At 33.8% G+C, this 72,089-nt stretch overlaps 1 long non-coding RNA gene across 1 annotated transcript; it reads right to left on the bottom strand.

The window, feature by feature from the left end:
* Positions 1–43,814: 43,814 nt before the first annotated feature.
* On the bottom strand, positions 43,815–51,722 carry LOC139080648 (uncharacterized). The gene is made up of 2 exons (XR_011535321.1): positions 51,361–51,722; positions 43,815–44,506 (listed from the first exon to the last, which is right to left on the bottom strand). It is a non-coding gene; the product is annotated as an uncharacterized lncRNA (long non-coding RNA).
* Between the last annotated feature and the right edge of the window lie 20,367 nt (positions 51,723–72,089).

Below are 72,089 nucleotides of genomic sequence, written 5' to 3'. Positions count from 1 at the left end.
CTGTTTTCTTATATATATACAATCTCTTAATAACAATACATATATATACATATATGTGATAAATGTGTATTTATATGTACATATATATACAAGGATTCAACATATCACAGTGATTGTCTTCTCCTATTCATCTACAGCTCAGTTTATTTGCATGATGAAAGACTAATAAAAGCTTAAAGGAAAGTTAAAACCCATCTATCTATTCCAGCTTTCTCACACCATAGATGAATGAACTGAAGCCCAGAAACGTGACTTGCCCAAGGTCACAGAGCTGAATCCTGGGATCATACGGATTGGAAACCCAGAATCGCTAAATAGGCGATCTTTCTGTTAGAGCAATGGTTCTCAATTTGGGGTAATTTTGTCCGTTAGGAGACTTTGGCAATATCTGGAGACATTATTGATTGTCTCAAATGGGGAGTTTTAGTGGGCAAGGGCCAGGGATGTCACCAAATGACCTAGAATGCACAGCACAGTCCCCCACAAAAATAAATCTCCAGTCCAATTGTCAACAGTGCCCAGGCGAAGAAGCATTTTGGAGGAGCATTTGATAGAGCAAATGATTTCTCTTTCACCTTAGACATTAGAGTTTTTTCAAGAAGCAGCTTCCCTTAAAAAAATTATCCCATTTAAAATAAAAGGTGAAATAATAAATTCAATTTAAATAACATATTAAATGGTACTCCTCTGGTTGGCATATAGCAAAAAATTGAAATAATTCCACAAAACATAGCAGGTGCATATAAAATATAACTAATTGAACTGGCATTTTAAAGTAAAAAGTACTATTATTCTGGATTTCAAATGTATTAGTGTAATCATACTTTCAGAGCAGGTATTTTTTGCATGTTTGTCTTAATGTAGCCATAGAACAATCTGCATCAGAATCACCATCAGGGCTTTTTAAACATATGTGAAACTCAAAATTCTTGCTTCTCATCTCAAAAAACTACTGAGAATTGCATAGTTTAAAAATAGCCCCGGGGCTATGGTAGGCGTCCCACATATAAAGTAGAGGAAGATGGGCACGGACGTTAGCTCAGGGCCAGTCTTCCTCAGCAAAGAGAGGAGGATTAGCAGCAGTTAGCTCAGGGCTAATCTTCCTCAAACAAATAAACAAACAAAAACAGCCCAGTTGATTCATATGCAATTTGACAGTTAACAATATCTCATCTACAGGAAAAAATTAAAGCCATAAAAACAAATATAATTCTAACACATTGATAAGACTTCACTTTTATCCACCGACAAATTTTAGTAACAAGCATTTTTAGGGCGTAGTGAGTCATTAAGTGTACAACTGCAAATTGTACTAAATGCTGTGATAATAATACAGGGCATTCTGAGAAAATGAAGTAGAGTAAACTCATTTCCAAAGATGGATTGTGGTCAATTAAGGTCTTTTTTCTAAAGAAATGTCATTTAAATTGAGATCTGAAGAGTTTAATATTTTGCGGTACTAATGAAAGAATGTTTTACTCAGAAAAACCAAAACATAACAAGGTCCTGCACCAAGTTTGATACAGACATCCTGACCAAAAGGCCATGGTGTCTAGACACTGGGAGTAAGGAGAGAAAGAGGCCCAAGAAATGTGTGGGGAGGAAAGAAGTTTTCATACCATCTCTAAGAAAAATATATGTAATAGTTTCAAGGATTGTGATGTGATCCAACTTACATTTTGAAAAGATTATCCTGAATAATCTTCACATAACTGGTTGTAAATGCTAAGTATACAGTTATCCCTTAGTATCTGACGGGAATTTGTTCCAGGACCCCCACAGATATCAAAATCTGAGGATGCTCAAGTCCCTTATATAAAATGGCATGGTATTTGCGTACAACCTACGCACACCCTCTCTATATAATTTAATCATGTCTAGATTACTTATGATACCTAATACAATGCAAATAGTTGTTATACTATATTGTTTAGGGAATAATGACAAGAAAAAAATGTCTGTACATGTTCAATACGGACACAACCATTGTAGGCCTTTTGATCCACACTTGGTTGAATCTGCAGATGTGGAACACGTGGATACAGGAGGCAAATTGATTTACAGAGAAGACTATTGACTAGAGCAGAGAAGAGGTATTGGTGGCTTGTACTGGAGTGGTGACATGGGGAAGAGGAAAAGAAAGTGGGCTGAGAGATACATAGTTGGTAAAATAGATAGGGTTTGGTGAGATGAATTTTATATCCAAGATAAGGAAGAAGATCATAACTAGGTTTCTAGGAAAGAAATGGATAGATTTAATCAGTATTTTGTTGGTTGAATAGAGTATTGGATGCTACAACCTAAGGTGAGTTGTTAAAATGATTCTTAGTTTTCTGACTTGAGCAAGAGTTGGGCAGAGAAGACATTTCAAAACATGGGGAAAAATTGGAGGAAGAGATTATCTACACGATATACCAGTTCAGTGTTGGTAATGTTATGTTTTAATTGTCCAAGGTATGACCAGGCGGAATTTTCAAGAGGCAACCAAATTTATAGGTCCGAAGCTCAGAGACGTGTTTATGGCAAGAGATGCAGACAATATTTAAATCTCTGGCTGAGTTTCAATGTTGATAAAAAAAGAGGCCTAGATACAGTTCCTGAACAACTTCAACATTTAGAGAAGGGTAGAAGGGAAAGAGCAAGTAAAAGAAATGTTGAAGAAGGCAGAGATACATGAAGAAAACCAAGAGTGTACAATATAATGGAAGCTAGGAGAGGATAAATAAGAGGAAGCTAGCAAAGTATTGATTCGATTTGCCAACAATAGGATTATTCATAACAGTACCAAGTAGAATTTCAGTCAAGTGATGAGAGAAGAAGCCAGATCCAAGTTTGAGAAGTAAATAGAACACGAGAAAGTAGAGACAGTAAATAGAATAACTTTTTCATGAAGCCTGTCTCTGAAGGGTTACAAACAGAATATTCAATAGAAAGAGTTATAGTTCTAAGAGAGTTTGTGTATGCAGAAGAATATTACAGACAAGGGAGGGTAAACAACTTTCATTAAAGATATAGACAACAGTTGTGCGAGTTTCCTGAGAATACAAGAGTAATGGGGATACTATTGCACATTTGAAGGTATGGATTTTCACAGAAAGAGGAATATTTTCTCCATTGTAGAAAGACAAAAGATAAATGAAGACATAGGTAAGCTTGTGGTTTTAGTAGCAAGAAAATAAATATGGTTCCACTTGCTGCCTACGGTATTCTATATGAACTATATCTCGTGGTTCAGTAGAACAAGGTTTAGAGGAATGAGCAGAGTGAAAAGGGTACAAAGTGGTAACTGGTTAGACTTGGAGACAAATCTTAGGGGAGAAATTTAGTAAGAAAAGTTAGGTCAGGTTGATCGTGCATTACAGGTGGTTACTATACGGTCATGCATTGCTAAATGAAGGGGATATGTTCTGAGAAATGCATTGTTAAGGCGATTTCATCCTGCAAACATCATAGATTGTACTTATACAAACTTAGATGGTACAGCCTCTATACACCTAGGCTGTATGGTAATAATCTAATGGGACCACAGTCATACATGCAGTCCGTTATCGACCAAAATGTTGTTATGCAGCAGATGACTCTAAATACATAGGCATAGCCAGTCGATCCGATTGTGTAACTTGCATACAGAAATATTTGGTCTACAGAACTGGGTGAAGGAAATTATCGGTTGTATTTTTCTGTAGTTGAAGTTTTGTTAGGTGACTGTGATGAGACATCTGAGTGTGTTGAAAGTGTTTAGATAGAGCCTTTATAGTATCAGCCCCTGTAATCTAAGCTGTGTAAGGTGGGAAGTAAAACCAGAAGGGCATAAAGAAGAACCACAGGTTAGATATACAAAGGAACGTTTGATTTGGTGATTGCTAAAGCAATATTTTCAAGGTTTCAGAGTCTGAGCAAGAGAGTGAGTGGCAAAATTAGTTTGGAGGAGGTCATTGGAAATGAAGTAATGGGATAAGAATGCAAGAAAATATACCAGCATCTTCCTTTATTCTGGTAATTGCTCTTCATGCCCATGGCTTAAGTAGAAACCATCAACTTCACACAACGTGCCTTCACCTCTTGGTCATCATTGCAAGGTCCAGAAGTAGCACCTGATCCGATTTAGGCGAATTCATATATTTCCTAAGATTTTGAGCCTTGGCCCAAACTGTTTCTAATGATCCAAAGCATAAGGTGAGTACTTTTGAGTCATCATTGGACAATTTTCTTCCCATGTGGTGCAGATAATCAAAGACAAAAATTTTAAGCAAGATACAAAGACTAAAACATACCCATAGAGAGGAGAAAAATAAAAGACAAAGAGTCTGGTTCCAGTGAATTTCTGTTCTTGGATTTCATATGAAAATATCCTTATAATGAATTCAACTTTTAATTAAATTTGCTTCTAAGAGAGTCTGAATTGCTGTTCTATCATTTAGATCACTCCTTCTAAGAGACATTGAAGTTGCACAAGATTGTGACATGAAAATAAATGAGGAAAATATTCTATAGAATTCTCTTGATGACTGCTTCTGTTGCCTCTGCATACCACTTTCTGAGATAGCCTTATTTTGTGTACTTGAAGAGAACAGTGAGTCCTTCAAGGTACAATTTTCAGCAGCAGTTGTGTGTCTCTTGGAATTAAATATTAAACTATGGGTCTATCATAGGTGTGAAATATGAAGGCAATAGCTTAAAACGGCACGATGATGTCTTGAAATATGTTTCTATCACGTAGATTCTTTTACAGAAAGAAATCAAAATTGACAGCTCAGTTTGTTTTTCGTTAAAGCATTCTACCTATTGCCCCACATGCTTGTAATGTGCTCATAGCTAATTTTTAGCTCTTACTCTAACCACAGGGGAATTAAGAAACAGAAGAACATAAGTGAGGCAATTATAACATGTGTACTCTCACGATGACCTAATAAAAACTATCACATATTTCTGTAGGATCTGAAATTATTTGAAAGTGTAAAGGGATTAGAGCAGAGGTGGGTGGGTGATCTGCCTGTAATTAGCTAATCTGTGAAACAAATTGGATATGTGTTAACCCTAAGGCAGAATTCATGCTTAGTTATCCATTCAAATAATTACAGTTGAAAAGAATGACACATTAAAGTGCTGCAGGATATTCTTTTCCCCCAAGGCAATAATTTTCGTAGTAAATACAAAAAATAATTTTCAAAACAAATTTCCTGTGACCAATGATACATCAGATGTATATTTGCTACCGTATTAATATTATACATGATTACTAATCTATTCATTACTATACGTATGTATTAAACTGGATGTCTTGTATGTATTTTTCAAAAGGTTACATGTAGGTCACTCAGAATCTAAAAGGTAAAGTCTATGTAGAAAACTAGAAAGTAATCTTGGAAGGTAAAGTCTTTGAGAAGATATATTGAAGTAAAACCGTCAAATATAATACTTAAGTTTTCTGCCTGTTTCATGTAACATATAGCACTATCAATCTATCAATATTAAGATGACTTCCACTTTTCAGCTGGGTGATTTGCTATCATAATTTCCTCATGTTTGCAATTAAAAATAATTTTTAGTATAATAAAAATATACCAAATTCCATTACAGATGAATATCAGAAGTCAGAAAAGCACACTTACTCTTAAAGTGCATGACAGTCATTTTTCATCTGTCTCTTAATTAAAAAAATAACAGCATAGTTTTCTTAAAAACTACCAGAAGGCGACTGGCCTGGTGTTGGAGCCCTAAAGATCATGCGCTCTGCTTCAGAGGCCTGAGGTTCACCAGTTCAGATCCCAGGTGTGGAGCCACACACCACTCATCAAGCCATGCTGTGGCAGGCATCCCACATATAAAGCAGAAGAAGATGGACACAGATGTTAGCTCAGGGCCAGTCTTCCTCAGCAAAAAGAGGAGGATTGATGGTGAATGTTAGCTTAGGGCTAATCTTCCTCAAAACAAACAAACAAACACAAACCTCCTGGAAGAATTAGATCATTTAGTTCTAACAAAGGAGAAAGCAAAGTAGAAAAAAATTAATGATATTTTGTCAATACTTGACTTTTTCACAAATACTTTTAAATCTTTCAAGACAATGCAAATGTGTGTTTCAGAAAGTCAGGTTGGCAAAAATGTGAATTGTTCAGCTCAACATGTCATTTTAAAAGTTCAAATAAACACCTAGTAATAAAATGTAAATTGCCTTTATGGTCCAAAAGAATGTAGAATTATATTAGTCGGAGATTACAACAGAATCTCTTAGGAAATAAATCCAATAAAAACATTCATACTTTATCTTCAGGATAGTCTTCAATAGTAATTATTTTTCTTTGACTTTATTCATTATTTGGCATAATGCCTAAATAAAAATTGGATATTTTACTAACTTAAAAATTCTAGATAAATAGCTATAGAGAAAATGAACTGATTACTGTCTTCCCCTTAATGAAATGACGCAGTCATTTAATGCATTTCCCTAATAATTTCTTAATATCTTCACCTCTTATATAAATTAATGATTTTATTTACAATATGTAGTGATACTAAAAAAATAATCCACTATATAAAAATAAGCCTATCACACAGGCTTAAAATATTTATGTTAAAGAAATCCAGAAAAAGCTCTGAGTGGATTTTATAAAATGCATAAATGTTTACAAAATATCAACTATATTCATTATCAGATCCATATAGCCCTATATACTTATTATTTGAAATCCTTTAGCTGTAGCAATAATTATCAACTAAGAAATATATAATATACCCTTAAAGTATGACAAATAAAAATGTCCAGAGAGAATCTGAATACATAGAAAGTAAGGTGAATAATTAATTATATTTACTTTAATGAGATTAGTAAGAAGTTTATCATTTTGATTCTATAAATATTTTAAGATGATAATTTTTTAGATGATATAAATCAGAACAGTTCTGTAATTCAATTAAAGTGGATATAATAGTCAACTGAGACCAAGAAAATTCAGCCACTAACTGTCTGCTGGAGGTTAGAGAATTCACCCAATTTTTACTTGAATTTCCACAGCTACAATATGTTGAACTTGATCAGACATATATCTCCTTTGAGCTTCACACTTTTTTTCTGATTTCACAGAAAACATCTTTAAATTTGGAGCACCCACTTGAGTGATCTGTGGTCGCTTACATGTGACAAGATATTTCTGTCTTTTATGTATGTGTTATTCATTCTACATATCAATAAATCAAATATCTGATTTTTTATATGGCTGCATGAAGAAGATATATACAAAATGCTTGTGGAATATAATCATTTCTGTATAATTAAATTTATCCAGTGAAATTTTATTAATCTGTTTATACTCCTTCTTTTTGCTTACCTAAAAATTTACTATAGAAATCTAGAATGTTCATTGTAGACTTATGACCTCATCATCTTTCCCCTCCCCTCTTCTCTGCTCTTTTTCTCCTTTTTCCCCTTTCCTCTCTGTTTAAATTAAAAATAAAGTGTACAAAAAATACTTGTTTTTCCTTGAAATAGAATACAAATTTCAAAAGATAAGTAACAACTCTCATGCAAAAAGTTCATTGCATTATCAGTTCCCATATAAATAAAATCAAACTTTAAACACTATTTACCAAAAATTTCAAAATATGCATTTATTTTTCTATTTGAGACATCTTTTAAAATGCTTAATGACAATTTGTTTTTAAATTTTGCTGTTAATAACTTACTTCAAGGTAAGTTTGATTTATTTATGACACCAAATGCCATATTCTTTAAACTAGAAATTCCCAGAAGCCCACAATGCTTATAGAAAATTATTGAACAATGACAAAACTGACTAGATGCCAGACTATATAGGCAATCAGAGTTTCAGCTTTTTATTTTTAAAATAAAAGTTAGCCTGGGGCTGGCCCCGTGGCCGAATGGTTAAGTTTGCGCGCTCCGCTGCAGACGGCCCAGTGTTTCGTTAGTTCGAATCCTGGGCGCGGACATGGCACTGCTCATCAGACCACGCTGAGGCAGCGTCCCACATGCCACAACTAGAACAACCCACAACGAAGAATACACAACTATGTACCGAGGGGCTTTGGGGAGAAAAAGGGAAAAATAAAATCTTTAAAAAAAAATAAAAATAAAAATAAAAATAAAATAAAAGTTAACCACTATACTAAAAGCAGTTTTATTTGTAATTATTTCATTCTTAGAGTTGAATACATAATGTGTGATAAATTTATAGGTTCTTTACTTACAGATGTATTAACATGCATCTCATTAATAGTCATGTATTTTAAAAAGTTGGTTAGGAAAGCTGATGTATTAACACAAATGTAAAATTTAAAAATGTGAAGACAATCAAGCCACTCTACATTCAAAACTCTTGTGATAATGAACAAAGAGATGATGATAATGCTTCCTATTTTTGTTTGTTGGCTAGTATGCAAATATAATAGCTAAGTTTATTGAACACTAAAATGGGTTAGTTATTTCATGGATCTTATTTCTTCTCTCTACAATTCTGTAAACTTAATTGTTAGCTAGCATGAAATCAGCACCTGAATTTGTAAGTGGGGAAGTAGGTTTATCATCAGTCTCATTTTTATAATTTATTCATTTAACCCATAGCATCTGTGATTTTGTTAACAGTCTCTATTCCTACTCCCCCTAAGGCTTCTGTGGTCACTTGATTCAACCTCTTGTCTGCGGTTTACATAGTCTTATACTCGGCATCAGTGAAGTAACATTTAAAAAGACAGTTGAAGTGGGGATATGATTCTACCCTTACTCCTTAATCCTGGACGATCAGCCAGGAGGAACTGACAGCATGATGAACAATTCTTACATATACAATTCTTCCTTATTCCTACATACATATACATTACATATTTTTTTTCGTTTTTGGGGGATGAAGGGTCAACCGAGGGCCAGACTGAGGCTTGGTTGGGATGAGTGGAGTGCAGGGGATCCCAGGAAGGCAAACAGGGTGCATTACAGGGTGTGTTACGTGGCTTCCAGTGTGTGCGGATCCTAATGGAGGGGCAGGGAGAGGATGGGCTGGGATGCTGTGAGCAACAGCGGGGGCTCAGAGAATCTTAGAATCAGGCCCCAGGGGCTGCAGCCTTGACCACTCTGCCCAGACGAAGCCAGTCCTGAGATCTCAGGAGCTTTCTAGGACTTCGCAGGCGAGTCCTGGGATGAGAAATACCGGGGCATCCGAGGTGCTGGAGGCCCCTTGTCCCAGACTCATCCAAGTGACAAAATTCCCATAACTCAAGATGCCTGAGACCTGAATACATATATTTTTCAATAAAGTGAATTGAACTTTTTTGATGACAAAGGGTATGTGTTACAATACCTTTAGGTTACAGACATAAGAAAAAAAGGAGGAATGTAGCCTATTGCCCAATCTACTCTAGGGCATACACCTTAGGTAATAGTAACAGAAAATACTTATCTCCAGACTAAGAATATGCTAGAGAGGATGTAAATATGAGTTATTCACAAGTCATTCATCTCCCTCTCTCTGTATTGGCTCATCTCTTTGGTTTTGCAATGATAATTTTGTGGTATTTAGTGGTGACCTCTCTGAAGTTAGCATTTTAAGAATGCAATGACCTTTCATTAAATATGAATTATTTTCCCTTTCAATTTCTCAGTTCCACATCATGTCCTTTATTTTAGCCAATCTGGAGAATAAATTTTGCACAATCATGCATTTAGTTTACATTAGAATCTTATAGCCATAAAATAAATTAATTACTTAAATGTTTTGATGTAAATATTACTAATGGAATTTGCTTAGGATCAGGACATTTATTACTCACACAAAACTGGGCTATTTTTTGTAGGTCTTCCCTTGGTATCTAAATTTATAAACTATTTTTTTAAGTTAGTCTCAGGAATTTGTAAAGTAATTCTTCATTTCTATGATTTCACTTGCTTTATATATTTTACTTTATGGAACCGATTAATTATCTATCTTTCAGCTTGATGGCAACGCTGAAGGACCTTAATTGTGTGTGTTACTTGCTTTAGTTGAACAGTACAGAATCTATCATCTCTTAAGTTCTTATGGGTCTAAACAATTATATTTGATTTGTGAAATTACCAATTGCAAACAGTGTGATGTCTTTTTTGTTCATTTGTGCAATACAAATGAGTCAATTGCATAGAGTCTGCAATACATCGTTCTAGCTATTCTGAAGACACAGGGATAGCCCAGATGTGAATTCTGACTTATGAAGCTTTCAATCAGAAAATGGAAAGATGAAGATTACATATACAACTAAAATGCAACTTAGAAAATAATTGGTATCTTAATCAAGATCCCAATGAACTGCCATGAAAGTACAGTTGAGGAAGAGTTCACTCCAAGTGTAGAAATGCACCCAGGACAGATGGAAACTTGGTTGACAAAAGAAAGATCAGATTTGGAGATGTGGAGAAAAGAGGGAAATGCAATTCTTGAGAAGCCTAACACTATATAGACAAGGGTATTAGAAATCTGGGCAAGTTGTGGGAAATAGAGAATAGTTTGTTTATTGGTTTCTTTTAGCATAGGTTGGTTGATGGAGAGTATTGATAAATAAAGTTTGGATGCCTAGAAACTGCTTTGATTATGGAGATCTTAATATAATAGGAATAATTTCAAACGTAATTTTTTATCCCATGAGCAGCATCTCTGTCATTATTGTAAAAACACTTGTGAGATGATCTTACAGCAGAGTTCTGGACACCTGGGAGCCCTTGATGAATATTTATTTTTATTTCACTGTTATCGAATTTTACATTGTATTCAATTGTAAAAACTTTCCAAGGCTTACCTTAACTTCATGACTTTTTTGTCTCTATCTTCTTTCTCAATCCCTTCATCAACAGGAAATGGAGAGATGATAGCATTTTCTGGAAAATTTGGCATTAACCTTTGTAAAAATTGTTTTTATTCGCTGTGACATTAATTTGAATTTTTTACTGGGACAGCACATGAAAGTTGAAAATATTCTTGTTAATTTCAGTCCTGTTTAAGCAAAACTAGAATCCAAAATTTGAACCTTAGTAAATGAGTACCAGTCATAACTAAGCTGGCATAAGAAGAAAGAAATGAACATAAATGATCAAAATATTTGTGTTTAACCTGTAGAGAATATACAAATCTAGTTAAACTTTAATGTTAAAGTATTTTTTATGCCAATCATGAATTTACTGCATATAAAGTCTTTTCAGAATATTGTAAGGATGTGTTAACTAAAGAGATCAGGCTGTCATAGCTTCTGGTATAGTTATACAATTTTAGAACAAAACCATCCATTATAAAAGATCATTTGTGAAAATTAGGAGTATAAGGTGGCTGACTACTTTAGGTTGCATATATTTTGGAAAGTGTTCTGTGTAAAAACACAGTCATCAATTTTAAAATTTTCATGTTTGTGTGTTATATCATTTTAGGGAATTATAAACTGCTTTAAAAACAGTTATAACAATGAGAACCAATTTCACTTGGGTGCTTCAGCTATTACCAGTACTCTCGGGGACAGTGTCCCTAGCGGCTATAATGCCAGCCACATTTCTTTACCAAGTCTAAATGATAACTGTGGCTAGCATCTAAGGTTGCTGCCTGCCCTGCTCTTGTGTAATCTCTTCCCCTTCAATGTGGGCTGGATTTATTGACCCAAATACAACAGAAGTTATAGGATATCAATTCTGAGATTAGAATATGGAAAGAGAGTGGCTTCCATGTTGATTTGATGTTGAGCGCTCTCTCTTTCTTTCTTCTCTCTCTCTCCCTTTGTGAGACAGCTTGCCTGCAACATCATGAAAAACTTGGAGCCAGAGTCACCCAGCAAAGCCTCATTCAGATTTCTGACCCCCGGAAATTGTGAGATAATAAATGTTTGTTCAAGTGCCTAAATGTAAGAGAAACTTTAAATGATATGGACAAAAAGCGCAAAGCTTCCTATAGACAAAAATGGGTGACTGAAATATTTATGATAATTTTTTATACACAGCCTATAAACTTGGTTTGCTAGAGGTAGATTTAATAACATTTAAATTATAATTTTTTTGTCCGACCAATAAGATATTTGTCATTAGAACTAGTGAAAACAAAACAGAACTTTCTTTTTCCTGTGTCCCTATGGTATGCTCAGGATTGCCAATTATTTAACTTTCCAAAATCTGCTTAATTAATTTGGGGGGAGTTAAAACCTCTCTGGATTCCTCAGCGTTCCTGTAAAACTCCCTAGCTTCTGGAGCCTCTTCACATACCTGGAGGGTTGGATCTCTACTCATTTATCTAGTTAATTGCTCTGATTCACAGGGGTGATAAGACTTTGTCTTTTCTGAAGGACGGGGGCAACTCGTACAGTCTGGTGCATATCCCTAAGTTAAACCGCTGGGTTCTGGGAAGAATGAGTAGTTATTTTCCTAAATATTTATGGATTCAGATCAATGGACCCCCATAACCTGGAGACATCTCAAGGCTTTAAAAGCTGGAAGGCGGGGGACTCTCTGACTCCTGGAGATATTTTATTGACATACTAAAAGGTTTGGAATTAAGATTCAGGATCATTACTTTTCCGAGGAAACTCTTTCAGGAAGGGAAGGGGGCAACAGTTTCATTCTTCTTTACAAGGAGAGAAAAGCCATTTTTCCTTGCTCCTCATCGGTAGAGCGCCTGTTAATTGTACAGGGGAAAATGTCCCGACATCTTTCATCCCGATACCCCAGGGACAAGGTCTAGAACAATGAGATGCTAAGGCTTTATTATTTACTGAGAGGAATTTAATAAGAAATATGCTTCTGACCTGGAATACCACTTGTGTTCATTTAGCATCAAATTAATAAAGATTAATATTAAAAACCAAACAAGGCTGCTGTTTAAATTCTAGGCGTGTTCTCTCGTATTCCTTCTAAAATGGATGGGCTTGAAAACACTGGTCTTGAAAGACAGTTCTTTGATTGAAACAGGTTAGATTTTTTATGCAATGTCTTGGAATTCATTTTAAGTTTAGCATATTAAAGATTCTGGAATTCTCTTTTGTCAAAAAAAAGTTTATCTTTCAATAATTTTTTTCAATCTTGTCTGATCATATGATTACTTGTGTCTGTACTTGGTCTCTCTCTTTTGTGCATGATATGGCACAATTTACTTTTGGGTATATTTCATAAATACAGTATCATATACACCTCATCCATATGTTACCTAAACAATTTCTTCAAAAGTTGATGTTGATCATGATGATGATAAGATTTGGCTTACTAGATGTCAAGCACTACTCTAAGATCGTTACATATATTGACTCATTTAATTCATGCACTTACCCAAAGAAGAAAGATATTGTGGGAGAGGAAGACGATTCCTATACCCACTCTAGGTCCTTACATTATTTCTTTCTGTGTCAGTTTTGGGAATGTATATTTTTCAAAGAAATTGTTCTGAGTGTGTTCATAATTGTCCCATTTAAAATTCTTGAACCTATTTCTATTTTTATGGAGTAATACTTTTTATCTGTGTGCCTTTTGCCAATCTTGCTCACTATTGCCAGAAATTTTCCTATTTCATAATTCTTTGCACAAAGCTATTAGGTTTTCGGGCACTTCAATTGTACCTTGTTTTCTATTTCATTATTTTCTAGCTTTTTCTTTATTATTGCCTTCCCTTGAATTTCTTTTCAACTTGCTCTGTTTTTCAATTTGTAAGTTGTTAAATGGTTATTTAATTTGTAATTATCCTGCATTGTAAGCATTTAATAGTAAAATTTTAAGTGCAAATGACAAGTTGTTGTATGTGTGCAATAATTTCATTTTTTTAGTTCTAAGTAAAGTCCTGATTTCCATTATGATTACAGTTATCTGCAAGGTTTTTTCCCAGTGTGTTGTTTACTTCCCAAATATATTTTGTATTTTGTTTTTTCTAGTTATCTTTTGCTGGTTGAATTCTAACTCATTCTTATCAGTGTCAGAAAAATTGGTACAATCTGCCTACTTTGATGTAAATCCAGAACCACTTAAAATTTTTTGTTTAGCTTTTCAGAAACTAGGCAGATAGCAGCAATTCCGTGTGAAGGCAAGCTTGTTGATACACGTTCTCGAGAGATTTGCTTTCCTTCCTCTGCAAACCCAGCCTGTGATTATTACGTTCTCTGTGGTCTCTGGGCATTTCAGGGATGAAGGGTGGGACTCAGTATGTTGAACCGACCTTGAGCTAGGATTTAAGGTTGTGCTGTTTTAAAGGCTTAAGCTTTATTGCTAAGATGCATAAGTACCTCCTTGCTTGCTTCTCACTCTTGTGTTTTTTCCTTCTCTGTTTTGGCCCTGGTGACTTCTATTGTCTTCTGAGCTCAGCTGTCTATACGAAAAGCCACTTTATGTTTAAACCAGCATCTCTCTGTATTTTGTATCACAAGGTTTCAAAAAAAATGTCTGCTCCATCATAATGCTGCATATGATTTTTTTTAATAGAATAAAACTCAGGGACAATGAAAACCACACTATAGCTTTGACTCATTCTGGTTTGAAGATGTATCTACGCTGTGAGGAACCTTCTCACTTAATTCTCGTGGTTCCAAAAGGGAAACCACACCTCAGAGCACTTTAGCCGCCATTCTTGGTGCCAACGGAAAACCTTTTATTATTATTTTACATAGAACTGAGAGCTCTGAGAGCACAACTTGACTTACAATTTCAATTGGTCCATGAAGTACACCGGAAGGTGCTAGAAGGTCTGAGAGGAAGGTTAAAGGGCATGCTAAAGAGACAATGAGGCAAATGTAGCCTTAGCAATGCCTACTTTGGCAATATATTGTTAAATGAGATTCTTGTGGAAAGTCTGACCTGTGTTGAAAGTTGATCTGAGTTATAACACATTAACCTTGTGCTGTGGACTATCCCATCCCTGTTATTTTTATAATATATTGGATTTTTCTGCCCAGTAGAAATATAATTCGTTCACAATTCTTCACATTGCTCCAAAAAGGAATATATTAAAATCATTTCATTTGTACTGGATCAACTGATAAATTCTTCTAGGCAGAAAGAGCCCTTCCCCTTTCAAACTGGAGACATTAAAATGTATTACATAATGTATTAAAACTCAAATTTATATAGTGTGACTCACAAAATAAGGCAAAAGGTTATGTTTTAAACAGAAGATACACAAACATCATATTTTATCTACCTACCTCTGTAACTATCCAGATTTTACAGCATCTATTGTCTTTCATACTAGAAAATATGAAGCTGAGATTGTATTACAATGAATTCAATCTTGGCCACAAATGAGACAGTCTAACCTTTGCTTGACTTGCGTTATGGCTCTCCTAGGTTTCTGTGCTTATAATTTTTTTGGCTTGATAGTTTTTAATTTACATTTGAAATATAAATCTTAAAAGGTAATGTCATACGTACTGGATCTCTACAGAAATATTCACAGATTTTTATAATTAGTGGATTTAATCCTCTTTAATGGAGTTTACTGTTTTACACATATCTTTTGAATTTTATAACAACATAGCAAGATGTTAATCTTTTCTTTATTGTCTCTCTTTTAAGATAAACTATGTAAGTGTTCTAAATGAAACCATTAGGACATTTGGAAAAAATAAGATTGATATTGATGTATCATTTTAAACTAAGCAGTGAGCGTTAGCTAATATAAACTTTCGAGTTGTTAGGTCTTATGCTTTTCATAATAAATAAGAATTCTACAAAGATTCTCATTAGTTGCAGCGATTATGAATAAAATTAAAAAGCAAATAAATTGTATATTTTTAAATTTTATAATAAAATAATCTTTAAGAGAATTTAAAAATACAGGAAAGCATAAGAGTGATAAAATCATTTTCTCTGTAGAATTTCCCCTTAGTTGTTTTTTCCTTCGTGTATTATTTTAACTGACTGCTATCATCTATATGTAAAATTGAATGGCAATATAAAAAATGTTACCTGTAAGGAAGCATGTTTTAGCAGAATAGTGTAAAGACTCAATTTTAATTGCTGTTTGATATTGCAAATATGCGCTAGACCAAAAGTGTATTTGTTCTCACTCAGCGATGTACTAGTAAATGTTAAACAACCAGTACTTCAAAGAAAAGAGCTGCCAACATGATGTCAGTGAGTGTGAACCTGGAAAGAGTTCACACAGTCAACTCTCCAGAGCCAGACTGAGCCAGCTTCACGGTACCATAGCTATGAGACCCTTGGGTTGCTTTCAAAGTTTTGCTATGAGAAATACATTGTATAGTGAATATCTTCCTGAAAGCACTTCAGTTTATGGGAATTTTCTGCAAAGAAGATTCAAAATAAAATGATTCCTCTTTGAAAGCCAAGTTGCTTTCCACAGGGTTATGTCAATAATAACAAGAGACTAGGAAATTATACTGATAAATAGCTGCTAAAACTGCATATAATGTGTTGTTTTCTTCATTTTCTTTTGTTCTGAAATGCTACTGTGTTGGTAAAATTGGTAAATTGTGGAGACTTATTACCCTTGTCCTAAATTCTCACAACATTGACTTGTTTTGCTAGTTTTGTACTTAATGAAATATAACAAGATATATTCTTTGGTGTCCGGACGTTTTGATTCAACAGTGTTCGTGAGATTCTTCCATGACTTCATAGAAGCGTCATTATGTGATTCCACCACAATTAATTTATGCATTTTAACGTTGAGGAGCATTGGTACAGTTTCTTGTTAGGAGTATCATCATGACCGTTTCTATGAACAAGCCAGTGCATGTCTTTTGATAAAAATATGCACTGTATGAAAATACGTTAGATATTTTTTATCTATTTTCATTACAATCAGTATAGTGTGTGTTTACTAGTAACAATTTTAATTTAAATTTTCCTAATAAATAAAATTGAGATACTTTTCATGTGTTATTGACCAAATGTGTATGGTATTGAGCAAGATATCTTTTCAAGCCTTTTGTCCAATTTTTTGCTTGGATTTTCTGACGTTCTCATCAATTCGTAGTAGTTATTTATATATATTCTGTTCTTTATATGTAGTTTTATATCTGTTTTATTCTGGATATTAGTCCTCATTCTACATATGCTTGGTATATATCTTCTTGTACTTTTTACGCTGCCTTATCACTCTCCTTGTGGCATCTTCAATGAATAAAATACATAATTTTAACACAGGGCAGTTTTCTTTTGTGACTAATGCTTAATGCTTTTTATATTCTATTTAAGAAATTTGTGTCACCTCCAAAGCCATTGCTATGATCTCCTATCTTTTCCTCTAAAAGCTTTATTGTTTTGCTATTCACATTTAGATCCACTATACATCTGGGATAGATTTGTAATTGTAGCGTAAGGTAGGAGTCAAGGCACAATGTTCTCAAAAGGATAGTCAAAGACTCAGCAAAATTTATTGAAAAGGTAAAATTTTCTCTATAGAATTGTGGTGTCATGTATGTTAGAAGTCAGGATGTCTCCATGTTGGAATCTTTGTCTAGCCTCTCTATTTTGTTCCACTGCTCAGTTTATCCATCTTGTGCGTATAACACACAGCTTTAATTACTATAGAATATTAATATTTTTGATATCTCGTAGTGTAAATCTTCCAGGTTTGTTCATCTTCAAATTGTTTTGACTACTCCCAGTCCTTTACATTTCCATGTATATTCTAGAATCAGCTTCACAAATTCCGGAAAATGAACCACATGAGATTATTAACAATACAACATTATTGAATGTTCGAATTTATATTTATGATACATCTCTCCAATTCCATAAGTCTAATTTCATTCATATCAATACCATTTTATTGTTTTCAATGCAGAGGTCTCATACTTCTTAGATTTATTCCTAAATTGTTCCTTTTTGATGCTATTGCAAATTTTGTTTTAAAAATCTTTTTCTATATTTTAAAAATCTATTTCTATATTTAAAAATCTATATAGTTCTATATTTAAAAATCTATTTCTACATTTTAAAAATCTCATTTATATTTGTTCTTTGTTGACACATCGAAATATAATTATTTTTTGCATATTTATACACAAGTGATTTTGTGGATTGTATCCAGTGAACTTTCTAAATTCAGTTTGTCTGAGTTTTGATTTCACCACGGAGCCTGGCATATTATTGAGGGCTTTACTAATATTTGCTTATTTAAATTTACAATTCTGTGCTACTTAGCTCCAATTGTAAGCGGACATATTTGAGGATCTCAAGGTATCTAAAACCCTCATTGATGATGGCGGTTGTCACGGGTGGGATGAAATTTTGGCTCTCCTGTTACCCACTGGAATGAAGGGAAAAGTTTTAAAGTGGTCAAGCCTTTGTTGATATTATCTCTACAGACTGCCATTCCTCCATTTATTCAGAAAGAGAAACAGGGCCACATTACCCCAGAGATTATGATAAATTGTTCAGCTGGCATCTAGCTTATTCCAACTTCGTTTCAGCCCCTTTATTTAGTAACTAGCAAACACATAAGGACTCTTCATGACAATGAGCCAATATTTCTCATGTACTAGTTATATCTAGTTCTTGGCCTAGTCACAAGTTCATTAATATACAAAATATGCAATTTATTTATTCATTTATTTATATTCCACACACTTTCTCTTATAAAATAACTCACATTTCAAAGACAAAATGTGTTTTATATTTCATAACAAAAATGAGATTTTCTTTTTTGAGGAAGATTAGCCCTGAGCTAACATTGGTGCCCATCTTCCTCTACTTTATATGTGGGATGCCTGCCACAGCATGGCTTGATAAGCAGTGCATAGGTCTGTGCCCAAGATCCAAACCAGCGAACCCTGGGCCGCTGAAGCAGAGTGTGTGAACTTAACCACTATGCCATTTCTTGGCCCCCCAAAAATGAGATTTTTAATTGTGCAAAAAGCATTGTCAATTGGAGTATTAATTAGATGAAAAGAATTATTTTTCATTTTTTAAAAATAACCCTGTAAGATCTTGAGGATCTCGATAATAAATAGACTGTAAATCCCTTACTAATGTGGTATGATATGTGTAATTAAATGTAGCTCCTTGTGACTTTCTGAGGAAAAGAGACACATTCAGTGACGGACTATAATTGTTTACTGCTTTCAAGGACACAAGAGTCTAAGTTTCCTGTAATCAACTTCATTTTTAACTGAAGAACCCTGTCCAAATATAATTACTTTGAATTTGAAATCACATTAGATATAAGACAAAGGGAGAATTAATGAAACTCTAATTCAAAAGCATGGCTACACTTCACCACTTCTCTATTGGTATCTAATTATTTTCTGCTGGTGGAACAAGGACAGAGTAAATTCCATCTTTTTTGGGTACTAAGACTTTACAACACACTGTACAGATTCTCTCTGCGGAGCACCAATGCCGGGTCTTCAATTTGAATACGAAAAGATGGAGTTTTCACGAGTTGGGTGTATTATCATGAAAATATAAAATGCAAAGTCATTCCAGTCAACTTTTAGTGCATGTTAAAATACATTTCAATTATAAGTTTACAGAAAAATCACAGTTTTCTTTTTAATACCCTTCACTCCCATGGACAAAATGTATTTTGAAACTTTAATTTAGTCTGTCTTGTCTTTCTCCTAATGTAATTTTCTAATTATGTATACTTATGCACGTAAGGTGAAAATGGACGCTCATCTTTCACTTCCATCAACCCTCACCCAACACCCCCCCACAAAGTTTTTGTCATTTTTTTACAATTTTATACCTTTTGGAGACTGATAGAGATTTGAAAGCCTTGGTTTTCATGTTCAAGAGCAAAACATTTTAGAGAAAAGAGGTTTTTGTACTCTAGAAATCTTGACATAAAATAAAGAACAGAAGCCTGAAGGAGGTAGTTATAAGTCCGCAAACATTAGATTGAAGAAATACATGAAATTACTGTTTTCCTACAAGACAAAAAGATAAAACCCATTTGGGGGATGGAAAGAGAAGATTCATATCTAGGCAAGAAGAGATAGAAGAGATGTGTTTTTTTAAAAAAGATTTTATTTTTTTAAAGATTGGCACCCGAGCTATGGCCAATCTTTTTTTTTTCATCTTCTTCTTCTCCCCAAAGCCCACCAGTACCTAGTTGTATATTGGAGTTGTAGGTCCTTCTGGCTCTGCTATATGGGACGCCACCTCAGCATGGCTTGATGAGCAGTGCTAGGTCTGCGCCCAGGATCGCAACTGGTGAAACCCTGGGCTGCCAAAGCGGAGCATGAGAACTTAACCACTGAGCCACAGGGCTGGCCCCCAAAAAGACTTAATTTTTTTAGAGTAGTTTTAGGTTCACAGCAAAATTAAGAGGACAATACAGAGATTTCCCATATGTCTCCTACCCCTACACATGAACTGCCACAGCCATTATCAACATCCCCCACCAGAGTGGTGCATTTGTTACAATTGAGGAACCTGCATTCACACAGCATAATCACCCCAAATTTGTAGTTTACATGGGGTTCACTCTTGGTCTTGTACACTCTATGGGTTTGGACAAGTACATAGTGACATGTACCCATCAATACAGTATCATACCGAATATTCTCACCGACTGAAGAGTCCTCTATGCTCCACCTATTCCTCCCTCTGCTCATTCCTTCCAACCTCTGGCAACCACTGATCTTTTTACTGTCTCCACAGTTTGCCTTTTCCCGAATTTTCCTATGGTTGGAATCATCCAGTATGTAGCCTTTTTCAGATTGGATTCTTTCACTTAGTAATATGCATCTAAGATTCCTCCACGTCTTTTCATGGCTTGATAGCTCATTTATTTTTACTGCTGCATAATAGTCCATTGTCTGATGTATCACAGTTTATTTATCTATTCCCCTACTGAAGGATATTTTGGTTGCTTCCAAGTTTTGATGATTATGAATAAATCTGCCATAAACATCCATACCCAGGTTTTTGTGTGCACACAAATTTTTAACTCCTTTGGGTAAATATGAAGAAGTGTGACTGCTGGATAACATGGTAGGAGTATGTTCAGTTTTGTGAGAAATTGTGCAACAGTCCTCCAAAGTGATGGTGTTTGTTTTTAAGAAGGTTCCCATATCCTTTCTCTCCTAGGTTCAAAACTTGAAGGCATATTGTGAGGTTGTATGATAGAACACCAAACGACTTTAAACAGATTTTCAAACCAGAGGAGATTTGAGACTCTCTTCCCTGGATGTAGTCTGTGGAAACTAAAAATCTGTTAGAGAAGCCTGTACTCAGAAAGGCCAAGAACTATAGATGGCCTGACTTCAGGCCAACAGAGGGCTTTGCAATCTGGTGTGAAGAGACAGCCAAGAATGCCTGAGCCATGCAGAGGACACAGCAATGCTGGAAAGGGTGGTAAATTTGCAGTGTCCTAGATCTGGACAAGGAGATTGCATAGAGGACATATCTACTGATTGGAAGCTGTGGCAAGATAGCCAGCATCAGCAGTGGATGCCAGCACAGACACCAAGGGCAGAGGAAGCAACGTCCTTCACAGTGAGTACCAGAGAGAACAGTGTTATCATCAACCAGAATGCCTCCTAAACCAAAACTCGATGATAGAAAGCTTTCCTTCATCTTGAACTTCAATTAGTTACCTTAAGGACAGAGAAAGAAAGAGGGAGAGATTGAAAGTGATGATTTTGACCATTGACCCAAAGAAAGTAAGTTTAAAACCATATATGAACAGGTAACCTAAAATTAGCGAGGTACGGGGGGCTGACAGCATGTTCACTTATAGGAAATAATTGAAGTACCTTTAAGTCCTTGGCATGGTAACCAAATACTCTTCACTGTGTGGCCAATACTAACTGTCCAGTGTCATTTTTCATATCTTTGCTGGCAATCATTCATAGTATGTGCATAGCACATTGAACTACATGTCCACTGAATAGGCTGGAAAGATGAAATCACACAAAAGAGAGAAACTAAAATAAAAAATAAACAAAAAAATGCCACCACCACCATGAACAAAAATGTGCTGCTAGAGGTCATGACATCCAGGAATGTGTGAAGTGCAAGGAGGCCTGTTTTTGTGCTGGTATCATGCTGTTTGGATTACTATAGCTTTGTACTGTATTTTGAAGTCAGGGATTGTGATACCTCCAGCTTTGTTCTTTTTCACAGGATTGCTGAAGCTATTTGGGGTCTTTTGTTGTTCCATATAAATTTTTGGATTCTTTGGTCTATTTCTGTGAAGAACATTATTGGGATTCTGATTGGGATTGCATTGAATCTGTGGATTGCTTTATGTAATGTGGACGTTTTAACTATGTTTATTCTTCCAGTCCATGAGTATGGAATATCTTTCCATTTCTTTATGTCATCTGGGATTTCTTTCAGTAATGTCTTATCATTTTCAGTGTATAGGTCTTTCACCTCCTTGGTTAAATTTAGTCCTAGATATTCTATTCTTCATGTTGTGATTACAAATGGTGTTGTATTCTTGAGATCTCTTTGTGTTCATTATTAGAGTGCAGAAATTCAACTGATTTTTGTAAGCTGATTTCATACCTGGCAACTTTGCTATAGTTATCTATTATTTCTAATAGTTTTCTGGTGGATTCTTTAGGGTTTTCTATATATAGGATCATGTCCACAAACAGTGAGAGTTTCACTTCTTCCTTTCCAATTTGGATACATTTTATTTCTTTTCCTTGACTAATTGTTCTGGCCCAAACCTCCAGTACTATGTTGAACAGAAATGGTGAGAGTGGGCACCCTTGTCTAGTTTCTGTTCTCAGGGGCATGATTTTCAGTTTTTCACTATTGAGTGTGATGTTGGCTGTGGGTTTATCATACATGGCCTTCATTATGTTAAGGTACTTTCTTTCTATACCTATTTTATTAAGAGTTTTTTTTTTATCATAAATGGATGTTGGATCTTGTCAAATGCTCTTTCTGAATCTGTTGAGATGATCATGTTATTTTTATTCCTCAATTTGTTAATGTGGTGTATCACATTGATTGATTTGTGGATGTTGAAATGTCCCTGCATCCATGATATAAATCCCACTTGATCATGGTATATGACCCTTTTAATGTATTGCTCTGTTCAGTTTGCCAATATTTTGTAGAGGATTTTTGTGTCTATCTTCATCAACGATATCGGCCTGTAATTTTCCTTCTTTGTGTTGTCTTTGTCTGGTTTTGTTATCCGGGTGATATTGGCAGTTCAAAGGTGACTATCACAACCTAGGGGAGAAATGAGAACGTGGACGAGGGAAGAAGCTGGCACCGATCTTTGGTAAGACAGGGAAACTAGGAAGAGCAGTGAATTTAGTGTAAAGGACCAGGAGTTTTGTTTTCACACTGTTGAGACTGTATTTAAGACACACAGTGGGGTAGTGATAAATAGTGCACACTCTGGAATCAGAGAGGCTGGGAGCAAATCCTTGCTCCATCACCTCTTGGATACAAACCCTTGGTGATCTACTTAAACCCCATTTTCCCCAGTGGGTGCTATGTGAGTGTGCTGTGAGGATTCAATGAAACGATGCATGGAAGTTTTTGCACAGTGCCTGGAACATAATAAGCATTCTATACGTGTTAGCTGTTATAGCAGTGGAGATGATGAGAATGATTCTAGTACTGATGATTATAATTTAAGCCAGAAAACAAGTTAAGAAATTGGATGTATGGGTTTGGATGTGGATTCGAACTAGAGGGTTGAAATACATGCTGTGTGATTTGAATTTATTCAGAAAGAAAATTGTTCAGAAAAGTATAAATATATGTTTGAAAAGTATATATATATAAATACATATCCTCAGGAACTTCAAGGCCCATCAAGTGAGCAGAGCTCTCCCTCTTAGCATAGCCAAAAACACTTGATGCCCAATGGATAGGATCAACTGGCTCTTAAACAGTATTGTGGGGAGGGAGCATCAAGTCACTCTTTTTAGTCATCTGGCCTTGGCTTAGTGGCTCAATAAATTAAATAAACTGAAATAATGAGTGTAATAATAGATCACTTCAAAATAAACTTCAATAAACATCCACCATAGTACATTGCACCCATCTGCCTATGCGGACATTGGGTTACATTTTGTTGTATTTCCAGGGTGTGAGTATCATTCTTTAATCTAGCATTTGTGACTGTCATAGTTCTCATGGTTATGAAAGTAAAGTAATTATGTGATCATGTGGACATTTGAATTTAAATTTATTGACCCTGTTTTCAATATAGTTTTCCAAACAAAAATTAAAAGCAATATTTGTGCAAATTATAGATGTAGAGTTAAAACTATGTGACAAAAATAAATCTATGTAAACTATTTTCTCTTAGTTCTTCCTAAATTTTTGATCACTAAAGCATCATGATTGAACAACACAAGAAATGTGGAAGAGTGTTTTTTAATAACCAGTCTTTGTATGACCTTTTCCAAATTTCCCTGAGGTAATGTGCTCATCTATTTCTAAATTAAGTTTTCCTATGTTGCATTCTTAATTATGAGAGGAATTTGAATGTTTTATTTCTTATAATACTTTCTCTTTTTTAATCTGATATATCACACTTTGAGGTGTGTAATGACCTAGAGCTACTCAAAAATAAAGCAGTACAGTAATGCACACTTAATAATGAGAGATTTCAGTAGCTTATTAGACTTCGGAGAGTCATGTTTCAAAAATCAGATAGTGTACCTACGTGTAGTCAGTTGGAAAATAGGATGTAAAATAGAATGTAGAGTCTGGTATAGTTAATCCATATTTTTATGCAACTTATCTTTACATAAGACCATGTTAAATGTCTCCAGTACAAAAAATACGGGAATAAAGTTAGACCAATAACTACATCTGATAAGGAAATGTCTACTTAATTGGTAACTCAGGTTAACTAGGTAAAGTAAAGGTGGTCCTTCCACGTTTTCACAGAATCATTTGATTGTTTGAATAAGGTAACTCATCTCTTGGGAAATTTAGTCATTGTTGTTTACGGGCAGAGGACTTCCGGGATATGTTGTGGAATCTGAGTGAGAAAGAAGTTTATTGGACAGATAATTGCAGGACGCAAAATGTTTCTGAATGTTAAGGTAAGACAAAAAGAGTCCCATCATAAATTAATGAGATAAGAACACACAACTCTTTCTTACGCTCACCCAGATTTATGTCACTACTGGTCTGAATGTTTATTATTGTATACTTTTCTTATCTTCACCACAAATAGCACATTGCCACTAGGCAGATAAATCATAGATATAATTTTGAATAAAAAAATGAATGTGATTTCAAGAAAAGTAATGTAAGTGTTAGTATAACCCAATTTGTTCTGCTAAAACAGATGCTTGATAAAGAATTACCTTCAAGGATATTTATTAGGTAGAGTTCTACAGAGAAACAGAACCAACAGGATGTGGTTTGCATTGCAGTTTGAACTCAAAGCCATCTGCTGCCAGCGTTCCTTCTTGCTTTGCAGGGAGAGGGTCAGCCATTGTTCTATTAAGACCTTCAACTGATTGGATGAGGCCTACCCATATTATTGAGAGGAATCTGCTTCACTCAAAGTCTACCCATTTAAATGTTAACCTCATCCAAATATCAGCTTCACAAAAATGCCCAGGATGATGTCTGACCTAATAGCTGGGCTTTACGGCCCAGTCAAGTTGACAGAAAGCTTGTGAAATTTTCATCTTATGCAGATAGGATGAGAATAAAATACTACGCTTTTTATAAGCTATGCTGTTTGTGTTGAGGTAAAAGATGCACCATTATTCATGAGTGGGAAAGCATTTCATCTACTAGTCTGCTCTGATTACATGAACTTTATTTCTTTTTATTAAATATTTTGGAACGATATAAACTTTGTATTTATTCTCAAGCTTTAAATAAAATGTAATTGTCCAGAAAGTACAAAATGTATGTAAAGCTTGTATAAAATTTAAAGAATAATTATGACATTAAAATTATCTAAAGAGTTCTATAAAGATATTTTTGAAGCTTAGTAAATAAAGATAAGAAAAGTAAAATACATGAAGAATTAAAACGAAAATCAAAAGGAGTCAAGAGAAAAATCAAAGCAATAAATCTTACTCACTTATATTAACTAGTTGTTATATTGATCCTGCATGACAAAAATTATCAATTAGTTATGAAGATGTCACAGAGAGTAAAATATAAAGGGAAAAGAAATAATTACTTGTACAGTAGTAAATAACATAGAAATCTGCCAGATAGGAATGTCAAATGTGTAGGAAATGAAAAAAATATGTTCTCAGTAGAATAGAATATAAAGTAGTAACCAAAATGCCAGATAAAAAAGTAAAATAATAAATACAACAAAGGCTAAACGTTTGAGAAAGATAATAAGCATTTACCTAAGTTAAAAGACAAATGAATAATATATTCATTTTGCTTAAGATTTTCATGACTCATCTTGAATTCAATATTAGGAGTTTCCATAGGAAAGCATTGGTGTTATGTTTTGATCCCTTGCATAGCTTAGGTGACATTTGGAACGCAGTGGAGTATTGAAGAAAATGCATGTTTATTTGAATTGAATAAATCACAACAAAACAAATATGTCAGGAAAGTGCCGTGGGAAGTGGATGGATGGCCTTACTCAAAACAATGTCATTTTAACAAAAGAACAATACCATCTTGTTGCAAATAGGATTAGCTATATGGTAGAAAGCACAAGTAGAAAAGTTTAACATAGTAAAATCAAAGCCTAATTTGAACATCATGGAGTGATCTGCACAAATGAGAGTTTAGGAAAATATATGTTTGACTTACAGCCATTCACAAAAGAGTCCACATCAAATGCATCATTGACATATTTTCAAGAACCTTTACTATAGGGTATTGAAATGAAAATAGTAACAGTAAAAGTATCTTAAAAATTTGATGAAGTAATTATATAAAATATTTATAGGGGAATAATAGTAGAAAAATATAATTTATATGTAATTTATATTTGGTTTTACATTAAAACCAAAATACTGAAGAAAAATATTCTGAACATGATTTAGTGATTAAAATAAATAGTAAACATGACTACTATAAAAAATCAAAATAACAAGTGTTGGTGAGGATATGGGGAAATTGGAACACATCTACTGGTGGGAATGCAAAATGGTGCAGTCACTATGGAAACCAGTATGGTAGTCCTTCAAAAAGGAAATAAGAGTTACCATATGATCCAGCAATTCTGCTTGTTGGTATATACCCCCAAAGAGTTGAAATCAAGGTCTCAAAGAGATATTTCTACACCCATGTTCATAGCAGCATTGTTCCCAATAGCCAAAAGGTGGAAGCAACCCAAGTGTCCAATGATGAACGAATAGATAAACAAAATATTATATATACACACAATGTAATATTATTCAGTTTTAAAAAGGAAGGAATTTTTTTGACATGTGATATAACATGGATGAACCTTGAGGATATTATGGTATGTGAAATAAACCACAAAAAGACAGTGTATGATTCTACTTATCTGTCTAAAGATTTATCTGTGATAATACTAATAGATTAATCCAAATTAATTGAATAATTATTGAAAAAATAATATTTCAGAGACTAAAACTTTATATTATATTTTCTATATGACTTACTAATTTTACTATTAATTCATAGAAACCCTGTTTAATCAGCTTGCCTTGATTTGGATGTTAATGTACTGACTTCTATTTAGAAAAATGGCTCTTATTTATTAGCAAAATAGTGATAAAAACAAATCCTAACATGCATAAAACACCTGTAAAAATCACAAAATTGGGTGAAAATAACTTTAGACATTCTAAAATAATTAATAGCTTTGTCAGATGACCTAATTGTGTAAAATATGAATTATTAATTATTTCTAGCAAAACCAAAATAAATCCATAGCATAAAAGTTTTAGAAAACTTTACTTCAAACAATTGCAAACATAAACTTGAGTATTGGCTGTAAGTAGTTGATCTGAGATTAAACCTACAAATAAAAATGAAATTAGTGGGGCCAGCCTGATGGCGCAGTAGTTAAGTTCACACATTCTGCTTCTGCGGCCCGGGGTTCGCTGGTTCAGATCCCAGGTGCTGACCTACACACCACTTGGCATGCCATGCTGTGGCAGGTGTCCCACACATAAGGTAGAGGAAGGTGGACCTGGATGTTAGCTCAGGGCCCATCTTCCTCAGCAAAAAAGAGGAGGAATGGCAGCAGATGTTAGCTCAGGCTAAAATCTTCCTCAAAAAAAAAAAAAAATGAAATCAGTGAGTCAAGAGAAAACTGAACAATTGGTGCAAAAGTCTAATTTGCTCACTATATAGCAACCATTAACTACTGTCTATGTAAACTAAGAGCATTTCATACAAAATAGCAAAATTCAGATCTATGAATTGGAGATCGACATAGTATAACAAATTCATAAACCAAATTAAAAATGTATAACAGAACATACACCATGAGTATAACAAGAATAAATCAAACAGAATTACTTAATTTATTCATGATGTTTTAAAACCACATTATGGAAAGTACATTATACAGACTACAGTTGTCTTAATCTGCATGGAAAATACATAGCACATGTATTTTTATGGAGAATAAATAAGATATTGCTTGAGAAGAATTGTAAGAACATTGAATTATGAGAAGACATTTACATTTACACTTGATTTGAGGAGTTTTCACTTAGGATAATCCACTCATCCTTCTTTTATTCTTTGCAAATGATAGGAACATAAGGGAGAAGTAAATAGTTGGAGCTCAGGGAAATAAAACTGCTCTGAATGACAATATAATGATGGATACACGTCATCATAGACTTGTTGAAATCTGTAGAATGTACAACACGAAGAATGAAATCTTAAGTAAATTATCAACTTAGTACATAACAGCATATCCAAAATGTAACCTTATTTTAGTAATGCTTTGTATTTAAAATTTATTTTGTGTAATATTGACATAGAAATTTATTTTTGTTAGTGTCCTTGTATGAAATCATTTTCATTCGTTTGCAAACTGTATCTCTCTCACCATCATCTATCATCTATTTATCTATCATCTATCTGCATATGCACTTCATATTAATAGCACTGGTTTTTAAATTCATTTTAGTAATTCCAGATGAAAATATTTATCTTTTACCTCAACAGTTTTATTCATATACATTAAATATAACATTTGATATGTATCAAGTACAATGTGCCGTCTTATTTTGAGTTTTCTTTTTAGCCACTCTATACTGCATTTGTTTTATCTTCCAATTCTTCCCCTTTCTTGGGTTGATATCCACTATTATATTGCCATTGAGGACTGAGGCTGCCATATGTGAAATTTGGAGGAGCACAAAGCACCCAATATCATTTAGTCATTATGATTTTATGATTCCCAGACTCCTTAAGAAAAACACTTAAAAAATAATTTTTTTGTTCACTCAATCAACAATAATTAATTGAGTACCTACTATATAGTAGACATTATTTTAGATCTTAGGAATACAGACAGGTAGCCTCTTTATCTTCAAAGACTCTCAACTCTTTTAGAGAGAAAATCAGTATCTCCTGAAACAAAACACATGAGTGGTCTGTTATTTTCTATGTTCCTAATTATATGTGAGCTGCAAATATTTTTCAGCCTAATAAAGTTTCCAAAATGAGAAACTTCAAGTTGGAAGACATGATCAGTTGCGCGTGAGTAACCCATTGGTCTGGATCAGCAAATATTGTTCTTACTTTAGTGCATAATAAAAATTATTGAAGACTTTATATTTTACAGTGGTTTTATGTTCACAGCAAAATGGAGCAGAAAATACAGAGAGCTCCCATTTGCCTCTTGCCTCACACATGCACAAGCTTCCATTCTATCAATATTCGCCACCAGAGCAGTTAATTAGTTACAATCCATGAACCTACATCGACACATCATTATAACTAAAGATCATAGTTTACATTAGCGTTCACTGTTAATGCTGTACATTCTGTGGGTTTTGACAAATGTGTAATGACATATGTCTACCACTGTAGTTTCATACAGAATAGTTTCACTGACCTAAAAATCCTCTGTGCTCTGTCTATTCAACCCTCCTTCCTCAGTAACTCCTAGCAACCACCGATTTCTTTTCACTTGTTTTACTTTTTCCAGAACATGTATAGTTGGAATCCCACAGTTTGTAAGATCTTCAGATTGGCTTTTTTTACCTAGTAATACGCATCAAAGGTTCCTCAACGTCTTGTCATGATTTTATAGCTCATTTCTTTTTGGGGCTAAATAATATTCCATTGTCTGGATGTACCAACTTTATATTCATTCACCTCCTAAAGGACAGTGTGATTCCTCCAAAGTTTTGGAAACTAGGAATAAAGGTACTGTAAATATCCATGAGCAGTTTTTTGTGTGGACATAAGTTTTCAACTCCTTTAGGTAAATAACAAGGAGTGCAATGATTGGATCTTGTGGTGACAATATGTTCAGTTTTATAAGAAACTGCTGAACCGCCCTCCAAAGTTGCTGTACCATTTGCATTCCCACCAGAAATGAACAAGAGACCTCTTGGTCCACATCTTCCCAGCATTTGATGTTGTCAGTATTTTGAATTTTGGACACGCTAATAGGTGTGTATTGTTATCTCATCGCTGTAATTTGCAATTCCCCAGTAACATCTGATGTGGAGCATCTTTTCATATGCTTATTTGCCCTCTCTAGATCTTCTTTGCTGAACTGTTTGTTCAAATATCTTGCCCAGTTTTTAATGGGGTTATTTGTTTTCTTGTTAAGTTTTAAGAGTTCATTGATATTTTGAATACCAGTCCGTTATTAGATATGTCATTGGCAAATATTTTCTCCCAGTCTCTCACTTGTCTTTTCATTTTCTTATTAGTGTCCTTCTCAGACCAGAAGTTTTTAATTTTAATAAAATCCAACCTATCATTGTTTTTCTTTCACAGATTGGACTTTTGATGTTGTATCTATAAAGGAATCACCAAATTCAAGGTCATGTAAATTTTCTCTATGCTACCTTCCAGGAGTTTTATATTTTACATTTAAGGAAAATTTTGTATTAATTTTTGTGAAAGGTATAAAGTATGAGTCTAGATTCATTTTTTATTGCATATGGATGTCTATCCGTTCCAGCATCATTTGTTGAAAAGATCCAGCTCCTTCAGTACGTAGTGGCTACATTCGATAGTTCCTTTGTGTATAATCCTTTTCCTCTCTTAGCAGATCTAGAACTCCCCAAAATAAGTTATATTTTGGTTTGGTGGCTACGAAGGGAAGTGACGTAGATTTCAAGGGGGCAGACATTTTCTTTCAAAGCAAAATCATTTCATAAAGATATGAAACAAAAATATTTTAAAATGTATTTTTCAATGTATAAACCTCAAAAACATAAGGAACATTTTGGCAGATAAAACAGGAAACATCTTTAATTAAAGCCTGTAGATTTTTACATCCCTCATTTTATAAATGTATTATGCAAATGTTAATTTTTTTATATATTGAAATTTTTCTTTTAAAAAACACCATTAAACAAAATTAATGTCATGGAAGACTATAAAAATAAGAAGATTTAAAAAGATATTCTGTATTTTCCATGTGTGAATTTAAACATTTTCTAAACTTAGTCACTGAAGTTGCTAACTGCAGACTACTCCACTTCATTGGCTCATAAAAACATTCATTTGCATTTGTTTCAGGGAACCAAAAACTCTACCATCGATGCGTCTTCCAGAACTTGCCAGGGCTCTGTCACAGGTGTTAATGTGGAGATAATTAACAGAAGATATTATGCTGAATATGTGGCCAAATGAAAATCTTCTAGGATTCAGAAAGAGGAAAGCTTCTCAAGAATTTAAATTAATTTTAACCTTTTCAATTTAAGACTAAATTACTAGATGAAATCTCTTTTGCTTTAGCTTGGTTACATGTGTTCGGTCCTGCTTAGGTGTAGCAAATGCTCAATTCTATGGTTGCTAACTGTCTTTGCCCTTTTCTATCACTTAATATAAATAAGGGACCACTATCCTCTCCTGGTCTACAAGTATAGGCTTTATATTAATTCCTTCTCCCTTTCCTCTCCATCCCTTGAAATTAACTACATGCTCTTCTCTGCTCTCACGGTAACAGATATTTATCATTTTACTTTACTTGCCACAACAATTTCTCTCTTTCTTTCCCCTACCATACGAATTATATCGGGAATGAAAATTATATCTCTATTTCTGTAACTTGAGAAGTCCCAGAGACATAGTGGGAGAGGGATACTCAGGAGCTGTTTTTCTTTTTCTTTTTCTTTTTTTTTAATCAAGTAAGTGTATATTTGATTCCAAACTATAGATAAATATATCTTTATCTTTGTAAGTAGAAGAGTTAGATACTTGGATTTGGGAGCAAGCTAGTGTGGGGGACATGTTTTACTCACCAAACCAGCTCTCCATCCCTTTCCACTTTGTTCTTCTCCCTGAGAAGCTGACCTATATGGTCTCTATGAACTCTCACTTTTTATTGGGATTGGCCAGAGTTACCGGCAGGAAATCCAAGGAAAGGTAAGAAGAGCATGTCATTGAATTCATTTCCCCAACTTCACACTTTTGAGGTTGTCTTGAACTTGTGTCCTCTGACTAAAGATCACTGATCCTCTCTAGGTGGTGACTCTATATGATGTTCTCTTCCTTTCCCTTTCCTTATGCATTAAGGTTCAGGGGGTGTTGACAGCTTTACTAGAGCTATTCTTTGGTTCTTATGCTAAATGAATCCTTCTTGAATGTTCTGGTTTGAGCATGCCATCTGTTCTCCACTAGGGTAAAGACAGGTGAAACAAAAAAGGTTCAATGAAATGTGATAACTATATCAAGAACACAAGAGAGTGAGCAGCAACATTAAAAACAATTCTTAAACATCTACAAAAACCACAAATAGCAGTATATTTCATGATGTGGAACTTGAAGTTTTCCTTCTAAGATCAGTACCAAGGCAAGAATTTTCTCTGTCACTACTGCATCTCAACATCTTACTAGAAGTCTTAGCAATCATAATACTACAAGAAAAGGAAATAAAAGGTTCACAGATTGGGAAGGAAGAAATCAAACTGTCTTTCTTCACTGGTTAAATGATTGTCTATGTGGAAAATTCAACAGAATCACCAAAAAAATTCTTGGAACTAAGAAGTAATTATAACAAGTTTGTAAGATATGTAGTTAATATACAAAAGACAGTTATTTCTCTGTATACCAGCAACGAAAAAGTGGAATTTGAAATTAAAAATACATTACCATTTACATTAGAAATCAAAAACTGAGATATTTTGGTATAAATCTAACAAAATATGTACAAGACCTGTTTAAGAAAAACTACAAAACCCTGATAAAATATGTCAAAGAAGAAATAAATAAGTGGAGAGGTAGTCCGTGTTCATAGATAGAAGAGTCAGTATTGTCAAGAAGTCAGTTCTTCCCAAATTGATTTATAGATTCAATGCAATCCTAATCAAAATCACAGCAAGTTATTTTGTGACTACCAAGAAATTGATCCTAAAATTTATGTGAAGAGGCGAAAAAATTAGAGAAGACCACACAATATTTATGGAGAAAAACAAAGTCAGAGACCTGACATTGCCCAACTTCAAGACTTACTGTAAAACTGTAGTAATAGACACTGTGTGATATTGGTGAAAGAACACATTGATCAATGGAATAGAATAAGAGTCTGGAAATAGACCACATAATTATAGACAATTGGTCTTTGACAAAGGAGCAAAGGTAATACGATGGAGCAAAGATAATCTTTTCAAGAATACTGAGGGAACAATGGAACACCCACATGCAAAAAACCTAATCTAAACACAAAGTTTATACCCTTCATAAAAATTAACACAAAATGGATCATTGACTGAACTTAAAATGCAAAATCATAAAACTCCAAGGTAATTACATAGGAGAAAACATAATGAAGTTGGGTATGGTGATGACTTTTTAAATAAAACACCAAAGGCACAATCCATGAAAGAAATAATTGATAAACTAGACTTCCTTAAAATTGAAAAATTGGGCTCTGAACAATTAAGACAGTAGTTGTTGGGAGAATAGACATATGCATTTTCCTATAATGATGAAAGCTGTTTTTGTATTGATGGTGGTAATCTGACATCATACTTTGGTCTTTGTTGACATGTCTTATTTTTAGAGGTTTTCAAAAGGATTTTTCATCATACTTTAATTATATTAGAATGTTACTTTAATTTTATTGGAATATCATTTAAAATGTTCTGCTGTTTGGGTGCAACCTAACAATAATCCTCATTACAATTCAGTCTCTAAAACTAAAATTCACATTTGGTGGTGATTCAGCCATAACAATCTGAACTTATGATGTAATTTTTTTTCTCATTCTATAGTAAGGTTAAAATTTAAAAAATTTTTTTTTCTTCTGATTACTAAGGAAAAGATTTTTGAGTTAATGTAATTACATGTATCCACGCTCTTTTCCCAATTGTCTAATTGTAGTAACTATATAGAACATTATCATTAAAGCATATGAAAAAATAGCCTCTATTTTAGATGAAATAAATTTATGAAATTTACGATATAAGAGAACATGTAAATATTAATGTATTTTTACTATTTACCCTATAACTATTTAGGAATATATAGATAGCTAGGGAATAACTTAAAAATGATACTTGTTTTAATTCATATTTTAATATAGATAACAATGTTACATAAACTGAAAAAGAGAAAACAGTGAAGGAGCATTTCAACTGTGGAAATACATCACGTAAAGATCAAGAACGGGGGGCCCGGCTCCATGGCCCAGTGGTTAAGTTCGCATGCTCCGCTGCAGTGGCCCAGGGTTCGGATCCTGGGCTGGGACATGGCGCTGCTCGTCAGGCCATGTGGAGGAGGCGTCCCATATCCCTCAACTAGAAGGACCTGCAACTAACATATACAACTATGTACTGGGGGGGGGGGGGGCGGGGGGGAGGGGTTGGGCAATAAAGCAGAAAAAAAAAATTGGCAACAGTTGTTAGCCCAGGTGCCAATCCTTTAAAAAAAAAAGATCAAGGACAAGCAGTGAGGAAGTCAGAAGTATTCACGTATTTATGGTTAGAATTGAGACCTATATATAACAATAAGGAAATATAAGGGTTACAAAGACTGTTGATAACCATGACGCTGATGTGAAAGAAAACACAAGTATTACAGCATATGTTTCAGTAAGAATAAAAAAGATATTAAGGCAGATGAATATGCTAGCTTTGAAAGTTTTCAATAAATAGCTATGACTTAAGCATTTATCTTTTCATAAAAGTGACCTGGTAAGATTTTTTTTTTTTTGGTCTAGAGCTTAAGGCTCATTACAGGCAAAAATCTTTTTTGGACATACTACAACTAATGGAAGAAGTCGAAAAGGATTGTTTTAGCTATGTGGAAGCAACTGATTATTTTAACCAAAAAGTAAACTTTCATTGAGTTCTCAGAAATCACCAACTCTATTTCTTATAATGTGACTCTAAATATGAAGGAATTTATTAGAGTTTTATGTCTCCTCAAAGTATTTTCAAAATTTGAAGGGTCATATTTAAATTATATATTAACTTCAGAAGAATTATATAAGCTGCTTGAAATACATTCTTTTCTTCTGATGGGGCTTAAAGCAAATAACATGGTTATGCCATTGGGAAATTGGTTATATTATAATAATAATAAATATACTATTTAGAGAACATTTATTTCACTACTTTGTGATGTATTGGTATAAAAAACTTCTTTCGTTAAAATTTCGGATTTACAGCTTTACACATAAACGACCCTTTCATTCAATGCCTTAACACCTGATTTTGAAGTAATGATTTGTGAAAATCTATAAAGTATATGAATCTCAGCAAGGTATTAGTTAATTAATATAGTTAATAATGTACTTATTTTGTAGGTTATATATAACAGGTATTGTTGTAGATATTTGTCATACACAAACACATACAATGTGTGGAAAACAATGTAATAAACAAATAAAATAATGTCAAATATGGATAAGAGCTGCAAAGAAAAAAAATGGATAGACGAAAATAAAATTTATCTTCCATACTAGGAAAACTTGACAGTTAATGTGTTAGCTAAAATTTTTTGAGTATGTAGTTTTCTAATATAATGTATTGCCAGAAAAGTAGCTTTTAATATATTAATAGAAGTAAAATACTTCTATTTACAAATTATTTAATAGGTTCATTCAAAGTTTATTTTTAAAAATAAATTTAACTCTAAAATTAGCATACATTCATGAACAATGTAAGAGAATATTTATATTGATTATCTGAAATAACGTATAACATAGTGGTAAAAGTATCCTTACATTCTCATATTTTACATTCTCATATTTTAATAAATTTTTAGTTAGATTTGTGTCATACACTATAGTCACTACTTTTTCTTTTTTATTTCAATATGTATTTTTTAAAGATTTAATTTAAAAAATTATTTAAAACATGGCTTTACATCTCTTTGGAAGCTTCATATTATGATTTATAAATTTGAAATTGTTGACTGCAGTTGTTTCTTACCATAAATCATATTTTTTAATTGAAAAAATATTTACTCTAGGTTTGAAGAAATAATTGTGAAGATGGCACAGATTCTTTAAAAAACAAAATAATCTCTATTATTTTTATATTGAAATGTCTAAACATTTCAACCCAAATATATTCACACGTACTATTTTTTCTTACCTCCATTCAGAACTCCTTTTTTAGAAAAAGTGTTTTACACAGCAAAACTTCTCAAGCATGTTTATTACATATTATTCTTTTGAATGTTTCACTAAATTTAAATGTTGCAATATCATAGGTCTTCTCCAAATCGTCCCTATCTCATACATATTCAAAGCTTCAATATGGTATACATTTTTTAAAAATTGGTACTTGTCAGGTATAATGTCAGTAAGATGATGGAATAGGAAAGCTTAAATCCTACTTCCCTTATGGAGACATGAAATTATGAACAATATATAGACCACCTGGCTCTGTGAGCAATCCAAGAACTAGTTAAGAGGTTCCTGTCCCCCAGGCGAGTACAAAGCCAACCTTATCAAAGCCAGAGAGAAAAGTTTGTGGCTCTCTTCCCCGAGTCCTTCCTCCCATTACAGCACAGCCTGAGTGAGTGGAAATCTCCAACTTGTATTCTTCTTGGGGAGGGAAAAAAATAAAACATACATCTAATGTTCTAATATTTAAGGGGGCTACCTGAGGGACCAGTAGCTATCTTGCCTAAATCCAAGCACTGACAGGAATGTGAGTGCTAGATTGGGGTTGCAGTGTCACAGACAAGCACCAGGTGTCTGGAGCTGATGAATACAATAATTGAACTGAAAAATTCCACTAGTGGGATTCGACAGTAGAATTGACTAGGCAGAAGAAAGAATTGGCAAACTCAAAGACAGAAGTTTTTATTTATTTATTTATTTTTTTTAAAGATTTTATTTTTTTCCTTTTTCTCCCCAAGGCCCCCCCGTATATAGTTGTATATTCTTCGTTGTGGATCCTTCTAGTTGTGGCATGTGGGACGCCGCCTCAGCGTGGTCTGATGAGCAGTGCCACGTCCGCACCCAGGATTCGAACCAACGAAACACTGGGCCACCTGCAGCGGAGCGCGCGAACTTAACCACTCGGCCACGGGGCCAGCCCCAAAGACAGGGGTTTTTAAATTAGTGGGACAATTAAGAAAAAAAGAAAAGAATGAAGAAAACTTAAAGGATTTATCCAATACCAACCAGCAGAAAAGCAAACATATTATGGGAGTCCTGGAAAGAGAAGAAGGAAATGGACAGAGAAGCTATTTGAAGAAATAATGGCAGGAAACTTTCCAAATCTGAGGAGAGAGATGAACAATTAAAGAGGCTCAAAGAACTACAGCTAGGAAAAATCCAGAAAGATAAATACCAAGACACAAAATAATGTGTCAACGGTCATAAACAAGGAGACAATTATGAAAGCATTAGGACAAGTGACTCATCAAGCATAAGGGAACGGCTGTAGGGTGACCAGTGGGTTTCTTAGCTTGAAATATACCTCCCCGTGTGCTGGAAAAAAGAATGCCTACCAAGAATACTGTATTTAGCAAAACCATCCTTTACAAATGAAGGAAAATTTACGATGATACCAGATAAGCAAAAACTGAGGGAATTCATCTCCTCTAAACCTGTCGTATAAGAAATACTGAAGGGGCTCCTTCAGAGTGAAACAAAAGGGATGATAAATAGTAACATAAAACCATATGAAAATATAAAACTCCCTGGTAAAGGTAAATATATAGACAAATACAGAATTCTGTAGTATATAATGTAGGAGTTTAAATCACTTTGAAACCTGGTGTAAAAATTAAAATACAAAAGAATAAAAAGTAATTATAAATCTATGTTAATGGACACTCAATACAAGAAGAGATAATTTGTGCTATCAGTAACATAAAGTAGAAGGACATAAATATAAAGGAACATAGTTTTTATAAGCAGTTGAAGTTATCAGTTTGAAATAGATCATTATAACTTTAAGATGTGTTATATATTGCACCGGTTACCACAAAGAAAACATTTATGAAATATTCACAAAGAGAAATGAGAAGGGCGTCAAAACATATGGCTACAAAAAAACAAAAACAATGAAACACAAAAGAAGGCAGCAAGGAAAGAAAGGAAGAACAGAAAAGCTACCAGATGTGCAGAAAACAACAAAATGGCAATGTTAAGTCTTTCCCTAACAGTAATTATTTTGAATGGAAATGGACTAAATGCTCCAATTAAAAGACAGAGATTGGCTGAATCAATAAAGAAACGAGATACAACTATATGCTGTCCACATGAGACTCATTTTAGAACTGAGGACACATGTAGGCTGAAAGTGAAAGGATAGAAAAAGTTATTACATGCAAACAGGAACCTAATGAGAACGAGTAATTATAGTTATATCAGACAAAACAGAGTCAGACAAAAATTGTCACGAGACAAAGAAAAACATTATGTAATGATAAAAGGATCAATTTACAGTGAAGTTAAAACAATTATAAACATATATGTACCTAACATTAGAGTTCCCTAATATATGAAGCAAACACTGACAGAACTGAAGGGAGAAATAGCAATACAATAATAGTAGGATTCTTCAATACCTCACTTTCAGTTATGCATAGAACAACTAGAAATAAGGTAAATGAGGAAACACAGGACTTAACGCTATCAATCTTGTGAATCAAAAGAAACATGCAGAATACTCGATCCAACAACAACAGAATACATATTCTTCTCAAGAGCACATGGAACATTCTCCAAGATAGACCACATATTAGGCCACAAAATCAGTCTTAACAAATTTAAGAAGGTTGAAATTATACAAATGATCTTATCCAAACACAATGGAATGAAACTAGAAATCCATAGAAGAAAGAAAAGAGGAAAATCCACAAACATGCAAAAATTAATTTTAGTTCTCTGAGGGAACTAATGAGTCAAAGAAGAAATCACAAGGAAATTAGAAAACATCTGAGGACAAATGAAAATTAAAATACAACATACCAAAATGTATAGGATACAGCAAAAGCAATACTAGAGGGAAGTTTATAGCAGTAAACACATTATAAGAAAGATCTCTAATCTGCAACAACCCTTTTATACCTCAATGAAATAGAAAATGAAGAACAAACTAAGTTAGCAGGCGAAAGGAAGTGATTAAGATTTAAGCAAAGATAAATGAAATAGAGACTAGGAAAACAACAGAAAAATCAGCAAAGCCAAGAGTTGGTTTTTTGAAAAGATCAACAAAAGTGACAACCTTTTTGCTGGAGTAACGAAGCAAAAAAGAGAGAATATTAAAATAACTAAAATTAGAAATGAAGTTGGTACATTACAATTTATGTCACAGAAATAAAAAGAATTATGAGACTTAGATGAACAATTGTATACCAACAATTTGGATAACCTAGAAGAAATGGATAAATTCCTGGAATCATAAAATCTACTAACACTGAATCATGAAGAAATACAAAATCTGAATAGACTTATAACTAATAAGCAGATTTAATCAGTGAACACCTAATAAAGAAAAGCCCAGGGCTAGATGGTTTCATTGAAGAATTCTACTAATAATTTAAAGAAGAATTAACACCAATCCTCTTCAAACTCTTCCAAAAAATTGCAGTCAGAATTGCTTCCAAATTCATTCTATGAGGCAAGTGTTTCTCTGATACCAAAATTAGAAAAAGACACAAGAAAACTATAGACAAATATCCTTTACAGATATCAGTGCAAAAATCCTCAAGAATACACTAGCAAACTGAAATTAACAGCACATTAAAAGGATCACACATCGTGACCAACTAGGATTTATCCCTTCAAATGCAAGGATGTTTCAACATATGAAAGTCAATCAATGTAATACACCACATTGATAGAATGAAGGAAAAAAACACATGAACTTCTCACTTAAGGCAGAAAAAGCACTTGACAAAATTCCACAAACTTTTATGGTAGAAATATGTAACAAGTTAAAAATGGATGAAAACTACTTCAACATAATATAAGTCATATATGAAAAACCCACAGTGAACATCACACTCAATGATGAAAGACTTTTCCTTCAAGACCAGGAACAAGGAAAGGATGCCCAGTCTTATCACTACTATTCATCATAGTGCTGGAAGCTCTAGCAAGAGTAATTAGACAATAAAAAGAAACAAAAGACATCTAAACTGGAAGAGAACTAAAAGTATCTTTGTTTGCAGATGACACGATCTTTCGTACAGAATCATAAAGACTCCATGAAAAAACTTGTAAAATTAATGACTTCAGCAAAATTCCGTGATACACATCAATTCACAAAAGTCAGTTGCATTTCTACACACTAACACCACCCAATTAAAAAAGGGGATTAAGAAAACATTCTCCTTTACTATAGCATCATAAATGATAAAATAATTAGGAATGAATTTAACCAAGGAGTGGAAGAGTTATACACTGAAAACTACAAAATATTACTAAAAAATTCAAAGAAGATAAAAATAAATGGGAAGACATTCCAGGCTTGTGGATTGGAAGATCTAATATTTTAAAATGTCCTTACTACCCAAATAATATACATGTTCAATACAATCCCTATCAAAATCCTAATAGCATATTTTTCAGAAACAGAAAAAAAAACCTTAAAATTCATATGGAATCTCAAAAGATTCCATGTGAAATTAGTGAAAATTACTGAAAAAGTCTTGGAAACAAACAAAATTTGAGGACCCACGTTTCTTGATTTTAAAACATGCTGCAAAGCGACAGTAAGTAAAATGATGTAATACAGGCATAAATTAGACCAATGGAACGTATTTGAGAGTCCAGAAATAAACTCTTGCATATACGATCCAATGATTTTCAATAGGAATGCCAAGACTACACAAAGGGTAAAGGGCAGTCTCTTCAAACAGTGGTACTGGAAAAACTGGATAGCCAACAGCAAAAAAATAAAGTTGGACCCTTACCTTACACTGTATACAAAATTTAACTCAAAATGGATTAAAGCCCTAACCTTAATAGGTAAAACTACAAAACTCCTAGAAGAAAACATAAGAGAAAAGCTTGAGAACACTGGATTTGTCAGTGATTTCTTCTATATGACACCAAAATGACAGACAACACAAGCGAAAATAGACAAATGGTAATACATAGCGCTTAAAAATTCTGTGTCAAAGTAAACGGTAAACAGACATATAAGCCCATCCTATAGAATTGGAGAAAATATTTGTAAATTGTATATCTGATGAGAGGTTAATATTCAGAATATATAAGAAAGTTCTACATCTGAACAACAAATAAAATCCAATTAAAAAATGGGCAGAAGACTTGAATAGACAATTCCCCAAGGAAGGTAAATGAACGGTCAACCACACTATGAAGACATAATCAGTATCACTAACCATAAGAAAAAGGAAGATCAGAACCACAATGAGACAATACTTCACACTCATTAGGATGACCACTATCAAAAGAACAGAAAATAACAAGTGGTAGTGAGGATGTGGGGAAATTGCAATCCTTGTGCTCTCTTGGCAGGAATGTAAAATGATGCATCCATTATGAAAAACAGTATGTAGGCTCCTCAAAAAATTAAAAATAGAATTACCATATAATCCAGCAATCCCATTTCTGTGTATATAGACAAAAGAATTCAAAGCAGGACCTTGCAGAAAGATTTTAAAAAGCTGCACACCCATGTCCATCTCATCATTATTCACAATAATCAAGAGATGAAAGCAACCAGAGTGTTCATTGACAGATGAATGGGTAAAGACGATGTGATATATGCATACAGTGGAATATTATGCAGCCTTAAAAAAGGAGGAAATCTTGTTTCATGTTACAACATGGGTGGACCTTGAGAACATTTTGCTTAGTGAAATGACAGTCACTAAAGGACAACTACTATATGATTTCACTTACTTAAGTATCTAAAGTGTAAAACCATAAAAGCAGAAGGTGGAAAGCTGGTTGCCAAGGGTTGAGAGAAAGGTGAACAGGGAATTAATGTTTAGTGGGTATAGCATTTCAGCATTGCAAGATGAAAAAGCTCTAGAGATGTGCTGCACAGTGATGTGAATATACTTCACACTACTGAGTGTACGTTAAAAATGGTTAAGGTGGTAAATTTAGTGTTATGTGGTTTTTACCATAATAAAATAAAATGATAAAATAAAATAAAATGAGTCGTTGTCAAATAATCTATCTACATAGATACAATACCATCCCAAACTTACAAACGTTTATAGCAAAGACTATATAGAATACAAAGAAAAATAAGTATCTTCCGCATGATAGTCCATGTTTTCTCTTTTTGCATGGCATCAACTGCATTTTAGCTGTGCTTGAACTTTTGAATCAATATTTTGAATATGAGCTTTAAACTCCTATAATAATATTGACATTTTAATACATGGGGATCTTTAATACGTAAGAATCTTTAACCTAATTATTCAATGAAAGGAGTACCAAAATATTTCTAGTTGTGAAGATTTGCTAATTGCAATTATTGGAAACAATATTTGCAAACAAGAAAACACTGAACTTTATTCCCTACAAAACAAGAGTTCAACTGAAAACAAATGCACTGTCCAAATTTACTGTCGAAATTCAATAATCACGCTTTCTGCTATCTCTATCTGTGGGATGGACATTTTAATGAATGATAGGCAGCCAGGCAAACAGAGATCAGACCATATGCAAATAGAGCTGGTCCCTGTTTTGGTTAAAAAAATGATTGGAACATCGCCACATGCACTCGTTATACAATCTCTATGGCTGCTCTCATGACACAACAACATTGTTGAGGAGTGGAGACAAACATCCTATGATGTGCAATTCGCAAAATAGTTACTGTCCAGCCCTTTACAGAAAAAGTTAGCCAACTCCTGATATAGAGCATCTGTATAGTTGATAATATAATTGCACATCGATTACATAATTGTAATCAGAATAATATGCAAGTGAAATTGGACATGTTGATAAGACGATAAACCAAATTTCTAAAATGTATTTTATTCAATTATAAAACAAGATTTTTAACGACTTAAGGGAAATTACTTAATTGCTATATCTGGCAATACAATTGTAGTGTTTTTTAAACTAGATGATAAACATAGGTAAAATATTCCAGTGAATAAATTTGTCAATAATTCACAGATTTTACATATGAAAATTTTAGTTATACTGGTTGAGTAAACGAAAAACTATTGCAAGGGCTCCTTATCTGACAGTCAAAAAAACAAAGACATCATTCAAATAAACACATTTTGAAGATTCTTTTAAAGCTTAGCATATCTCTTATATTTTGTCCTACAATATTTCTATTTATTTAAAGTGCATACATATGAAATAATATTAGATGGTAGGTATGATTTTAAGTTAGGTACTTTGAATTTTGCCACTATCAACAGAAAAATACTTAGGAAATAAAATTAAAACACATTATTGAATGAATTTTTAATTTTAATGATTTTAGAATAAACATTTTTCATAGAGAATAATTAAATATAAAAGAGTGCATTTGAAGCTGTAAAAATTAGTATAATTTGATTAGCTATCCCAATCAGACAAAACATAAATATTGCTTTAAAAATCCAAAAGCAACATTTTTCCCCTAATAATTTTAGGCAACTCAGTAACATTAACATTCTTCCATTCAATTGAATATAATGCAAAACAAAGGATAGCACAAATCCTGCCAATTCCAGCTGGCTTTACACTGAGAACATAGATAAGCTTGTCTGCTCAAAATGAAATATTTTGTTGTGTGCAGATTACATTTCAATGCATCAGTGCATCTCTAGATAAGATAGTTCATTTTGTTTTCTGCCAATCCTATGCTTAATGTCCATTTTTCAACTTCATTTTTCCCAGTAAAACATTCACCTTTAAAATACATTATAGAGATAAGCATGATTATTCTCACAGTGACAGAGATTCTAAAAGTGGTAATAACAACTTAAAGATCACCATTGGTGGAAACACACATCTGGCCATGCAGTCCATCCTTTTGTAGGAGTAATGTTTCTAACCATGGCCTCTGGAGTGCCAGTGACTGGGTTTATTCTTAGACTCCAAGGGCCACTCACTGTGTGAGTTTGGGCAAGTTCTCTAATCTCTGCTCCCTTTCTTCATCTCTAAAATAGGAAGAAGATTAATATCTCATTAGTTATCTGTGAGTTTTAAATGAGCCAATACATGTAACACACTAAGAATATTGCCAGACACCTAATGAAACTTTAATAACTACTATTTTGTTAATAAAGATTTTTTGCTACCTCCCTACCCACTTTAAATTGCCAAATTTATATTATTTTCAAAACTATTTTTACATACTCTTAAAATATTTATTTTCGCATGTGATCTTTGCTCTCTGCAGATTCTAAATTTGAAATTTTGTCCCGGGGATAAATTCATTTCAGAGTTCAAATATTTGGTGTGCGTATTCCATGCATCTCTGAGGATTGGCTGGGAATGAATAACTATTCATATTACACAGAAATGTCTGTCTTCAACTCTCTTTAGAAAATAATCTATAGTTTTAAAGGAACAACAGTGTAAAGCAGATTTGGGCTAACAATTTTGCCAAGAGTGCTCGAAACTATTCCACTTTTCCCAAGAAGCTTTATAAAAGGAAGCCCACGATTACTCATATTACTCTTTACTTATTCAAGAATAATCTAAAAAGTTTAGAGAGGGGCTTATAAGACAGATTCAGCAGCAAGAGACACATGGATAAATTTGTGAAAATAACTGGTAACACGTAAAAATATCTAAAGATGACTTTTTAAATTCTGTATATACAGATATGTATATTTTCAAATTACGTCTCTTTCTAAAATGCTTGTGTATATATCTATTCTCAGACAAAACTAAGACTGAAATTGAGTCTATGGAAACAAATTGTTTATTAATTTTGCAAATAAAACGAGGAAAGCTCTTGGTTTAAGACATTCTTTGAAATCAAGTTAACCAAGGAATGCTTTTACGACTTCTAAATTTAACCAGAAGAAGTATTCATTTTTATTGAAATATTAAATTATTTTTCCTTTGTGGCTGCTCCCTCCTCTCCAGTACTTTCCTGCTAATCTAGCTTCTTGTTTTCCCTAAACGCCAGTCGCTGGCTTCCCACCTCCACTGTTGGGTGTGTTTGGTTTGCTCTTGTTTTCACAAGTCGCCGTTTCCTGCTTCATGGCTTGGAAACTCTTTCCAGGGAGTAAGTTACCAGTATTATCACACTCTCCTTTCTTATTTCCCTTCTTTCACAGGTTACAGTTCCATACTGTCTGATCTCAGGATGTCTATAATAACTATTTTCATGCAATTTTCCCAATTTTCTAGTTTTTAAGGCGTGACATGAATCTGGTTACTCTTACTCCATTTTATTGAGAAGTGAAAGAGTATAGTTCTTTTTTTTCACCTCATAAATGGATGTAACGGAATATTAATTTTTAAACCAATCTGAGAATCTTTTTTAATAACTGGTTTGCATAGTCTATTTATAATTGTTGTGGTTACTGAAAAATTATGTTCATATTTTATAACTTTTTAAAGTTTTATTTACCATGATTTCTATTTTCTTCTGCTTTGAATTCTATTTCCTTCACTTTTTTGATAGTTACATATTCTCTTTCTAAATTTTAGAAAGTGCTCTTAAAATTTTGGTAGGCCTAAATTCTTTAGCAAAGTCTAAAACTTATAAATATACTTTCCCCCATATGTGGTAAAACCAAAGATTTCTTTGAGTCTGCCTTGTTATTTGTTATTTAGAATTTGAGGTCCAATTTGTTTAAAATTATTTAAGACTCAATATCCTTTCAGATGTATCAACCTATTTAGTAATATGTGCTAATCATTGTTTCTTGCTTTCTAGACGTTTCTTTGGAGATTAATTTTCTCCTGTCAGAATCTGTCCTTTAGCGTATCTTTCAGTGAAGTTTTATTATTGATAAATTTCATCAGATATTTACTAGACCTTTTAATTTTATTGTTTATTTTAATAACAATATTATTAATATTATTTTCTTGGCTTCCATCTCCAGCACTCTGTGTTCATTATGGAACAATTTATAGAAATTTATCTTCTATTTCATTAATTCTCTTTTCAGATTTATATCATCACTTGACTTTAATTTCATCACCTATCATTGTTTGTCGTAGTTCTTTTTTTTTTTATAAGATTTTATTTTTTTCCCTTTTTCGCCCCAAAGCCCCCTGGTACATAGTTGTATATTCGTCGTTGTGGGTCCTTCTAGCTGTGGCATGTGGGACGCTGCCTCAGCGTGGCTTGATGAGCAGCGCCATGTCTGCGCCCAGGATTCGAACCAATGAAACACTGGGCCACCTGCAGTGGAGCAGGCGAACTTAACCACTTGGCCACGTGGCCAGCCCCTGTTTGTTGTAGTTCTAATAATTCTTTGGAAATTTTTCCTGGTCATATTATCCTGTTCATTTATTTATATTTCTTATTTCTCCTTTCTCTCTTTATTTAAAAAATGATTTCTTATATCTGCTAGATTGTTCTACTACTTTAACTAGAGTTGATAATTATTCCAATAAATGGCACTCACTTCACGGAGATTTCTCAATGTTCCCAGCTCTTAAAGATTTCTTATTCTTTCATTAAAGCCTGAATATGTTTTGTAAGATGATGTGTTTGCTGTTATATGTGTTTTCACTATTTTTATGTGCTTAGAATGGTAGAGGGCCTGTTTTATATAATTCTGATATAATCCTTGCAAAGTCTCTCTTTCCCATGCTTTTTCCACTACATTGCTTCTCACACATTTAATTTTAAATGTAATTAATTTAAAGTAAATTTATTTTGGATGCCGCAAATTTTAATTATGTTTTGAAAGTTAGTTTTAAAATAAATAAAATATGGAAATATTAACCAAAAGGTAACAGGCGTATGTTGCCATTATATACTAGATGGAAATGCTCTGCTGAAATGATCTGCTGATACAATAGCGGTTACCCATTGACCCAAAATCATCTAGCATTCCCTAACTTATATGATGGTGGATTAAAATTTCATCGAATAGAATGTAAAGCAAATAAAAATTCATAATTTTTAGATGCAGGAGCTGCCATCCTTGAAGAATTGGAATATATTTTAAAGTTTAGTTTGGAAATTAGATAACCAAAAGTGGAGGAATGATACTTAAATATGGAGAAACAGTGTCCTCATGTGTGTAATAGGTTGTTTCTTCATGTGTGTAATTGCTTGGGTTAGGGTTAGTGGGAGAAGAAGATAAAAGCATAAGAAGAGATATGAGCACATTTACATACACCTATTTTCACTTATTTTCCTTGGGAATTGGGAATTGCTGAAATAGTTTTACAATTTTTAGTGAAAAAATCCTAGTATAAAAGCAAATAAACAGAAAGACATAACAGAATCTGTAAGAAACTAGCTTTGGTAATGCAAAATAATAATTTGAATATATTTGTGTCCTGTATAATTTAAATATTTGACGTTTCTTGTGGCACTGAAGTTCCTCAAGCAAACCTATCATTCATATTCCTTTGTGTCCTTGTAATCTAGAGATTGTCACATAGTATCCACTTCATGCCCTCTGAGGGTCAGAAGACCTTATTAAGGTTTCGTGACTTCCGAGAGGATGTGTTTCAGGCTGGTAATATTTTCTCTTCCATTTTTGTTCAGCCACTATCGTCACAGTTTCCCAGCTTGCTCCCACATTTTAGTTGAGAGCTAATTTTGGGGGCTGGCTTTTTTCTTTTAAACGATCTAGTTCCTCACATCCCAACTCCCATTCATATTTAAAATATAGTCACCTGTATAAGATGATTAATCTTTGAAAGATGGTATTTTAATCAGGTTGGCATATTCAGATTATGAATGAAAATCGTAAGAAATAAGCTCAAGGAGCCAAATGAGATGTACACACAGGGATTAATTTTGACTCCACGGATAGAAGACAAATGTACCTGCTACCGTCTGTACCTGCAAAAATACAACTGAAACTCTTTTGTCAGGTAGGAGGCATTAAGAAAATTGTAATCCATTGAAATAAGTGTGCAATTCATCACTGCTGAGATCACTGTTGAAATCCCAAAGAACTAGTTATGACATGCGCGTTAATACCAAATGAGTTCATCGTCATTAATATTGTGACAATAAATACCAGAGGAAATTAATAATGATCAGCTATTATTTGAAAGCCCTGCTCCATAATTCAAATATTTTACCTTGAAATGTAAGCACTTTCAAGGTATATACTATACACAGTTTTCCTTAACTGTGCTTTTATCCAACTTAGTTTAGTTTAATGCTTCTTAAATACTTTTATTTCATACACACTTATTACTAGAGAATATCATTCCTTGTCATTTCCACCCAGTAAAGAGCGATTAAGGCATTAGGCAAATGATGTGATTCAATTTTAGCTGATGGAATTTTGATTTTTTAAAAATTAAAAAAGATTGAATTAAATTATAAACTCTTTTTTACTACAAGCATAGAACCGTGTCATTTCGTTTTGTTTTTCTCAAAATGACATTCTTCTTCTCAAATTAGGGAAATTTATGTGACTAGCAGCATTAAAATTCCCCAAGGCTGTGCCTGGCTGCTCTAAGTATGTGATGTTCCCTGGGGAAATCTCCTGAGTAAGTAAGTTCTAGTAGGCATTCTTATAATAAGATGAATCTGTACAAATACTGGTAAGCCTCAATAAATCGAGATTACTGCTAAGGAAATTGTTTTTGTGGGTCAATCTCAATTTTAAATTATTGTCTTTCTGTCAGCTCTAATCATCATTTCTGGAGAAGAAACCTCAAGGAAAATAACCTCTAATGCCTAACTTGCCCATACACAGGCCACTTCCTCCTAAAATCTCTTTCATCGCCACTGATCTTAGACTCTTGGTCGTCTTCCGCTTTGCCTCCTGTCTTGGGAAGTTCTTGTTCTTGCTTTCCAGGAACCACCTGTTCCACTTCACACAGCGTAAATGATGTTATTTTATCCACTATACTTCAGTTTAAACAAATGCTAAACTTCACCAAACCCTATGTACCACATAGAGAAAGTCAATATGTATGCCCAATATTCTTTAACTTACAGACCCCTTATGCAGAATTGCAATTCCTTAACCCTACAATTTTCAAATTTGTGATTCCTATGCAATGTGGAGGTTCTCAAGATTATCACAAAGCACTCACAAAATAATCTTTTCTACTTGCATAAATAAGAGTGACTTTTTTTTTTTTTTTTTTTTTTTGGCGCTCTGGTCTTTTATCTCTTCTCACCTGGCCCTGGGTGCATTATTATCATGCAGCTCCTAGCTGCAAAGCTAGGCTGGGCCTTTTGTGTTCTGATAAGACTACCCCATCTACTAAGAAAACTCATATGTTTTCACTAAAATGGTCTGTGGCATGCCATTCCTGACTTAGAACATGGACTGGTAATCTTAGGGCTTCTCTGTCTCTGCTCACAATCTTGATGTCACTGTCACTATTGTCCCGCCAACTCCCTCTGCTTTTCATTCCACCCACCAAACAGAAGGAGGCATGCATCCTCCTCTTTTTGTGGAGAACACTGGAAATGATACGTAACGGGGAGTAATAAGAGACTTAGTTTACTTATACGTTGCTCTCTCTTTCCATTACTGCCAGCCATACTTCCCGTTCCTAACCTAAACTGAGTCACAGTCTGTCAAGATAACTAGGCTAGAATGGATTTAAGTAATGATAACCATGAAGCATTTTAAAGCACAACAAACTTCTGGTCCCCAAACTTTGTGGCTGAGACCATCTCATCCTGCCAGATTCTTCCTCACTAAGATAATTGCCTTTCAAGTGAGACTGCAGTCCTTTTTGTCTTGCAGTAATTGCTTCTTGGTCTACCACACTGATACAATTTTCGTTATTTCTCTGGGAGTTTCCTCAGACTACAGGCAAATAAGAAAACACAAAATGATATTGGAAGTAGAGAAAATGGTCACCAGGGATATATATCCAATTTCAAGTTAGACTCAATCATGAAATCCTGCTCCATTAGGGGAAAAAAGCTCTCATAATTTATATTCCTTTATTAAACCTTATGATTACATTAGCATAAATAAGAACCAATATATGTTTGGATAACAAAATTAGAAGCTCCAATATCCTGCAACATATCAATCTCTAAATGCACATAAAATCATGCTTTAATCCACATAAAGCATTGATAGATGATAATTATAGAGACAGCATTGAGTCAACAATCAATAAAGTTATGAATAAAGAATAAATGAATTAATAAATGTTTTTGCAGTGTACAATTGAATATGACTTTATAAGCCTTTAAAAAGAGGTTGGACCTTTGTAAGGATGTGCCATGGTAATGTTGTGTGTGTACAAAGGAGAATTTTGTTTGTGGTGAGGATTTCAACAAAGAAATTGTTTTTCTCACCAAAATTATTTCAAATAGTCCTTTCTTTATCACATTTAAACAAATGAAACAGCAGAACTTTTTTTACACAGATTTCAAATACTCAGGATAGAAAGCAGACAGGCACCCTGAGTAAGATGGAAATAACTTTGGAAAACAATAAAGCAGGCATCCATAATTTTTCAAATTATATTGGAGATAAAAAGTCCTTTTCAACTTTAGACAAGAATAAATATTCTATACCTGTGATGGATATTGAAGAATCGTATAAGCTAAGATAACTTTTTTCAAATATCAATATAGTTCCTAACATAAGAAAGGGCAAGTCCTACTTCAAGGAAAGCACTTTGGGTTCACAGAAAGCAAACAGCAGACTTGAACAGATATGCATTTGATAAACGAAGGAAAGAGCGTGGTCGGAATACAATGCTTAGGTGAACAAATATATGCACGTGCTTGTTTCCTTTTAACTGATATTGACACGTGAGATTTATCTTTTTAATTTGAAATTTTAAATTGTCAAATCTCGGTATCTCAATCACACTGGCTATCGTAATCCATCATTTCAATATTATGTCATGTTCAGTCCAAGATACTCACCTTTCTCTTCTCTCTCCTTTGGTTTGAGAGTGATGTATCATTTCCCACGGGTCTTATGAGTCATCTTAACATAGGGAAAGTTCTTTGTACCTTTCTTTGCCCTTTTTAACATCTGTCATTAAATAGCTTGTGCGTGTGGTATTGGTTCTATTGGGGGGATATTCTTGGTCCTCCCGCCTCTGAATGTCAGATCCACAATATGGCCTTCATTCTCAAACGCAGACTTCTCTTCAGCCCTCTGGACATGCCTCTCTTCACTTGACATCAGCACTCTCCTCCAAGCTTTGAGGTCTCCGGAACCTTTACTTTTAATTACTTTCCTTGTACTATGCAGGTCATTTAGGAGGCCTGGAATCTGGAATGCTGCCACATTGTGATTGAATCATTGATATTGACTGTGTGTGCATGAGTCATGAGAAAGTGTGGCTAATTCAAGGTAACAAAACAGAGGGTATTATTTTACAAATATGAAACAGTAATATATCAGCTATGGAGATCTGCAGGAGCCTAAAAACATAAACTAGAATATTTTTAAATCATCTGAAATCTCATCATACTGCCCTCTAGATGAGTATCGTTCCTGTCTTTGTTCCAGTTTATTTAAATGTAATTAAAGCACTCCGTATTATAATCTATTTTTGTCAATAACTCTTATAGTATATGCATTTTACTTAAAATTGTATTTATCAGATGGGTGTTATTGTAATATGTGGATGGATTTTAGTATAGTTAAATAATGTATACTCTTAAGCATTGGGGTTGGTTTGAATTTTGAAGTAATATTATAAATATGTGGAACAAGCAGCCAGAATCTAGAATATATGTATTAATATACCTTTTTGATAAAATGTATAGAAATTTAGGAAAATCTGTAGAAAGGGCACTACTATGTCAAAGAGTTTTTAATAATTTTTAACATTCAGTTAGCATGAGCTTCTGGAAATGTGTATGTTTAATTACCTAATTGCTGTGTGTATTAATACCCATGTCCTACGGTCCATATAATAGGAGGCATTATAATTAGAAATATGATTTCAATTTAACAAAAAATACAATAATGATCATATCAACCTATAGTTATTTGATTGCAAGTACATGTAAACAGTATAAATATTCTTTGGTCTGATTATAAATCCATTTCATAAAATATTACATCATAATCTGTCAAATATTTTTATTGGTTCTGTTTTTTTTATACATATATGCATGCTTTATTTTATAATTTACTTTTATATGTATTAACTCTGTGTCTATATGATGCAAATATTTTCACAGTTTATATTTTGGCTGCACAACTTATTTTTGCCATACATACATTTTATTTTCCATTATGATTTCTACTTTCATTTTTACATTTATGTTTAGAATGTCCTGTGTAACATAAATGTTAGGTGAATATTTGGCAATGTTTTTCTAGTTCTTTTGGGTGTTGTGTATGTGCACTTTTCTAAAAGTATCATTAAAATATATTTGATGCATGCAAAAGAATATGTACATATATATAACAGATATTATAATACATGACAATAATAAAATTAAAAACCCAAGCTACACACTGCCCAATTCAAGATCTTTATGTCTATCTATTCTTAAAAACAAAATTCAACTGAGTAACTTTAAAGATCTTATGGCTTTCTTCAATGGTTCGTGAATCAAGCAGCATCCAATATAACAGATCGAAAGGAGCTCCGAAGAGCTATGGAAAAGGAAAGACTTAGCGGTAGAAGGGAGCAGGAACAAGAAAATTACGCTAGGCAAAAAAATTGGAATGCTTACTGCAAGGTTACTTTCTCTGTAGGGATGGTAGGAGTCTAACAGCCAGATTACCTAACTAACGCTGATCAGGGGATTCTTGATTGACTGGTCTAAGATTGCATTTCTGGAAGAGCTGAAACTGTAATTAAGTTAGTCTTGGTTTGGTGACGTGGGGCTTATTTATCATAAGTGACTCCACTGGGGGCCTGTTGTCTTGCTTTAACACTATCTATTTCTCTTTCGAGATCTGTATGCCTCAACATTATATTGTTTAGTTTTGATTGATCTCTGTCTTCAGGATACTGTTGGCTATTCTAGCCCCATTGTCTTTCCATATACACTTTAGAATCAGTCTGTCAATATCTACCAAATAGCTCTCTGGGATTTTGATTGAAATTGAGTTGAGACTATAGAATGAGTTGGGAAGAATTCACATCTTAACAATATTGAATCCTCCAATCCACGAACATGAAATATCATTCCATTTATTTAGATCTTTGATTTCTTTCATCAGAGTTTTGTAGTTCTTTGCATGTGAATCTTGTACCTATTTTGTTAGATTTATATCCATGGATTTCATTGTTTTTGCATTTTCAAGCAATTGACCTCTGGATATTAACCTTGTATACTATGACCCTGCTTTACTTACTTGTTAATTCTAGGGGTTTTGTTGTTGTTGTTGATTCTTTGGGGTTCTGTGTGTAGGTAATCATGTCATATATGAACAAAGACAGTTTTATTTCTTCCTTCCCAGCCCGAATTCATTAATTTTCTGTATTCATCTTAATGCCTTAGGCCGTGATTTACAACACAATGTTGAATAGAGTGAGGAGAGAAGACACTTTTGCCTATTCACGATCTTAGGAGGAAAATCTCCAGTTTCTCACCGTTAAGTTTGATATTTGCTGTAGACTTTTGTACATGTTCTTTATCAAGTTAAGAAACTTCCTCAATTCCTAGTTTGCTGTTGATAATACTGGTTGATTTTTGAGTATGGATCCAACCTTGCAAACTTTAATAAATTTCACTAGTTCATTTTGTATTGCTCATTGTTGAATTCAATGTGCTAGTATTTTGTTGTGGATTTGTGCATCCACGTTGTTCATGAGAAATACTAGTTTGCAGTTTACCTCTTTTGTGATGTCATTATCTGGTTTTGCATTAGGATGATTCTGGCCTCATGGAATGAATTGGGAAGTGTTCTGTCTGCTTCAAAATTTTAGAAGGGCTTGTGGAGAATTGGTATTATTTTTTCTTAAATGTGTCGTAGAATTTATCAGTAGAAACACCATCTGGACTAGGTGTTTTCTTTTGGGTCAGTTTATAAATTATGAATTTATTTTTTTTAATAAATATAAGACTATTTGGATTATCTGTTATTTATTATCTGATTTTGGTAGTTTGTGTGTTTTAGGGAACTGGCCCTTAATTTCACACGTATTATCAAATTTGTGGGAATAGAGGTGTTCAGAGTTTTCCTTTATTATCCTTAAAGGTCCATGGGATCACTACTCCCCTCCAAACATTACTCAGGAACAATTGAAGAGTGTGTCTCCGGGTTAAAACGCTATGTGTAATCCTTCAAGACTGACCATAGGCAATTACAAAGGTTTCCCTGACAAGGCTCATGGGGTAACTGCCCTTTCCACATCCAACTTGTTCACAGGCAGGGAAATTCAGTTTTCTACAAAGAGTTGTAGGAAAGGACTCAGTTCCCCTCCTCCAGCCTCCAGTTCAACTCTTCCCTAACTCTGGCCAGCCCTGTTCACAGGCTATATGCATTCCTCCTAGCCCAGCTGCCTTCCAGTTGCTTCTGCCAAGTCCTCCTCATTGGATTGCCTTGACCAGGACACTTTTCTCCACTCTCACTTGGTTTGTCCAGCTTTGATTTGTTGTAAAGATGGAAATGATGATTTCCAAACTCTTTCTATGTCAAGGCTGAAACCGGAAGTTCTGCAGGGATATTTTTATATACCAATATAACTGAATAGGTTTATGCTGATTCTTATTATTCTTGAATTTGTTTTGGTAAGCTGTGTCTTCTTTTTTTTTTTTTGTGGAAGATCAGCCCTGAGCTAACATCTGCTGCCAAGCCTCCTCTTTTTGCTGAGGAAGACTGGCCCTGAGCTAACATCAGTGCCCATCTTCCTCTACTTCATATGTGGGACGCCTACCACAGCATGGCTTGCCAAGCAGTTCCATGTCCGCACCCAGGATCCGAACTGGCAAACCCCAGGCCACTGAAGTGGAACATGCACATGTAACCACTGCACCACCGGGCTAGCTTCAAGTTGTGGTTTTAAAGAAATGCATCCGTGTAATAGAATATTTCAAAATTCATTGTTTAAGCTGATTATGTAAGCACTGTTGTGTTTAAAATCTAGGTTGCTTCTGGAGGTATATTCTCTTTTTGATTCCTAAAATTGTTCCCTTTCCTTCACTCACTTTTGTTCAAAGTCTAATGTTAGAAGCTTTTTAAAATTAGCTTTTAAAATGGGGCATATTTTATTTTTTTTGGATACCCTCAACTTTAAGTTTGTTTTCTATTGAGGCAATTTCTGCTCTTTTTAAATTATTCTTTCTATTTTCTTTTTTTATTATATTGTGCTTTAACTTCTTTGTTGAATCTACTGGTTGTACAGTAATCTTTTCGATTATAAATATAAAAACTCCAAATTTCCCTCAATGTACAATTTTAACTGAATGCTCTAAGATTTTCTTCTCTTTATTTCCATGAGAATTCATTCTAAACTTTATTTCCGTTTTTTATTTCTTCTTTGGAAAATAATTAGTTAGTAGTGTGTTTTGTAAACTTCCACATACATATTTTATATTATTGTCATTATGCTATGTGCATTTTAGTCATAGAATCTATCCTGTTAGGTACGTATTTCTGGTTTTAGGGGAACTAGCTTTATGATGTCTTGTGTGCTCATTATTCATAACATTCTATGGGCAATTATGAAGAATGTATATTCTCTAATTGTTCAACGTAGATTTGTCTCTATAAAAAGTTAGTTACGAATTTTTGTATTTTGTTTGTATTTTCAAATGCTATATATATTAACCAACTCTTTTTCTGTTTTATCAATCCATAAGGAGAGTATATTAGAATATATCACCAAGATATTGCATTTCAACTCTGTTCAGTTTTTGCATGGTGTATGTGAAGCTGTATTTACAAGTCCATGGAAATTTAGAATTTCAGTATTCTAGCAAATCGAATACTTATCATTATGTAATGACCCAATTTATCTTTAAGATTTTTGTTTGTTTTTTTAAAAGCCCATTTGTCTGATGTTAATGTAGCTACTTGGCTGTCTTTTGATCAGAATTTTTTGATAAATCTCTCTCTTCCTTTTAGACATAGACTTTTTCTGAATAAATATTTTAGATATTTGTTTTAATAGCATTTAGTTAAAACGCATTTGTTTTTTAAAGACTAAGCATAGCCTTTTGAGTACATTTAATATGTTAGATATGCTCTGTTTTCCTTTTTATGATGCTTTCAATTTGTTATGCTTTTTTGGCTTCTCTTTATTTTTAAAATATTTTATTGTCTTCTTTAAGATTTATTTTTAAGATTTTATTTATTTTCTCTATGACTTCTGTAGAATTTAATGCTTTATTTTTACTTAAGTGCTTTGAAATTCTTACACGCATGTTTAATACACCAAAGCTTAAATCTAATAATTCTACTCTTCTCCTAACCAACACAAGAACAATACAAGTTAGAATGTGTTGATTCTAATCACTCCTCCATTTGGCTTAATAGTCATTTGTATCTATATTTTAATTTTATCTCATATTTTTTTAAAGTCCATATGTTACACCTTATTTTATACATTCAATCTTTATGTGAACTTACTCATATGTAACCAGTTTTTGTATTTTTTGAAGTCATTTTCCCTTTTCCTATCTCAAACTATGTATTTGGACTATGTGTTTTAGAATTTCAATAGTCAATAGTTGATCTCTGTATAAGCTTCTTCAGTTTTTTGTGGTTTTATTTTTGAAGACAAGAAGCCCTGAGCTAACATCTGCCACCAGTCCTCCTCCTTTTGCTGAGGAAAAGTGGCCCTGAGCTAACATCCATGCCCATCTTTCTCTACTTTACATGTGGGACTCCTCCACAGCATGGGTTGACAAGTGGTATGCAGGGCCACACCCATGATCCTAACTGGCGAACCCCACTTTGGCGAACAGGCCGCCAAAACAGAATGTACAAACTTAATCACTGGCCACCAGGCCTGCCCTGGAATTCATTCTTAATAGTGTTGGAAGATAAACTGAGGCATATGAAAAATTTTGAGTTTATTTGAGCAAAAATTGATTTGAATCAGGCAGCATCTAATCTAGCCGAGAGAAAGCAGCTCCGAGGAGCTGTACAAAATGAAAAACTTTTATAGGCAGAAGGGTGTGAGAACAAAGAAGTTGTTCTAGACAAAAAAGCACATTGGTTGTTGCAAGGTTATTTTCTTTTAGGGGCTAGCGGAGTCTATCATGCAGCTTACCTAACTAGTGCTGATCCAGTTATTCTTGACTGACTGCTTTAAGACTCCATTTCTGGGAGAACTGAAACTTTAATTAAGTCAAGTCTCAGTTTGGTGATGTAGGACTTAGGACAAGTGACGTCATTTTGGGCCTGTTGTCTTATATTTAATAATAGACATATTTACTGAGTTCTGAATTCTAACATTGCAGTTCTTTTTTCTTAACACTCTGATGTTATTGTTTCATGTGTTCCAGTTTCTATATCACAGATAAGGACTCCACTGTCAGATCCACGTTTATTTGCTAGGAGATTTGATTTTCCCTCCAGTAACGCTTTGGTCCTTTATGTGGAAGAACAGCCCCTGGCTTATGGATATTAATAGGCCCGTTTTCATGAACTCTTTTCTAAAGCAATAAACAGAATTTTTTGTTGTTGTTGAGGGAGAGAATCTAGTGTGTAGGTTAGAACTCAACTTATAAGCTTTTTAATTTTTCTTCCTGTTATATGGGGCCTGATATCAGGCCATTCACACTAAAGCAAAATCTTGCTTATATCATTACCTAGAATCCTCACCCAAGAAATGACCTCATCTAGAAACAGACTTATTCCTAAATGCAGCTGCTTTACAGTTTTTCTTAATATGATTTGGAGAACAAGAGTCAAGTCATATGAAAAAAAACAAGTTGCATGAAAGACGAAGATGGATGCACACACAAACACACATACGCACTCTGATGTTGAGGGGATAAAAACATATTTCAAGACTTTAGTAAAATTTTAATTAATATTATCATGATTTCCAAGAGAACTTTCCGCCATAAATTAAGAACATGATGCTATTTATTTATTTAGAGGGTATGTTACCCAAACCAAAGTGGGTTCCCTCTGGGTGAAGTAAGTCAAATTCTCCACCAGAAGTAGTTGTCTCACAGAGTAAAGTATATTTGTTGCAAATAGGAGACCATGTGGAATCATTTCCAGAGTCGTGGCATCCTTCAAACAAAGGGAAGCAGGGACCTTTTGTTTGGGATGGGAATGAATATTCAAAAGGGAGAGGTGGGTATTACCTTGCTCATGCTCAGTTGGAAAACATGCTTCCACATACACAGCAGGTGAGGGCAATAAGGCCTAAGCTCCTCCTGGAGAGATCTTAGCACTAAAAATAAGGCAAAGTTCACAGGTGTAGCTCTCCTGGTGAGGCTCGGTCTGGTTCAGGGTGGTTGGTGTTTGCGTCTCCTTAGCATAACAAAAGGAAAAAGAACAATTTGGAAAAACAGTTAAAATATCTAAAGGCACCCTTGAGTTCCTTGGGGTAACTAGTCAGTGACAGGAACATTTGGAGGAAAAGGAAGCAGTCATAGAAATGAAAAATATGTTACTAAAGTAATGTAAACAATTTTGGCTTTCTGGCTCATGGGCTTAAATGGACAGAAGCTGTTGAGAAAGAATAAGTAGCCAATAGACTAGAAGAAATACTGTGTAAATAAAGTGACCCATCTCATTCATAGGAGCCTTCCTACTATTTCCTCATCTTTAATAATATTAAATGTGAAACCAAATTCTCTTCTTAACATGCAAAACTGCAATTTTATGGTGTGGTGCTAAAACCACCTCATTCTTTTTTTCCTTTAGTGAACTTGAAATTTGAATTTAGAGGCCAATTCTAATTTTTATTAATATGATATGATTTACTAATGCAGTGAAATTTTGTGCAGTGTGAATGGGGCCTTAAAAATGTCAAATTATAATCAGGGTTTATATGGAGGATTGAAACATTGCAAGGTTCTTCAATCACAATGCATTGTCAATTTATCTCCTGCCTCAGGACCAAATTTATCTTTCCCATGCAGACGCTTTAATTTCTAAGACTGTTAATGGATGAATTGAGTAATAATGAGATAATACAGTATCACTTTTTTTTATAGCGTTAGCCTTTGTATTAAAAAAGTTATTGCCAGAACAATAAGAAACGCCAGGTTAGTTTTCATTATTAGGAAGTAGTAACATATAGTTAAAATAGAAGTAATTAGAAGAACTAAAAGCTCTGAGTATTTTAACTGGTAGGCAGTGTGCTCAGCTTTTTATACACGACATATCTTTCGATAGGCATTATTCTTCCCATTTTACAGATGGAGATATTTGGACTCAGAGAAGAAAAGTAAACGCTCGAAGTCACAGAACTAGGATTGAAGCCAGGTCTGTAGAAATTCAAAGTACATTCCTTAACTATGCTCCTTAATAAAACAAGGTATCTTGATACAGTATACATATAAATGTTTTAACTTATTTTTGTTACCGTACTCTCTATAGCATTAGATTATCATTTAATTTTTAAAATATTTCCATCTAATTCATGTGAATTACTTGAAAACAAGGACTTTGTATTTCATTTAATTTATCATAAGCAGCTAGTCTAGCGGTCTTCCCAGAGTAGAGAGTCAGTGATAGTTTGTAAAAGAATGAGTAATTATCTGAAAATTAAATAGGATTAATCTGTATAAAAATTAAGTGAGGCTAAACCATATTTGCTACTATCTATGCAGCTGAAAAATACAGAAAACCTCTAAAAGGCATATTTCCTTGTAAATTTACCAAGACACTAATGCAAATAATCTTTTTATTGAAACTCTAAAATTTAAACACCAATATTCTAAGTGGCCTAGTTGTTTCAAGAATGAGAACACGCTATGGAAGCCGTGAAAAACTCCTTTGAAAACTGGATAATAACTTTCTGTTATTATCAAATTAAGTATGGTTTAATTGCTGTAATTAATTATGAGAATTGTGGTTTTTTCTTTTCGTTTTTTTTGTTTTTTGAGGAAGATTAGCCCTAAGCTAATATCCACCACCAATCCTCTTCTTTTTGCCAAGGAAGATTGGCCCTGAGCTGACATCCACACTCACCTTCTTCCACGTTATACGTGCGACGCCTGCCACAGCATGGCTTGACAAGTGGTGCGTAGGTCCGCACCCAGGATCCAAACCGAGGAATTTTGATTAACGTTAGTTGAAGTCAGTCTTTGCTAATTTACTAATAAATGGGGCAAAACTATCATTGTTAGGCAAATTCATATGGACGCACCAAACACACAATGGTGAACCTCAGGTTGAGCAGTTTTTAGAAAAGACGAAACTGCTATTTGTTCTCATTCCATCATAAAAATACTTCAACAGAAACTATTTCTTCCTCTTTAGATAATTTATTTTAATTGTTCTTGTTTTAAAGAAGAATGCCAAAGTAATTGCAGCTCAATACTTGAATCGAGGACTTGTGCTAAACTACCCTTGAATAGATAACGTCATTATATCTAGGTTATAACCCAAAGCTTATAACAAATTGTTCTCTATAAATCCAAATTCACCTTTATACTTGTTTATTATTATTGGTCAGAAAATTCTACTAATTACTTTTTTCCCTAATGAATACCTACTTTCTTAATTCCGTATACTGAAATGCTATTTTAAAAAATTTATTTTATTTTTAATTATGGCACTTAAAATTATTTCTTTTTATTATATTCTGCTTGTGGTATTTGATGAATGGAAATGTTCTCATAAAATATGCCTTTGAATTAATAAAGAATTTTTTTGGAAAACAGCCTCTGTGACATGAAAAAATGTAAATAATAAAAGTTGCTGGAATGGAAAGCTTATTAAAGATTATCTCATTTTAGGTTTCATTAACATTGCAATGGAGATATAACAGTGTGAGAAATCAATCTAAACAAAGTCATTATTCTTCAAATACAAGCCTTTCTAGAATTGTTTATGACCATAATAAGCACATTGTTTTCAGAGTAATAAATTTTATAGGTTGGAAAACATCATTTTGAGGTATGTAAATATTGCTGTAAAAGCATTTAGCTATAATGGCAGGCATCTAGTAAGACACAAAGGTTTACCAGAAGATCTATCCCACAAAATGTATATGTTTGACATACAAAAAATAACTAATTGTATTAGAAATTATCTTACTTTCTAGTTAATCAAGCTGATTGAGTTCATTAGATCATCAATATTGTTATTAAACACTGTTTGTTTATTGTAGCATGTCTGTCCTTCATAAATAATCATATTACAGCTACCTCTCTTGCTACCAATTAAGTTTATTAACACAGTAAGATAATATATCATCGCAAATAAGAACGTGAACACAAAAGAGGTACACCTGATTTCTCTTTAAACCATCCTTCTGTCCAAAATGGAAGTGATAAACTAGAATGTATAATTAGTAAGCAAGAAAAAGCAGAAATACAATGCCAGAATAAGCCGATAGAAAAGACTGGGGGTAAAGCCCAGAAGATAAATTGCAAATATCTATGGAAAATACGAAGTAATCAAATAGATTTAATGAAAACAGGAACATGTTTAAGTAAATACACATGGGAAATGTCCGAATACATATAGGAAGTCTTTCAGGACATACATCTCAGATTACAATCTTAAAAATTCTTCTTCTTTTTTTTTTTTTTTGTTGAGGAAAATTAGCCTTGAGATAACATCTATGCCAATCTTCCTCTATTTTCTATGTGGGATGATGCCACAACGTGGCTTGGTGAGCGGTTTGTAGATCCATGCCCAGGATCCGAACATGCAAACCCCAGGCCGCCAAAGTGGAGCATGTGAACTCAACCACTATGCCACTGGGTTGGCCCCCTTAAATTTCTTAGACAATTTCAGAGCTGTCAAATGTATATGGAACACATCTGTTCCTCGCTTGCCCCTTAAAATATTTGTAATGAAATAATTTTTAATTTAGATTAATATTTGAGATTAGATAACTACCAAATGGAGGGTCTAGAGTAGATTTTGACATGTGCTTCTCTGATTGCTAGGAACAGCTATGTAATAGAAATCATGTACACATATAGGTTTAAGAAAAAATGGAAAACATGAAAAATGTGTCTAGTTAAAACCATGACTGTAGTTTCTGGTTATTTTATGATCTCAAACTTCCAACTCAGAAAATTATGTTTTTCAGAAAACATATCATTAATATACTTATGGTAATGGTTAATGTGGCACTCTCATCTAAGATATTTGTAATTATTATGGAAGAAATGGGTGACATTGGTTTATCAGCAAACTAGTGAGATAAATATTATTTTAACTGTTTTCCCTTAAAATGATATTAAATATTATTACACGTATTAAACAGAGGTCATAAATCCAATGCATGAGGGATAGTGGGATTATAAACTAGTTAGAAGTAACCTCCAAACTATGTACAATTATAATGATTTTGTTCCTTTGTTTGGCTCTATCATGTAAAAAGAGATTTGCGAACTAATATTTTTATTATACCTTAAAGCCAATGTGGAAATATCATTAAAATTATGTGAGATACAAAGAAAAGACTTTAATACTAGGTTTTAAAAATTCAAAAGAACCAGATTACTCTATCTTGAGACTAATATACCTTGTGTAGATAACTACTAAAAATGGTAAGATCATTGCTTGTTTTGCGTTTAATTGCAGTCACGTACTTTTAATGGATATTTGTTTTCAACTTTGTTTTTTGATATTTGTACTAGCTATCTATTACTGCTTAAGAAAGTACCCCAAATTCTAGTGGCTTAAAACAATACAATTGATTATTTCAGAGTTTGTGTAGGTCATGAATCTGCGCAAGGCTTGGCCAGGTCCTCTCTTGAGGGTTTCTCACAGGTTGAAACCAAGGTGTGGACTGGAGTTGGAGCCTCAGTCTGAAGGCTTAGTTGGGAAGAGATGTGGTTCCAAACTCACTCACATCATTGTTGGCAGTTTTCAATGCACTGAGTGTCAGTGGACTGAGGGCGTTCCTTCGTCACTGGCTCTCAGCTATTGGCTACCCTCCTTGTTGTAATAACCTCTCTATAGAGCAAATCGTGGAGTGGCAACATCCTTTGTCAGAGCAAGTACATAAGAAAAGTCAGAGATACAGGGTGCAAGCAAGAAGGAAGTCAGACTTTTAAAATGTAATCTCAGAGGCAGCATCCATCACTTCTGTAATATTCTGTTCATGAGAAGTGAATCTTTAGGTTCAGGCCATACTCATTGTCAAGAAACAGGGATCACTGGGAGCCAACTTCGAAGGCTGCCCATCACAAAACTGACTTAAAAAAAAAACTTTTCTTGAAATAAATTTAAATATCTTTATTTTGCCAGTCTTTTTTTTTTTAAATTAACTTAATACTGGTTCATGATAGAAATTTGCGATGTTTCTATACTGTACCCTGCCAATACTTTTATTAAGATTTCTTACACTATATATTTCTTTTCAATATTGCAGCCTTTACTGAGTGAGTTATTTGCAGTTGTGCTGGTAAATGTGCAACAATCAACTCCCTGAAAATAACGTATGAGTTTATTATATTTTTGTTCTGATATAAAAGATATATAGGACACAATTTACGAATAATAATAAAAATTCAATATCCTATTGTAATTCCATATAGCCAATTGATTTTCACAGAACGCTTCATATTGATTTTTGCCGACCTCTTGGATCTGTAGCAAACTCATGTTGGCAATTTTACCACGACCTGATAAAATCAGACTACAAATAAATGCAAAGAGTTTCCGCATATTACTGATAAATAAGTGCACTTTTGATGTGAGTGTTCATTAATAATTTTGCTTATTTAGCAAGTAAGATGAGAGTGAAATAAAAACATTTTGGAAATTCCCTCATTAGTCAATTATATGAACGATTCTTGGCTGAATCAAATGACAATGTTTGATTGTCAAAAGAATATTTTCTCATTTGTGTACACACACATATGTGTGTGTGTGTGTTATCACAATGTAATGACTACAGACACGGCAGCTTTTTAAGCTTGATCTGCATTATTAACATTTTTCCATCACATTCTTAAGTCTAAGCAATCAGCAAAAGAATGAATTGAGTCCTTATTGTAGTGTTTGTCAAATTCCATGGTATAAATATTCCCATCATGGCTGATGTCAGTCTAGCAACATGATGTCACTTAATGTAGAATTGGAAAGAAATGTGCAGTAACATACTATCGTTTACTATTTCACCATACAGATACGTTAAACATAATGTCAAGAACATAGATCATAGTCAACATAGTAAACTTATGAGAAACTGATGAGTCTTGAGTATTTATTTCCTTTGATTTTAATAATATATAATTATGAGTTCATATAATTTAATTTTAAATAATGGTTGTATTTTATTTTATTTTTTTTTTGAGGGAGATTAGTTCTGAGCTAACATCTGCTGCCAATCCTCCGCTTTTCGCTGAGGAAGACTAGCCCTGAGCTAACATCTGTGCCCATCTTCCTCTACTTTATATGTGGAATGCCTGCCACAGCATGGCTTGACAAGCCGTGCCATGTCCTCACCTGGGATCTGAACCAGTGACTCCTGGGCCACCAAAACAGAACATGGAAACAACCACTGCGCCATCAGACTGGCCCTAATGGTTGTATTTGAAAAAGACTCATAAAATCTCTGAAAATGTGGACAGTGGACTTTCATGATGTAAGCCAGCTCCAATACACCACTGGTTATTTACACCATTTAAAATATATTTTTATATATATGTTAATATATATATATATATTAGCTCTGAAAAGGTTGCTTTGACTTTTGCTCATGACATTATCTAGGAAAATAAGTAGTGAATTAATAGGCAGTAATTTTGAGAAGAGTACAAATTTCCAGTTGTATTTTTTTTCTTTCCCCTGAGGAAGATTTGCCCTGAGGTAACATCTGTGCCAATCTTCCTCTGTTTCATATGTGGGTTGCCTACACAGCATGGCCTCTGGAGAGTGGTGTAGGTCTGCACCCAGGAACCAAACCTAGGCAGCCGAAGTGGAGCATGCTGACCTTAACCACTAGGCCACAGGGCCAGCCCCTTGGGTCTTTTATTGTTACACTATTTATTTCAATGAAGTGGATGTAAACGTTTGCTACAATTATTCTCAGGCAAACTGTCATGAAAACATGAAGAAGGTAGAAGTAATGGACATTTACTAACTCCACTTTGCCTCAAATTGTCCCCAATTTTCTTGTTTGTAAAACAAAGAGAAATACTATTTATCTTACTAGGTTGTTGACAGAATTAAATGAATTAATGCAGTCAAGTACTCATAGTGAGATTATAGATCAGGAGCCAAGGAAGCAAGAAATGCCTCAAGCAATATGGTCCAGTAGCAACTTGAGAGAACCCTTGAGATGTTTTGAGGAATAATTTGTTTTTATGTTGCTACCCCTGGCCGCTCCATATATATGTATACATACACACACACACACACACCCAGGGCAGAGCCATGTGCTTGAGTTGGCAGACAGATTATTCCACCTGAAGTCCAGAGTGTGGAACAAGAGCTCAGAATGGATTCTGATGTCACAATCATACCTCATGCAAGGAAGTGCCCGATTTCATTTCATTTCCATTTAAAACATTTGGGACAAGTACTTTCTTCAACATAGAGAAACGGGCTCAACAAATATTTGTGGAATTTAATATTCGTTCCCTAAAGCAAAATAATCCTGCCATGATAAAATAAGCAATCTGTTTCTATACTGCAATGGCAAGATATATCTAGATCTTGAAATATATTGCCTATGTAATTCACAATATATGGCTCTAGTAAATCAGCTCTAATTCCAAATTTATTTGAAATAAACTTCAACTTGTCAATGTTAAAACGTTCTGTAAGCATCAAATAAAAAATAACTGTGAAATTTACATCCTATCGTTTTCCATGCAGTAGAGTAAAACTTATTATGTTAAGTACTTGTATCAAGAGGGACAGAAGCAGCTGTATTTCAGAGGCTACCTTACCAAATCTGTAAAGGTTAGGGCTCTCATTAAAGCTTGCTCTTAACAATTCCTAATACATTTTCTTTTATTCAATATTAAACACCAGCTTTTTAAAAATTTTGTGTTAATTTGTACATAGGGCATACTGACTTTTGGCAAGCAGTGGTATGCTAAACATGGCCATAAGTCCCATTCCAAAGTGATAATACTGCTCACCAAAAATCAACGGCCGAAAAAGCAAGATTAAGAAAAATTCGTCCTCAATCTTAGGAAAGTACATTGAAATGTATATTTTACTTGCCATCGAGAAGAACGCTATCAGATAGTTAGAACAGCATATTTAAGGGATAAATTACCTGACAAACAGGCAAAAGATTGTTGAAAGCACTCTTCAAGGTGAGTTTATGGTGCCCAAGATGCAAATCTACAATCAAAGCTTGTAGAGTCGTGGAATGTATGCTAGCCACCAATTCCAGAGGGACAAAGTGTAGTGCCTTACATCTCAACTCTCTTAATTCACTGGCTTTGGACAAGTGCTTGACTTGCAAGTGCTTCAATTTTCCTATCTATAGAAAAGAGATAATATAGGATTTAATTTAAGGGGTCGACAGGAAGCTTAAATAAACTAATATTTGTAAAGCATTCAGAACAATGCTTAGCATTCTTGGAAGACGTCAATAAATGTTACTTTTACACTATTTGCTGTATGTAAGACAATAGAGTTAGTTAATTTATCACTTTATTCAAGATCTAAACCAGAACAAAAGTAAACTCTCTCAACTTCAAAATATAATCTCATTCATTTGCATCGTCAAGATTCAGTTTGAATTCCCTTTAAAATCAAATTGTACAAAATAAACAAGGAGATTCCATAGATGTCATATGTTAACATCAATGCCTAAAGGGGCGACTATCCTTGCTTCATCAAATTGCAAAAAGAACTCATGTTGCAGAAGAAATAGGTGGTATACACACTATATATGAGTTATGTCTTTTATATCTTATTCTTTATTAAAAACACTGAAGAGTATAGTATAACTTTAATTTTAAACTGCCATTGAAATTAAAAGTAATTATAAGCTCCATTATAAAGCAATAAATATCCAACCAAGGCCATATGGTATAAAAAGTACAAAAATTCCAATTATGTATAATAAAAAAGTAAAATAAAAAGCAAATATTCACCATGTTAAAGGAATATGAAAATGTAGAGATTTTTCTAGAAAAACACTAATGTATACGCAGTTAGTAAGAAACCAAGGAAAATATCAGTGCTCTTGACCTTGTACTAAAAGAACAAAATTCAAAAAGCCACACTGAATGAATGCATGTTTAGTCAGAGACCATTTCTGTAGCTTAATTTTAGACTTAGAAGAAAATATCCATGATTTTTGGTAGGGAATAAAAAAGACGTGACTTGTTTATATGCAATAGACAATGCTGATTTATTAGACTTATTAGAAAGACTTTGGGGCTTAGAGGAAGAAACACTTGAATAATATTCAATAAAAATCCAAGTTAGTTTAGGCAGGTCACATAAATTATTTTTGCCTCAGTTTATTTATCTGTCAATTGGATATTAAATATACTTATCAATAATAGCATCAAGATTTTGGTAAGTACCAAATATTTAATAGATATAATAGACAAACTTTGAAATAATAATAAGAATTTATCAAATGAAATGTATTATAAATACACAGATTTTTCAAGGTAATTCTCCAGAATATGCGTCAACTAAAAAAGTACACTTGTTTACACAGCTACACTTGTGTATGAGAAAATGCACTTGTGTACAACAAGCTAATAAAGTTGTTATAAAGTGCACACCATGAAAACAACTTGATTTTTAGTTTTTATAGTTAAACTTTTGTCACCAAGCCAGAGAAGATGGATATCTTTCAAACTCTCCATGAAAATATATACAAAACTCATGCACAATTAAACAAAGTAATCAAGAGTAGTTTATGCATGAGGAAATGGCTGCATTGGGATTGGCTGGGGAAAAATGTTTTAAAAATATAAAATGAATTGTACAGATCATCAGGAAATAGAAATGAGGAAGCTTTGCCCGGTTTATATGTTAACCGTGATTCAAAAACCTAGAATTCATGCAATTAAAAAGAATTCAACTACTTAACCACAATCTTAACCAGGGCAATAATAATCATATATAAATCCATAAAGCAAATGATAAACTGGGTAAAATATTTGCAACTCATAAAGTGATAGTCTTTTTGTAATAAAGAGTGTGTAAAATTAGATGCAAATAGAATCCAAATATCAATGAAATTATTCGCAAGTGGTACAAAAAAATATTTTGCAGTGGGACTAGCCCAGTGGTGTAGTAGTTGGGTTTGCACGCTCTGCTTTGGTGGCCTGGAGTTTGCAGGTTCGGATCCCGGGCATGGACCTAGCACCCCACAACAAGCCACACTGTGGCGTTGTCGCATGTAAAATGGAGGAAGATTGGCAAAGATGTTAGCTCAGTGACAATCTTACTCAAGCAGAAGGAGGAAGATTGGTAACAGATATTAGCTCAGGGCCAATCTTCCACATAAAAAAGAAAAAAATTTTGCAGCAAATGATATAAACATGCTTCTTAAATATGTGAAAAGTTTCTTCATTTTTGTAATAATTTAAAATGCAGAGTCAACTATACAAATCTTATATTTTAGCTCGCAAAGTTACAAAGCAAAAAACTTAATCATATGCTGTGTCAAGGCTGTAAGCAAAGCAACGTTTGATATGTTGGTGGTAGAAATTACTTTTGCATAGTCTACCAAAAGTAAGCATACTCTGAGCCAGTAATTCCACTCACAGGAATTTCTTCTACAGGGATAGGTTCTCATATACTCTTATACTCACTTATGAGAAATTATTGTATGTGGACATGATATTTGGATATACTCAGTAATTAATTAAACTTTGTTTGGATTGTAAATGTTTGGAGTTCTCCTGAATTCCATCAATTGAGAACAGGTTAAATTAATCTTGGGACATCCATGTGAACACAATACAACTCCAAAAACGAATGGGCAGGGGCCAGCCCAGTGGTGCAGCAGTTAAGTTCACACATTCCACTTTGGCAGCCTAGGGTTTGCTGGTTCAGATCCCAGATGTGGACCTACACACCACCTGTCAAGCCATGCTGTGACAGGTGTCCTGCATATAAAAAGTAGAGGAAGATGGGCACAGATGTTAACTCAGGGGCAATCTTCCTCAGCAAAAAGAGGAGGCTGGGCAGCAGATGTTAGCTCCTGGCTAATCTTCCTCAAAAAAAAAAAAAAAAAGAACAAAAGAATGGACCAGTTCTGTAGGCAATGAAATGGAAAGAGTTCAATGGTATGTTGTTAATCAATGAAAGTATAAAATAATCAACATAACATGCTACTTTTTAATGATAATATTTTTGGAGTTTGGGAACTATATATACATATATATTATATTATATTCACTTTCAATGTATAAAGAAACGCAAGGAAAAAATGTCCAAAAAAAAAGTAATAAAGTGGTTACTTGCGTGGGAGGGAATGGGACATAGGTGGCGGAAGAAATAGAATAAGGGATAGATTTTCACAGTATTATTCACATGTATATACACATACAAATGCACTTATATATACACATGTTACCTTGTGAAGCTATTATCTATGGTTATTAAATTTTGGAACTGAAAAATTAAATGAAAAATTCTATCTCCTAAAGACAGAGGAACATGTTCATCTAGAAAAATAAATATGTAAAAATATTTAACAAAACACTGACAAAGGTAGTGAGGTAAAGGGGATTTGTGATTCCCTATCTAGTGTCTTCTCTCCAAGGCTGTTTTCAATATGGCAGATCAGACAGGCTATTTCCTTCTTGGAACCTTCAACATAAGCTCTCCCTTATGAATGGTTCGTCACCTACGTAGGCAAAGGTCCACCTTCATAATCTGATTCTCCTCAGGTGGGCATCTTCATTAAAATCATCATCATTGCCATCTTTTGCTGCTTAAGTACTTTACAGAGATTAACCCATTTCATTTCCAACACAACCTCTTGAAGAATGTTCTGTGTAATCCCATTTTGTAGATATGGAATTTGGATCACAGAGAATTTAAATAATTAGGCAAGTGTCGAAGTGTTAAACAGTGGCACCATGAGTCCAATTTAAGCTCTTAGCCAGTGTCCCTAAAGCATTAACACAATTTTATCATACAGTGTTTAAAATATGTGGAAAATTATAGAGTATAGGAGACACATAGACTCACCATCTAGACTTACCAACTTAGCAAAACATATTTGCTACAGGTTATTTTAATGGCAGGTTTTCTTGAGATAAATTAGACGAATACACTTATTTTCTCTTAACTTTTAGATTTAGCCTAACAGTCGCCATTTCTTCGATTAGTCCTGTCTAATGACTGTTCAACATGTTTCCACCCTAGCCCCCTGCTGAAATAGCTGAAAGATGCTGAGCCAGAAGAAAGCAAAAGAGGGGAAAGATTGTCGTTCGTGACTGGGCAGCGGGTTCAGAGTGGAAGACAACTGAGGGCAGGGAGGGGCAGACAAAGGAGAATGCTGACTTTCATAAAGTAAAAGCAAAATGATCACATATTCTATACATGTCTTTGTATCATGCAATTCTACCATCTATAATTTAAGGAAATACTTTTTATAATTAATGATGAGAAAGGTTTTATAAAATTGAAAATGATATTAGCAGAAACAAAAAGAAACGTTTCTCTTCGGCAAAACTGGTCTATACTATCTTTCTTTTGACCAAAGAGTACTTCCATTTAAAATATGTCCAAGAATATCAATCATGCTATTATGTATTTTCCTCCAAATTCCTTATATAAAATGGTGGTGAGTACTGTTTACATGTGACACCAGAAAACGAAAAAAATCTTCTTTTCTTTTCAAGCAAATTCCACTAGTGAAACAAGAAAGTTGAAGCCGAACATAAAATTCCACCCCATCCCATAGATGAAAGTGTTTAAGAGTGTGAGGAAGAGATGGGAGTTCTTTTTATTTTTTCTGGGTTTTTTTAAGGAAAAGAAACAGTCTGTAAGGCATGAAGTACCTTTTCCCCCATCTATCCTTATTGTGATGAATGAGGACATGTTGAACTTGGTCCCCTCCTGTAGATGGATCTCATCTAATCATCCCTACTAATTTGGGGAATGATGTGTCTCCCATTTGAAATTTCCTGAGACATAGAACCTTTTCTCTTTGACTAAAAAAAAAGAGGAAGGTACTTAAAAGTAAGTGGAATTTAAACAGAGAAGTCATAAAAGAAGCCTGAATTCTCAACATTTGACATGGCAAAGAGGTATATTTTGCTTAGGGTCGGGGATCAGAATTAGTCATCCCAAAATGTGTGTCTTTGCCTTGATTATTTTTAAGGACCAAAGACTCTGAAAGAAACTTTGACCTTCCCCCCAACTCCCTAAAATAATTTAAGATAGAAGGCCTGTTCTGGGAAGGAGCTATCACGGTAAATAACTCTAGGTGTGGTAGACAGGAAGGCACTAGCAAGACCATTTTTATCAAAATTCCATCTTTCAGGTCACACTTTCTAGAGATGGCCTAGCACATACTTGTTTGTCGAACATTTGCATTTCCATCTCCGTGTAAATTGCCTTCCTTCCCTTTGAAGTCCAAAACCACCACCCCCAACACTTTCCTTTGTCTGGAGCTGAAGATGGTATTTAA

This window comes from Equus przewalskii, chromosome 31 (genome assembly GCF_037783145.1).
Source record: "Equus przewalskii isolate Varuska chromosome 31, EquPr2, whole genome shotgun sequence".
NCBI classification, from domain to species: domain Eukaryota; kingdom Metazoa; phylum Chordata; class Mammalia; order Perissodactyla; family Equidae; genus Equus; species Equus przewalskii.
This window is presented reverse-complemented; position numbering and strand designations above follow the sequence as displayed.